This window comes from Acinonyx jubatus, chromosome B2, assembly GCF_027475565.1.
Source record: "Acinonyx jubatus isolate Ajub_Pintada_27869175 chromosome B2, VMU_Ajub_asm_v1.0, whole genome shotgun sequence".
Lineage (NCBI taxonomy): Eukaryota > Metazoa > Chordata > Mammalia > Carnivora > Felidae > Acinonyx > Acinonyx jubatus.
In genome coordinates this window covers 104,791,410-104,852,542 of record NC_069385.1, presented here as the reverse complement: position 1 = coordinate 104,852,542, position 61,133 = coordinate 104,791,410, and the positions used below count along the sequence as shown (strand labels likewise).

Below are 61,133 nucleotides of genomic sequence, written 5' to 3'. Positions count from 1 at the left end.
TGAGCCGAAGGCAGCCGCTTAACCTACTGAGCCACCCAGGCGCCCCTATCTATTGCATTTGTAATTTCAGTTATTATATTTTCAGTTCTAGAACTTCCCATTTTATACCTCTTCTTATTGATTCCAGTTCTCTTGTTCTTTATCTTGTTATTAAATTTTGAACATGTAATCACAGTTGTTGTTTTTTAAAATGACTCTGTCCATTAATTCCAATATCCTGTATCCCTGTATTTTTATCATCTATCCTATGGCTTTTCTTTTCTCTGCATATGTATGCCTGGTGATTTTTTATTGTGTATGAAATATTGTAGAGGTTCTGGATGATTATTTTCTTCCAGAGGTTCTGGATGCTTATTTTCTACTTCCAAAAAGCAGATCATCTTAATTTACCCAGGGCTTAAATTGATTCTAAGTTTTATTTCAGTTTTTTAAAAGACCTTAATTTCTAGGATGCAGTCCTTCTGAAGCCTCGGATTGTTTATCTCTTCAAGGAAGCACAGATGTAAACTCCAGTTTTTATCTGCTCAGCACAATGAGATTGCCAACAGTTGTGCTGAGATTATCAGCCTCTTAGCAAGTACTCTTTGTTGACCATAGATGTCAAGTTCACTTTTCTGAGATTTTCCTCTCTATAGGATTTTGGTTGCTCAAGTTCTGATTGAATTGGTAGCGCTGAGCTCGAAATATGTCTTTCCAACCACTGGAAAGTCTACTCAGATTTTCTTCTATTATCCAAGTTTTGCTCAGCTTCTGTCTCTTTGCCTGTATTACTTATGAACCAGCAAATACCTTGAAGGAAAAAACATTGAAGAAGGTTTGATCTCTGCCTATAAAATCCTGGCTGTCTGGGTAGCATTTTGATACTTGCATTCAGAGTTTTCTTCTTTCTTTCTTTCTTTCTTTCTTCTTCTTCTTCTTCTTCTTCTTCTTCTTCTTCTTCTTCTTCTTAGTATTTGATAAACTTCCCTAGTTATTCTCAGTAGGAGATTTGGTTTTCTCTACGTTAAACCTTTATAGCTGGAAGCAAAAGCCTTTCTAAGCCACAGAAAGTAGCACTTGCTATAGATTTTTTCCCTCTTGATTATATAAAGGATACATTATTTGTTGTAGCCACTGTAGAAGACTCAGAAAATATTAAAATAAGTCATTCATCTTCCAGATAATTACGTTTAACAGTCATGTATTCCAAGGACTAAATGTTTGTGTCCACCCAAAATATATATGTGATGCCTTAATCCCCAACGTGATGGCATTTGGACAGAGGCCCTTGAGAGGTAATTAAGTGATAAGGGCAGGACCTTGGTCTGAAGGGATCTCCTTCTAAGGGAGATGCCAGAGAGCTTTCTGTCTCTCTTCCTTTCATGTGATGACACAGTGAGAAGGCAGCTGCCTGTAAGCCACGAAGAGAATTCTCACCAGAACCTGACCATGCTGGCACAACCTGATCTCAGATTTCCAGCCTCACAAAACTGTGGAAAATCAATTTCTGTTGTTTAAGCTACCCACTCAGTCTATAATATTTTGTTATGACAGTCTGAGCTGACTATCTATCTATCTATCTATGCAGTCATTATCTCTGCTATATACATATCTTGGTTTTGACTAAAAAGGAATCCCATATATACTTTTTATAATCTGACTCATTTAAATTTAGCAATATATCAAATATTTTTTTGTTTCATTAAATAATATGCTACTACATATCTTACTAATTGCAGAGTATGAATGTGTCCAATTAGATTTTTTCTACTTTTTTATTATTTGAAGTAATGCTATGATGAACATACATACGCATAAATTTTTTTCCATTTCTCATATTTCATCATGATGGATTCTTTGACGTCCAATTTTCTTAAACAAGTAGTTATGTGTGTATATGTGTATGCGAATATATATACATATATAAACTTTTTTATTCTAGAAAATTTTAAATATATGAAAAAAGTAGAGACAATAGTACAATGAACCTCTAAGTACCTGCAATCCAGTGTCATCATTTCTGTAAGCTTTTAAAAATATGATTTAGTCCTTAATTTCAATAGCAAATAAATAATTGATTTCTACATGTTAGGAAACTTCAGGAAGGGTTAGGATTTTGTTTTTCCACTCCAAATATTTGCCTTTTTAATTTCTTATATTGTCGATGTACAGCAGCCTCACACTTCTAGAAGCCCAATTGCTGTCTATATTCCAGATGGCCTTGAACATTTGTGGGGCTAAATTTACATTGCTGCTTCAAGAACCCTAGAATGTAACAGCAGGACCTCAGGTATTTTGTTTCTCCTTGGGGACCCCAAAGGGCTTGGGAGAAGAAGAGAGAAACATAGAAAGGGCACGTTGGGCTCAGGTCATGTTCTTGGAAACTAGAAGAATTAAGATGCATACATGCAGGAGAGGGGAAGGGTTCTTGTGGAAGAACTGGGTCTGATTCCTGGAAGTGTGAGTGAAGGGATATATATTTTATTTGGGAGACTGGTCCAGGTTCTGAGAAGAAGTCAGTTAGGAAATGTCATTTTGAATGTTTCCAGATTCAGGTTTTATGGGACCTGAGAACTGCGCCTCAAGGGAACAGATGCAAAGTTCAAAGCTAAGGGTTACCTTTTGAGAGCACAAAACCACTGAGAGCCTGATGACTTAAAACTGGCTGAAAGAGTTGCATCACCTGAGGAAACTTTTTGCTGCAGACTGTCAGGGGCTAAGAAATGAGGCAGTCATCAATGCTGGAGACAGAACGAAGGGGAGGAGTTGGAAATGGTCAACAGAAACAGAGCAGATCCTGATGGAACAGACACTGGAAAGAGTCCTCAGATAAAGGTAAAGAGCAGCGTTGGTGAGAAGAAGCAAGAGTAGCAGATCAGGGTGACACGCTCCTGAAATTTCCAGACTGAGAATCTGAGGGAGGTAGGGTAAGAAGGAGGGCTCCGGCGAGCTTCACAGCCTGGGCTCTGGATTTTCCCCCATGAACAACGGAGCCTGAGACAATCATATGGGTTTTGCTGTTACTGATTTCATTCCGAGTAACTTCAGCCTGTTTTCCTCCACCTGGAATAAGCACATCACTCCTCAACAAAGTAGGACCATCATACACATTAAGAAAGAAGTCAGCTTGCTGGGTCACTCTTCTAGCAGCCTTTCTCCCAGAACAAACTCACTGCCCACGATCAGTGCATAGATGTGCGAGGGTCGACGTGGGAGAAATGGGGGAAGGGCATAGGAAAAATGCGCAAGCAAAAAGTGAGGCATAGAGGCGGCAATGCACAGGAAGTTATAAAGACTGGGGAAAGACATCTCCAGCCGGGCAAGCTGAAGGGGTTTCATGAAGGAGGTAGCTCTTGAATGTCATGTAGGATTATAAGGGTAATGGTAGAAAGAATTCTAGACCAAACTACATGTGCGAAAGCTTAGAGGCACAAAAGCGGGTCAGTAATTACCAAGCAGTGAGATACCTGGTGACTGCACTATAGGTTTTCAATAGGAGGTGAGAATCAACTGGAAAACACATTTGAGGCCATATAGCAGAAGACAGCAATGCAGCAAGAACTGGGGAATTATCGAATTCATTTTGGGAGAAATTACTTTCTTCTGATTTCTCAGAATAATAATCTGAAATCTCCATCCTCATTTTAAAAAACATTTTCTTTAAAACATTTTTTTCAGTTTATTTATTTATTTTTTGAGAGAGAGAGAGAGAGAGAGAGAGAGGGAGAGCATGGGAGAGGCAGAGAGAGAGAGGGAGAGAAAGAATCCCAAGCAGGCTCCGCTCCCCAGTGCGGGGCTCAATCTCACGAGCTGTGAGGTCATGACCTGAGCTGAAACCAAGAGTCGGAAGCTTAACCGACTGAGCCACCCGGCACCAAGTATTTTCTTTGATTTAAAAATCAATAGGAGAGTATAAGATATTTGGGAAAATAGAACACGAATAGAAAAAAAAAAAACCACCCATAATTTTACCACCTAGAATCAACCTTTTACATTTGCTTCCACAAACTTTCATTTACGTATTTGTGACATATGAGCATTTATTAAGCTTGAAAAGCTTAATTTGTATGTATAATATTACATCCTAAGCATTTCTTCATGTAAGTATCCTGTTTTCATAAATACCAATTAATAACCCCCAGTATTCCATGATATTGGTGTACCATAGTTTAATCATTTATCTCCTGTTGGATTTATGGGTTACCCTTTTTTTGGAAGGGTGGTGAGCTTGCAAAAGAGGGATAAAAATGATCGCTACAGTTCAGAGTAATAACTAGAAAAAAAGAAATTTAATAGGAAGGTATAGTTCCTTTAATAAATTAATTTATATTTTAGTTCCAAAAGAATACCACATAAACTGGTATGAAAAGGACCCAGAGCTTCATTTAACTGGATTCTCATTGAAATGGTAATTGTGACCTCTGATTGTGATTTAAAATAAGAAATACATACTTGGTCTTCATTCTTATTTGTGGCTCAGAGTTCCTAAAAACCTTGGAATTTCCTAAGTAATGAGAGCAAGTAAAGATATCTTTTGTAATGTTAACTAAGTGGCTTTTGGACTTGACTTAGGGTTTGGGGCTGGTTGCCAGTGGAGTGACCAGTCTTAACCCCCTCCCCGCCTCAGGAGAGGAGAGTGGCCCCGAATGACCAGTGTTTAATTTTTTTTTTTTTTTACATTTATTTATTTTTGAGAGACAGAGAGAGGGAGCACAAGTGGGGAGGAAGAGAGAAAGGAGACAGAATCAGAAGCAGGCTCCGAGCTGTCAGCACAGAGCCCGACGCGGGGCTCGAACTCACCAACCGTGAGACCATGACCTGAGCCGGAGTCATATGCTCGCCCGACTGAACCACCCAGGTGCCCCGCGAATGACCAGTGTTTAATCAACCATGCCCATGTCATGAAGCTTCCACAAAACTCCAAAAGGACAGGATTTGGAGAGTTTCCTGGTTGGTGAACACGTGCACATTTGGGGAGCGTGACGAGCTGTGGGAGAGCATGGAAGCTCTGTGCCCTCGCCCCATACCTTGCACAGGCGCATCTCTTCCATCTGGCTGTTATTTCCTTTTATGATAAAACGGTGACCTAGTAAGTAAAATGTCTCTCATAGTTTTATGAGCGGCTCTAGCAAATTAACCCAACCTGAGGAGGACTACCCCTTGTTGGGATTTCCAGTTTGCTGTGGGTTGGTCCAACATGCAGATAACAACCTGGCTTTCAACTGGCCTCTGAGGTTGAGGGGGGCAATGGGGGAGCAGCAGTCTTGTAGGAGCGACCCGTTACCTGTGGAATCTGATACTGTTTCTGGATAGATACTAACAGAATTGGTTTGAATTGTAAGGCACCTTGTCGGTGTCTGGTGGATTGCTTGGTGATGTGGTGGGGGAAGTCACCCTCCTACCCACATATTGGAATTTGTCTCAGAACCAACAGAGACCAAACAGCTAATGGGATCTTAGGTTTTTAATGTAAAAAATAGTGCCACAATAAAAGTAAGTAAATGTCCCTCTGGACTCTGATTAGTTTATTTAGGAGAAAAGAATTACTTGAGAATGAATGAGAACAGGGCAAAGTCAATACATCCCAAGGTGATTGTCTTGGGAAGTATATCTATAATGATGAGCTTGAGATTTCAACCTTTAAAGGTAAATTGGTGATGAGAATGAGTAACATCACTTTCCAGGAATGCTTCCCCCATGACATCATGCTAATAATTGTCTCGGGGTCTACGGTTGTAAATTAAGGAAGTTGTCGCACACCAAATGCTAACTTCCATTTTGCACATTAGATGAATCAGCAGAAGGCAATTACAGTAAAATTCTTCACATAAAACCTAACCACTCAGGTCCTTGAGCTCCGACCATGAGTTTATAATGTACGTACAATATGTAGATGTCAGCAATGAAGGTTTAGAGATCGGGTTGAATGGAAATGAGGACCCTGGTGTATTACATAGTATGAAATGTTAAATTATTATTATTGTTAACTCAATATGCTTTTTTTGGGGGAATGCTTCCTAGGAGGCAGGCAAGGTGAAAGTGTGAAGCATACAAACGTGATGAACATAACATTCTCTGTTTAAGAATTACACAGTAACATGGGGTCAGCAAGGGCACAGGGGATTAGCTGAGATACAATGGGATGCGTGCTTTAATCGTGGTTGGTACAGGAACCATGAGAACTGAAATGAATGAGGAATTAGTGACTCTCTATTGGAGTATGAGGATAAGAATGGAGTGATACGTATAGGTGACACTGATCTGGTTTTGGGGGACAGAGGATGAATATTCCAGAAAGCAGTTGCAGCATATGAGAAGGCAGAGAGCGATCATGTCTTTGACAAAAGTCATATTCTAGCTAGACAACAAGATAAGAGGTTTCTGGGTCTATTCAGTCTCAAAAGGAGATAAATATATTTCAGAGGTCTTTTAAATAAAGTGGTTGTAATCAAAGACATTTTCTTCCTTTAGGTAGCCAGAAATTTTTACATAATTTTGTTGAAAAGTGTGTGTTACAGGCCAAATATCGTTTATTCTTCGCAATTACTCTGTGACATAGGCATGATATTGTTATTTCCATTTTGCCTCTGGGGCAATGAGGTTTAGAGGGTTCTAGTATCTTTTTTAAGATCACTCAGCCAGACCTGTTATTTGAACCCATCATGCACTTGTCTCTGAGAGCATTCTCTCAACTGCTATTTGTTTTGTGACCATTCTGTTTGAGAGGTTTTCTCTATAGTGTTAGACTTATTTTCAGTGTACAAACCTGTGCGGGCAGATACACATACATGGTTGTTGTTTATTATTGCCTGACCACATGGATTGTATTTATTATTCATTTTGTATATATCCTCTGGAATCACTAACCCTCATTATTTTCCTATTTAAATTTTGACAGCAAACATTTCCTTGTGCTGTTCTAAACCTTTTGCCTACATTAACTCATTTAATCTTAAGAAACTTGCCCACAGGCACATACGAGGAAGTTGTCCAGCTGGAGTTCGAAGCCAGCAACTGGGACTCTAGAAGCTCTGCCTACAACCACTGCAGTATATTCCTATTTAAATCTTAGTTACCCTTCAGATTCCCACATGTGCGTTCATCTTGCCTATTAAACTGTCTCAGACCGTGTGAGGCTGAGATCCCAAGTGTCTAACTTATGTCACTGGAACTATGCTGATGGAACTTTTCTACGTTGAATAGTTATTGTACTGCGTATCGTGATTTTTTACCTTCCCCAGACTAAAAGCCCATCGAGGTAAGCATCTGTGACTGACATCATCATAAGCCACATCTTCCCTCCTTTCAATATTTGTCACCTGGAAAATGCTTGATAAATATTTGTGTAGTTACTAAGATCATAATCATGCATATTAACATTTCCTTATTGCATTGTGCTAGAAAACACCGATGATCCCAAGTGCTGTCACCATATGCAGAAATGCTTATCTTGACCCTAAGAATCCCTGCATCTTAATATTCTAAAAAATTCTTTATTTTTTATATTTTTTATTTTATATATTTTTTATATTTTTATATATAATATATAATATATTTTTATATATAATATATAATATATATAATATATATTATATATTCATTATATATAATATTATATATTAATATATATAATATAATATATAAATAATATATAATAACTATATATAATATATAATATATTATATTATATAAATATAACATATATATTATATATTATATATATATAATATATATAATATATAATATATATATTTGTCTTTCCCTTGCTGGCTGGTGGCCTGCAATCATGTCTTCTTTTAATTGACAAATTCCATTTTTTTTCAGAGCTGTTTTAGGTTCACAGCAAAATTGAGCAGAGAGTACAGAGTACTCATATATCCTCAGACTCCACATAGACACAACCTCCATTACTATCGACATCCCCAATGAGAGGAGTACATTTGTTACAGTTGAACTTACATCGACACTTCATTATCATCTATAATCCATTGTTTCACTCTTGCTGTTGTACATTCCATGGGTTTTGACAAACGTACAACAACATGTATCTACCATTTTAGGATCGTGCAGACTAGTTATATTGCTCTGACGATCCATAGTGCTCTATTCTTCCTTTCCTCCCCATATCTCCTGACCACTACTGATCTTTTTACTGTCTCTATCGCCCTGTTTTTTCCAGAATACCGTATAGTTGGAATCATACTGTGTGTGATTTTTTATTGACTTATCTCACTTTGTAATATGCATTTACATTTTCTTCATGTCTTTTCATGGCTTGATAGCTCATTTCCTCTTAACGCTGTATAATATTCTGTTGTTTGGAGGTACCACAGTTGTTGTCGTTGTTTTTTACCCATTTACCTAATGAGGGATAACTGGGATGCTTCCAAGTTTTGGCAGTTATGAATAAGCTGCTGTAAACACCCTGTGTGCAGGTTTTTATGTGGACAATAGTTGTTAACTCACTTGAGTAAATAAGGAGTGTGATTGCTGGTTCATCTAATAAGAGCTTGTTCAGTTTTGTAGAAACCACGAACTTGTCTTCCAAAGTAGCTGTTGCAACCACTTCTGTTTCTGGGGTCTCTAGTCTTCCTCTGTACTCTTTTTTATTGTGGTAAAAACACATAACATAAGATTACCCTCTTAACATTTTAAGCGTACAGGATAGTATTATACACTAAATGCACATTATTGTACAGCAAATCTCTAGAACTTTTTCATCTTGCATGACTTAAAGACTATCTCCATTGAACAGCAACTCCTCATTTTCACCTCCCAGCAGCCCCCCTGGCCACCACGATTGTACTTTCTGCTTTTATGAGTTGACTACTTCAGAGCCTCGTATAAGTGATTGGGCAGTAGTTGTCCTTATCTACCGTACGACCCAGAAATCCCATGTCTGAGTATTTATCCAAAACAATTGAAAATAGGATCTCAAAAAGATGTTCGCACTCCATTGTTTATTGCAGCACTATTCACAATAGTCAAGAGTTGGGAGCAATGTAAATGTCCATCAACAGATGAGTGAATAAAGAGAATGTGGTATCTGCATACAATGGGGTATTATTCAGCCTCAAAAAAGAAGGAAATTCTGTCATATGCTGTAACATGGATGGACTTTGAGGACATTATGCTATCTCTGTACTTTTAATGTCTTGCAATCAAGGAAGCCAGACAACTAAGCTTGTTAGAATTGTCTAAAGTAAGAGTGAAAAGATACACAGATCTGATCGAAGAGGTTTTGTGATGCACACGCCCACATCAATAGGTATGAATGTAGAGACTTTCCTGATTATTCTTATTTTATATTTTATTCTTCATGTTATACATTGTTACAAAATTATAGTCAATGTAGAGAATATAACTAGAAAACAGGAATAAGCAAAAGATGTTTGCATTTCACTTGGTGTGGAAGATATATGATGAACAGCAGTAATAGTTTATGTAAAATTTGTAAATAAAATCTATTGTTTAGAAGTCATTATGTCGAGGTTCATGACACCCACTGTTATTAGCTGACTGGCTGTCATAGCTATGTCCCTGATTGACAAGAGAGAAGTTGGGAAGTTTGAGGTTTAAATAAATTTCGGGGTGCCTGGGTGGCTCAGCCAGTTGAGCGTCCGACTTCGGCTCAGGTCAGGATCTCGTAGTTTGTGAGTTTGAGCCCCACGTCGGGCTCTGTGCTGACAGCTCAGAGCCTGAAGCCTGTTTCAGATTCTGTGTCTCCCTCTCTCTGCCCCTTCCCCATTCATGCTCTGTTTCTCTCTGCCTCTCAAAAATGAATAAACGTTAAAAAATTATTTAAAAAAAAAAGAAGAAAAAAATAGATTTTGAGAGTTGATAGATTTAAAAAATTCTGTCATTATGTGATAACACTAAAAAAATATTTATTTACTTATTGAGAGAGAGAGAGAAGAGAGAGAGAGCAGGGGAGGGGCAGAGAGAGGGGGAGAGAGAGAATCCCAAGCAGGCTCTGTGCTGTCAGTGCGGAACCCAATGCGGGGTTCAGTCTCACAAGCTGTGAGGTCATGACCTGAGCCGAAAAGTCAAGGGTCGGTGCTTAACCGACTGAGCCACCCAGGCACCCCTGTGATAGCATTTTTTCACTGAGTAGAAGTATCACCTGAGTGATTCTCCAGTGATGCCTGAATGGAAACTTCGGTTGCTACTAAAATAACCATGTCTTAAAAAAATATTTACTTCACTCCCTTTTCTTCCTCTTTGAAAGTTTCTGTGAAGGGAAGTATTTCTATACTTTGCTCCTTACAAATCTCTAGAGAGCCAATTCCACGAGAACTTCTACAAATTCCCTTCAAAACACACACCCATACAGCTCTTTTTCAAGTTAAAAAAAAAAATTGTTTTATCTGACAGGCTTCATGTTTCGTCTATTCACCACACTCGGCATATTCACACATGTGCTGGGAACTTGCACTGGAAGTCATGCGTGTGCCCAGTAACATGTCAGCCCATTTGGACTCCATGTTCCTGGCTGCTTCACTTGGGCAGGAAGCTGTACAGTATCAAGACTGGTGGCTGGGGTGCCGGCCACCCTTGCTTCATCTTCTCTGAGTGCTTTTAGAAGCTCGTCTTTGGATTGTTGGATGGAACAGCCCTACCCCACCTCCCTGTTGGGACTTAAACTGATAACTCAGGATAGTTCATGGAATTTTATGTGGTTCAAGCAAGCAATAATAATGTTTAACAACATAAAATATGGTTTTGATGGGCATAATTGGCTTGTTGATCTAGGGTGGAAAATGCTTGTGAACTTAGCTTTTGGGACTGTTTCCTTCCTCATACTCACAAGGCAAACGCCACTATTAGGCAAATAATAGTCCTTCTCTCTCCTCCTACATACATGTGCATACACTCACACAGGTATAGGTTGGGCATAGGGCAGCCACTCGATAAACAGTAGGGCTTATTGGGGTGCCTGGCTGGCTCAGATGACAGAGTGTGTGACTCTTGATCTCAGGGTTGAAAGTTTAAGCCGCACGTTGGGTGTAGAGATTACTTAAAAATAAAATCTTAAGAAAACCAGTAAGAATTATTACCATCATCACCATTATTCTTTAACTATCATCTTAGTCATACTCATCGGATGAAAGAAATTTTCTTTGGGTTGTTGTGATAAATTTCTCCGTGAGGTACTGTTGGATCTTTATTTCTTTTGATAAGAAATTTGTTTTGTTCTCATTATTTTAGAACATGCAGGCCCTTACTGATATTTCATAATGTATGTAGATGATTTCCTGGTTAGTTGTGTTTCATATTCTATCACATCATGTTTTAAGCAATTACCTGGAGGGCACTGGGTTCTCCTCTTGGGAGTCATGAACAGCATCTTATGCTATGACTTGGGGCATGTTGTGATGTGAAGGGTCTAACGCTCTTTCCATTTCCTACTCTTTTGATGTTTTGTTACTGCTTACACATAGTCATTTCTGGGGAATTGTTTGCTTTAGGAGAACTCTATCTCATTACCTCATGAGATGTGTGTTCGTAAGAGTCACAAGGGGTGCTTTAAGTATGCATAATGAGACCTGAATTAGAGTCCCCAGTGGGACACAGGTACAAGCATTTTAACAAGCTTGACAACGGATTCTAATGTTCAGTTAAAGTTTTAAATCACTGAGCTAAGCCTTCATAATTATAAATTTCTTCCTCCCACTGTTCAATCATTCAGTGAGGCAAATGCCATTGGATACACAATTCCACGGACTGTTCTTTCTTTCAGGGAACATTTTAATGGCCATTGCTGGTTTTATTGTTTTTTCTCTATGGTTTTTCTCTCTAGTTTCTATTTCACTGATTCTCATGTTTATTATTACTTCCTTTCTTCTGTTTATATTTGCTTGTTTCATCCTAGTTTCTTAAGATAGAAACGTAAGTCACTGATTTGAGAAACTTCTTTATCAATTATGTGTTTATGTACTTTTGATGAATTCAGCCCTTTATCACTATGAAATGACCTTCATTCCTTGCAAGTTTCTTTGCTCTGAAATTTACTTTTTCTGATATTAATATAAGCACAATAGCTTTCTTTTGATTGGTTGGCATGATATATCTTTTTGACCTTTAATTTTTTAACCTATCTATGTCTTTATATTTAAAGTACATTTCATGTAGGCAAAAAATAGTTAGCTTTTGCTTTATTATCCAATCAGACAATATTTGACTTTCAATTTAGGTGTTTAGACCATTTATACTGCATGTGGTTATTGACATGATTAAGTTTATATCTCTCATCTTATTATTTGTTTTCTACCTGTCCCATCTGTGATGGCTAATGTCAACTTGACTAACAGAGTACCACATATCTGGGTAAACATTATTCTGGGTGTGTCTACGAGGGTATTTCTGGATGAGATCAACCTTTGAATCTGTATATTGAGTAAAGCAGATTGCCCTCCCTAATGCAGATAGGCTCCATCCAATTAATTGAAGACTTGACTAGATCACAAAGGTCCTCCTGCAGTAGAGGAAGATGGCCTGTCTTCAGGCTGGGACTTCAATCTTCTCCTGCCTTTGGACTCGGACTGAAACTTGCATCATCAGCTCCCCTGGCTCTCAGGTCTTTAGGCTCGCACTGGAACTATTCCATTCACTCTTCTGGTTCCCCAGCCTGCCTACTGGAGTTCTTGGGACTGCTTAGCCTCCAGAATCATGTGAGTGAATTTCTAAAAATAAATCTCTCTTTCTTTCTCACACACACACACACACACACACACAGACCCTATTGGTTCGGTTTATCTGGAGAACATTTACTAAGACACCATCTAATCTTTGTCCCTCCTTTCCTCTTCTACTTTTATGATATCTTCTTATTTCCTTTGTTGGTTTATTAGCTGCAACTCTTTGTTTTGTTATTTTGGTGGTTGCTTTAAGAATTATTATATACACCTTTAACTGGTCATAGTCTACCTTCAAGTGATAGACACTTCACATATGGTGTAAGAACCCTACAATATTATACTTATATTTCTTCATTCCTGTTCTTTGTGACATTGTCATTCACTTTACTTTTACATATGCTATACATCCTATAGTACATTTTTATTATTTTTGCTTAAGCAATTAAATGTTTAGGGGATTTAAATAATAAGAAAAGTATCATACATTTATGCTATAATTATATTTCTGTTGTTCTTCATTCCTTTGTAGGCTCGTATTTCAATCTGGCATTTTCCTTCTACCTTAAAGATTTCCTCGAACATTTTTTGTAGTGTGGGTCTGCTGCTGCTGAATTCTTTCAGCTTTTGTTATGTTTCAAAATGTCTTTATTTGCCTTTGCTTTTGAAATGCATTTTCTCTGGTCATAGAATTCTGGGTAAATACTATCTGTCTCCCCTAACTACTTTGAACACTCTGTTCCACTGTTTTTGCTCTTGCATTTGTTTCTAGTGAGAAATTTCCTATTATCCTATCTTTGTTCTTCTGTGTACAATGTGCCCTATTTCTCTGTCTGCTTCTAAAATTTTCTCACAATCACTGGCTTTAAGAAAATCAATTGTGATTGCTTTGATGTAGTATTTCTTCGTGTGTCTTATACTTGGAGTTTGTTGAACTTCTTGGCTCTATGACTTTAGAGTTTCACTCAAATTAAAAAAAATCAGTTGCTATGTTTTGGAACATTTTCTTGCCGAAGCAACTCCAATTACACATCTATTAGGCCATTTGAAGTTGTCCTACAGCCTATTGACTTTGAATTTTTTCAAAATTCTTTTTTTTCTATATGCCTTATTTTGAGTTTCTATTGCTTTTTCTTCAAATTCACCTGTCTTTTCTGATCTAGTTTGTCTAATGCACTGTTACTCTGAACCAGAGTTTTTTGTTTGTTTTTTTAATCTCATTGTAGCTTTCATTTTTAGAAGTTTGGTTAGAGATATTTTTATATTTTATGTTTTCCATGCCTCTAGCTAACCTTCGAACATAGATATATATTTCATACATATGAACCCAGTCATACTAACTGTTTTAGTGTCCTGGTCAGCTAAATTCTAACATCTGTCTCAGATCTGGGTCAGTTTTGATTGGTTGATTTACCTCCTCATTGGAGATGGTGTTTTCCTGCTTTTTAACCTACCAATTCCATCTCTTCAACTCAGGGAGCCTGGATTCTTCCTCCCTGGGTCACACGTGGAAACTCTCAAGGCAGAAAGTAGTGCCAGGGAAGGACACATCATAAACGTGTCATTGGCTAGAGTGACATAGGAATCTTATAGTCTCATGGGAGGTGAGAGGGAAATCCTTGAAGATGTCTGTGACATGAACCTTCCAGCCACAGAAAGGAAGGCTATTATTTCTGAAGAGGAAATAATAAAAATTGAAGAATAGTTAACTATGGGGTGCCTGGGTGGCTTAGTCGTTTAAGCGTCCAATTCTTGATCTCCGCTCAGGTCATCATTTCATAGTTCTTGAGATTGAACCCTGCATCGGGCTCTGCATTGACAGTGCAGAAACTGCTTGGGATTCTCTCTCTCTCCCTCCCTCTCTGTCCCTCCCTCGTTCTCTCTCTCTCTAAATAAATGAATATTAAAAAATGAAAAATAGGTAACTATCATAAGACTTAAATGTTGTACTACTTTATTTATCAAGTAATTTGTTATGGGGCAGGGATATCTGAAATGATTATTACATCCCTTGAAATGATTTAGATAAATTCAAGTTTTTTCACAGCTAAGATGGAAGGAATCCTTCAAAACCATGGTTCCAGAAACTGAATCCAGGCTAACATTGTGAAAATAAAATTTTGTTAGATATGTTATTTATTGTAGTTCAAGCGACTAGTTGGATTACCTCAGTTTAGTTTTTGCATAGTTGTTTTTTTTTTTTATTTCTGTATGAAAGGAACATTTATTGAGTTGGATTTTTACAGTGATTGCTTTCCTTATCTAAATGGAGGAACAATTCTACATCTTTCTTGATGCCCAAGTTAATGTGTTTAATTCCAGGGATGCAGCATTAACTTGCAACCATCTGCTTGAGTGTTGGTGGTGAGTCAAAATGACAGTCAGAGGAGATTAAGGAAAAATGAACAAACAAGAATATCTTCCTTTATCAAACTCTGGAGCCCGAGGCTAAACACAGAGCTTATAAATAAAAAACTGTATTGAAGGATCAGGAAAATAGCACCATGACTAATCATCTGAAGAATTTAGAAGCAAGAGAGAAGAGATAAAAGTAAACTCAGATTCCTACTCTTTCGTTTTTTTCATGAGGGGACAAGTGAACACTGGAGAGGATCTTTCACTGCAGAGGATCTCGGCAATGTCATCCTGGTGCCTTACCTCTTGTTCTAATTCTAACTCAGAACTCTTCTCCTTCCCCCCTTTTCACCATCCAACAAATATTTACTGAATGCCTACAGAGTATGTTTCTGTTACTATGTGTGGCCTTGAGAACACTGTCAATGATCAAGAGACATAGTCTCTGTTCTCATGAATTTTCCTGTCAGGTACAAGAGACACACATGAAAAAAGTAGTTGCCAGGTTTACAAAGGAGAAGTTCGAGATTATTAGGGAATTTGTAACAGGGGATCACAGTTTAGCGGACCAGATGTTGGAAACTCTTATCTTGGTGGTGGCATTGGGATGCTTTTGACTGAGACTCTGAGATGGGTAGATGCGCACTGTACGTGTTCTTGTCTTGGGTGGATACTGGAGGTCCCAACAGGGGGTGCTTGATCTGATAAAGGGACCTTTGTGCTGGGTGTAATGCTTTTACCAACCTCAGTACCCTTAGGAAGCATACCCTCTCACTTCCCTTAGCCTATTTATTTCAGAAATAGAGATTTGCTGCCACAAGATTTTGGAGACATTTTAAATTCCTATTAATGGTTGTTGGGTAGGTACCTGTCCCATTGTAATTAAAAATTTTTGTGTAGTAGAATACGAAAATACTGATTCAAAGGGGTATGTGCATCCCCATGTTAATAGCAGTATTATCAACAATAGCCAAAGTATGGAAAGAGCCTAAATATCCATTGACTGATGAATGGATAAAGAAGATGTGGTGTGTATGTATATATACACAGTAGGCTATTATTCACCCATAAAAAAAGAATGAAATCTTACATTTTCAAAGACGTGGATGGAGCTAGAAAGTATAGTGCTAAGCGAAATAAGTCAATCAGAGACAGACAAATGGCTTATGATTTCACCCATTTGTGGAATTTAAGAAATAAAACAGAGGAACATGAGGAAAGAAACACCAAGAGAGGCAAAGCAGGAAACAAACTCTTAACTGTAGAGGAAAAAACTAAGGGTTACCAGAGGGGAGGTGGGTGGGGGATGGGTTAAGTAGGTGATAGGGATTAAGGAGGGCACTTGTGATGAGCACTGGGTGTTCTATGTAAGTGATGAATCACTAAATTCCACATGTAATATTACGTTGTATGTTAACTAACTGGAATTTAATTTTTATTACTATTTTTTAAAAAGTTTATTTCTTTATTTTTAGAGAAAGAGAGTGAGGGCGCTAGCAGGGGAGGGGCAGAGAGAGACAGAGAGAGAGAATCACAAGAAGGCTCCATGCTGTTAGCACACAGCCCAAAGTGGGGCTCGTACTCACAGACTGTGAGATCATGACCTAAGCTGAAATCGAGAGTCAGCACACTTAACCGACTGAGCCACAACCCCCCCCCCCCCACTAACTGCAACTTAAATAAAAACTCCGAGAAAAAAAATTGTGTAGTGACCTTGCATGTCCATTAAAATGGAAGCTCTGTGCAGGCAGGAATAAACTTTGTCTTTTTTTAGAGTTGGATCCTGAGCACCCAGCATATATCCTGGGCTCAAAGTGGAGAAACTGATATTATTTTCTGTTAAAGAGAGAATCTTACCCTTTTTGTCATATGGACACTATTATATTGCATAGATGACGTCTTCCAAACAATTGGTGTCTTCTTCCTTGGAATTCCGATATTTGGGCCTCTCCTTGGTCACTTAACTCTGACTTTCTGTAACCATTAGTTAACTTGTCATATAGACTATAACCCTGGAACTTGGATCTGCTGAATCTATGGTCAGAGATTTCATTTTGTGCTGAGCCTGAATTTATACGCAAGGCATAGTAGTTTAGCATTAGCAGAGCATCTGCAGACTAATCAGGGAAGTCAATGTTCTTTGTGCTGTTCTGTACCTACCCTTCCCGCCCCCCATCATTTAAACATCTTTTCATTATTCTCCTTCCAACATCATTCTTTGGAGAGACATAATGACTTTTTTGTGTGTTTTGTTTTAGAAATAGAGGCAGAGAAACAGGGAGACAATGAAAGAGAGGAATGCTTTAAAAATTTTTTTTTAACATTTATTTATTTTTGAGAGACAGAGAGAGACAGACCATGAGCAGGGGAGGGATGGAGAGAGAAGAAGACCCAGAGCCTGAAGCAGGCTCCAGGCTCTGAGCTGTCTGCACAGAGCCCCATGTGGGGCTTGAACTCAGGAACCATTGAGATCATGACCTGTACTGAAGTCAGACGCTTAACCAACTGAACCACACAGGCACCCTGAAAGGAATGATTTTAAATGTTTATTTATTTCTGGGGAGAGAAAGAGAGAGAGAGAGAGTGGGAGGGGAAGAGAGAGGGAGACAGAGGATCAGAAGAAGGTTCTGCGCTTTTAGTGCGGAGCCCCATGTAGGGCTCTAACTCACGTGACCTGAGCCCAAGTTGGACGCTTAACCAACTGAGCCACCCAGGCTCCCCAGAGACATAATGACTTTTAAATAAAAAAAAAAAAATCACATATTCCAAGAAAGACAAATTTGTCCTCTAAGACCAGGCTTTTGAAAGCTAGGTATCTTAGTTCCAGGTGAAGCATAAGTGGGTGAATGGGAGATGAATTGAAGCATGACTTACAAGAGTCTTTGAAAAAATGGGATCATATGGATAGCCAAGATATGGAAGCAGGTGAAGTGTCCATCAAGGGATGAACAGATCAAGATGTGACATCTATCTATCTATCTATCAATCAATCTATACACACACACGCACACACATGCACACACATATAAGTGTATATGTATGTGTATATATATGGTATACACATACCATGTGTGTGTGTATGTAATGGAATATTATTCAGCCTTGAGAAAGAAAGAAATGCTTTTGTGACAACATGGATGTATCTTGAGGGCATTATGCTAAATGAAATAAACCAGGCAAAGAGAAATACTGATGGTATCACTTATATGTGGAATCTAAGAAAAAAAGCAAAACAAAACTCATAGAAACAGAGATTAAAAAAGTGGTTGCCAGGGCTGGGTGTTGGGAGAAATAGGAAGAGGTTGGCAAAAGGTACAAATTTTCAGCTACGAGATGAATAATGCCTGAGGATCTAATGTAAAACATTAGTTGATACCAATGTAGTAGACAGTTGAAATTTGCTAAGAGAATAGAACCTCAATGGTCTCACACACAAAAAATATATATGTATATATGCATATGTATATATGTATATATATACATATATATGCATATACATATATTTTTTTTGTGAGACCATTGAGGTTCTATTCTCTTAGCAAATATATTTATTTGCTATTCTCTTAGCAAATATATATATATATATATATATATATATATATATATATATTTGTGTGTGTGTGTGTGTGAGGTGATGGAAATGTTAATTAACTCAGTGAAGGGGAATGTTTTCACTATGCATATGAAATCACCATGATGTCCACTTTAAATATCTTAGAATTTTGTATATCAGCTATACCTCAATAAAGTTAAAATAAAAAAAATGAGAACATATGATTGGAAAGGCACAATTATAGTGTTGATAGGATAGGATATTTAAAACAGATTATATTGAGGACAACTGGGTGGCTCAGTAGGTTAAGCACCTGAGTTTTGTTTTTGGCACAGGTCATGATCTCAAGTGTTGTGAGATCGAGCTCTGTGTCAGTTTCTGTGTTGGGCGTGGAGCCTGCTTAAGATTCTCTCTCTCTCTCTCTCTCTCTCTCTCTCTCGCTCTCTCTCTCTCGGTCTCTCTTGCCCTCCCTCTACCCCTCCCCTACTCACACACTTATATTCTTTCTCTCTCTCTAAAATAAATAAATAACTCCCCCCCCCCCAAAAAAAAAACAGATTATATTGGAAAATCTGGGAATATTTCTTTTTGGGACCTAGTCTGAAATCATCTTATCTTTTAGAAGTCTTGCCTAAAATGATTGTGTTTATTGACATGTTACATTTTTTTTCTTTAACAGAATTTCCCACTTTTCTCCGTGAAAACTTATTTGAAGCGATGGTATGTGTAGTTAAGGGCTTCATTGATTTAGTCAGCCAACCTTTAACAAGATTCTACTAGGAGCTGAACGATATGACTTTGCGGAGGTGCTGAATATCTCTGCACCTCAGTAGTCTCATTGACAGCAAAAGTGATACCAACAAAACCTTCCTCAGAGCACTGTTGCGGTGTCGAATGGAATAATGCATGGCAAACGCTAAACGCGGTGCCACTTATGGGAGTGAGCGAACTCGTTCAGCGCTAGACATAAGATCCCGTGGCTGCTTAATGTCAAAAAGCCAATGCCTCGTTTTCAATCCTGACATACCATTAGGGCTGTAACCCAGGTCAGGACACAGTGTGTCAGTACAAAATGATGTGTGAGTTTCTCTTTTCCTATTTTCGTGGTCTTTTTCAAGCAATTATATTAGGTAATCAAAGAGAGTATGTTTTGAATAAAACAAAAAAGGACCTAAGAAGACAAACAATTAACAAAAGCTTTAGGATTTAATTCTTGATTTTTAAAAGATGAATCTGAGATGTTTAAAACTGAAGAGCAGGAGCGAGTATATGATGTTTTAAAGCACGGTCAGCAAATAGTGCTATTCTAGTTTCTGATCAATATAAGGGCCAGGTAGCTGCGGCAGGTTTTTTAATCACCAAAAAGTGAAGCTTCCAAAAATTGCATCTCTCCTCATAATTCAATAAGATGAGATTATTTTTTCCAAAGATATGATTGGTCCTTTCAGCAGAGGGGTGGAGAGAGTAGGAAAGTCTAGAAAATGAATACCTTTCACTTGACAACGTTTAAAAGCAGCTGAAGTGCCCGGTAATAGAGGTTGCTTTGGAAAGAACCAGTAAGAAGACATCGCAAGATCTGAGCAAACCTAGCCGGAGAAGCCCAGGGAGAGAAACTTCTTTTTGGCAGTCCCTTCAATTGGTGAGTTTTAACCAGGAGATGAAACAGCTAAGAAACAACAGATTCTATCATTTCCTGTTTGGAAGAATAGGACCTTGAATCGAATGGTCGGTTGAAGGGAATTATGAGGATAGGTGAGGCATGATTCACGGAGAACAGACACAATGGAATCCCCCCTCCTCCCCTTTTCCTCTGTGTCTGTAAGGACGGGGAGCAAGTAACAGTCCTTCCATCTGAATCTTTCTTCTGAGTACCACTGTGTAATTGATGACGTTAATTGGACTTTTTTTCTCCTCTTGAGTTTAGGCCGAAATCTACCAAGTAATGCTTATCAGCTTTATGCTTGGAAGATATCTCAGAAACCCAATTTCAGATCAGGAATAAAACAAGGCAGGCACCGAGCAGCAGAATAGTGAGAAACTGTAAAACTGCAGGTTCTGATCTGTCCCAAATTACTCTGAATTTCTTGCCAAAAACTGCATCTTCTCGTCTACTTGTTCCTCCCAGTATTTTTTTTTTTTAAACCTCGTGTGGTATGGTTTATTTCTCTTTGAGAAGGAATGCATGGATGGGACTGCTTAAATTCTGCATATGCTTCACGTTGGTCGTCATAATTACTGAGGGCAACTTCATGACTACAGATCACAGCTAACATGGTGTGTACACATGTGTGAGCTCAGGGCTGGAGTGTTAGAATTTGAGAAGTGAGAAAGGAATTTCCGACCCTTTTGTAAACATTCCTTTGTTTCATCTAAGTGTCCTTTTTACACTAAAATTTGAGGTCTGAAGGGGGAAATACCATGTCCCCAGTGAGGGTGCAAAGTTTTCCCAGCCTGATCAGGATGTGCACGTCTGGTGTTCTGTAACGATGCTGACAGTAACCCTGAACTTCTAGTTTCATTTCTCGGGTTTACAATTTTGAGGCCAGGTGCTACCTTGATTATCTGCAGATGTTTGGGCTGTTGGGTTGCTTCCTTAGGAGGGGCTGGTGGGTGTATTGGGTCCCCTGGGAGAGGAAGAGAATGCACCCCAGGCCACAGCCTACAACATTATCTGGAACTTGAGCTGGAGGGGCCTCTTGTTCTGTGAATGAAAAGTGTCACGGGCTGGCAATTCAAAGAGTCATCATTATATGAAATTCGGGCCTTGTCCCTTTTACCTGGGGGAAGTGACTGGGTTGGAGAGAATGTGGGAGTAAATTAATGTGAAACTTATTACTCAGCAATTCAGAAGAGGAGATATGGTTGTAATAAGGAGTTCCATGACGGTTGATACTTAAAAGGAATTAATATGAACAATGTAAGATAATATTAAAGCAGGCTTTTCTATGGCTCACAATTTTCCCATTACCCGAGACTTGCCAATTTGCTTCAAGCTGAACTACTTAGGAATAAATTGACTCGGTGGCTATTATTCTGAGCAGACAACTCTGCCCATTTTTTACTTGACTTAGAAGATATTGAGTTGAATTGATTGTTCTCTGCTGGCTTGTTTCTGTAGAGGAACAATATTTTTTTCTCCTTCCTTTTTGCCTCCCTCCCTCCCTTCCCATGTTTCTTGCTGTATTTCTAGTTAAGTGGGTTGAAAAAATTTGAACTGTTTTATTTTCTTCTCTAGCATCATATTTAACTATGGTGGAAAAACCCAAATAGTGTATGTGCATTTCTGTTTGACAGCTAACTTCAGCTGATCAAAAGTTTTCTTTGTGGTTGTGAACAGTTCCCCTGTAGAGAGGGCAAGGATCTCATTAGCACCAACTAATGGATAAAGTTTCCCTCTCTGGAGACCTGAATTGGGGTTTTTGAACCCCCAAATTATTTATTTTGTTTCTTAATTGCTACTTTGCCTGGTGGAGTGTTGTAGCTTCCTTTTTAATGCAGAAGAGAAAAATACAATATCCTTATATAGACCCGGAATCCAAAGATTTGGATTATAGATTTGCTCTACAACGTATTTGTATGGGTATTATTATTGCTCAATGCACACTATGCACCTGTAGCTGCTGACACAGAAAAAAAAAATCATTATGAAGAGCACGGCTTGTGCTTATTGAATTTACAGAACATCCAGTGAGCAAGAAGAGACACAATTACTAGGGAGAAAAATCCCCAAAGTGTCACCTGGGGCTCTGGCCTTTGGCTGACACGCAGCCAAGGCAGCGCCGGCACAAGATCAAGAGCACGGATTTGAGCTGCTACCTGTGTGGTAGGATTTCAGAGCTCTGAGTAGAGTCCTTTGCAGAGAACTCTATCTCAGCTCCTGTTAGTTACACTGTAAATGGCAAAGCCCCAGGGGAAGTAACTCATGGTCTCAACAAGGGCCTGCCATATAATCTGTGGTCATTAAATATTTATACAAATGAATGCATGGATGAGTATAAAATATTCGCGGATGTTATAAATAATCTGACACAAATCCTTTATTTAAAATATGGGCAATAAATATGAAAGTAACGTAGCTATGTTACATAATTAGAAAATGGATGGATCATCAAGTACCCCCACCCCCATAAAAAATAAAGGGAAAATTGCTCCTAACCTCACTCTACAGGATAGCTCTCCTCACCATTCATAATAAAAATGGAATCTCTCGACATACATTTTTGCAAATATTTCTCTCTCTACTTTTCTTTATAAAAAGTTTTATAGCTCTTCAATAGTTTCTTTTCTTTTCTTTTCTTTTCTTTACCAAATATATTGTGAACCTCCTACTATGTCAACAAAATAGATCAACTTCAGTTTTTAAGAGAAGAATTTGACAGGAAAGGAAAGGGGCCATGGCACGAGACACCTGTGTCCAATCGAGAGGCAGAGCGTGAGGTAGAGAGGAGACTGTCTCAAGAGGAGACAGTAGAAGAAAGAGCCAAGGAAAACTCCACTTCCTTGTCCTTAGTAATCTCCTTCCTGTACCATGATGGCCTATCGCTGGGGGTGAGGGGCAGAGATGTTTGGTTCTGTGTTGTTGCTACCTCATCATGAAACACTAGCCTAACGAGTGGCACAAATTTCTGGAGTTGATGTCAAAATGAATCTAGCCACAGACGCTTTCTCCTGCAGGCATATTGTGGGTGATCCTTGAGTCAGTAGTAAAAACGGGCAAACCCCCACCTGACAAAGACCAATAGAAGCCATCCATAGGACTTTTAAATTTTTAAAAGAATTGTGTTGCCTTGCATACATTTTATTTAACGCTAAGAAAATTTACCCCTCGAATTTCAACTTTCACTGTTTCATCTTTCTTTGACATCCTTCTCCTAGCTCCTGGTTGCCTCTTTGTTAACTTTTTGGACATTTCACGATCTTCATGCTCTTTCAAAGGTACCCATAGATTGTTTTGTTTCCAGCTCCTTTCTCTGGGCTGTAATTGATGACAGCCGTATCACCCCTAATTTCAGCTCTATTGGCTGTTGCAATGTATCAAGTAACTAATTTCATAAACTCTCTCATGTTAGTCTTCACGGGTGCCGATAGATTAAACTCTTTTATTCTCAGATAACATGTATCTGGCAATAAATTTGAGGGTGATAATCCTGTAAGGTAAAAAAAATGGCAAAACTTTCAGAGGCCAGAGTAGGATAAAAGCAGATGGGCAAGCTCTTTTTGGGCAGAGAACTCTTAAAACACTTTGCATGAATAGCCATCCACATGCCCAAGCTTTTTGCCAACTCCTGCCCAACCCCAGAGAAAACTTAGCGGACAGAAGGGAAAATCTATTGCCTCACATTTTTTGAAGATAATCAATTGTAAGACTGAATAAGCTTCAACAGAACTGCACTGTCATCCTTGATACTAATTTATTTGTGTTTATCTCCTCATTGGAGGGGCCTCTTTGCTGTTGTCTTCTCCATAGCTGTTAAATAGCTGTTTTGTAGTCCATTCGGTTTGGACGTGAGGACTTGGGTCTGCCTATGCCTCAAGTTACCTTTCAGTTAAAATTTTTTTTTTAATGTTTATTTATTTTTAAGAGAAAAAGAGAGAGAGAGAGAGAGAGACAGAGGGTGAGAGGGGGAGGGGTTGAGAGCAAGGGAGACACAGAATCTGAAGCAGGCTCCAGGCTCTGAGCTGACAGCACAGAGCCTGACGTGGGGCTCAAACTCACAAGCCGTGAGATCATGACCTGAGCTGAAATCTGCCACTTAACCAACTGAGCCACCCAGGTGCCCCACCTTTTAGTTTTTATTGTGGAATCATAAAGGATTTTTTGTTTCAGGTGAATTTTAGTAACACAAAATATTTAACATTTTTATGAGTGATGAGGAGTGGGGATGTTTTCAGATTTTTCAGTAATAAGGCTGTTATGAGAACAGTCTTAACGAGTATAACTCATGGTCAAAAGGCCCATTAATTAGCAAATGTGAGAGCAGTAGAGTATATTTTATTGCTTAAAGGCTCATGCTGTTGTGAATAATGTGAATAATAACATATAATTTACTCCAAGAGGTTTACTTTATATCTTCGCAGAGAATCATAAATTCAGGGGGGGATCTTGAAAAGCCATTTATATTTTCTCCACCTTTGGACAGGAGATTTCTCTTGTAACCTTCTCACACCTTCCCTGAAATATTTAGTCCCTTCAAATAAGTACTTACAGTGTTATGTGGTTTTTCCACAGTAGGCAAAAACTTCTGTATTTCAATTTATTTTATTTTATTAAAAAAAATTTTTTTTTAATGTTTATTTATTTTTGAGACAGAGAGAGACAGAGCATAAACAGGGGAGGGTCAGAGAGAGAGGGAGACACAGAATCGGAAGCAGGCTCCAGGCTCTGAGCTGTCAGCACAGAGCCGCGGGGCTCGAACTCACGGACCGTGAGATCATGACCTGAGCCAAAGTCGGACGCTGAACCGACTGAGCCACGCAGGCACCCCTGTATTTCAATTTAAAGCTAAGTTTCTCCACATGCCATATACTTTGAGAATCTCGTCACAGATGTGTTATTTTAATTCTCGATTCTTTAATGTGGTTTACTCCAGCAGCATTTCTCTGCGTATGCTGTCTCTCGGAACGCCAATACCAGAAGACAGTATTGGGACAGAAAAGAAGTTTCCATGGTTACAAAATTTGGTAGGCCCTGCATACTATTGGACTCTCTTGGACATGATCTTATTGTAGCTATCACAGTCTCCGGAAGTTGTCCGTGGACCACAGTACTTAAGGAACAACTAGAACGCAGTCAGCAACCAACATATCAAAAAGCAAAAATAAGTGTACAGGTGATTCAGATGTGCAGCTGGGCGAGAACCTTCGGTTTTGATTGCAGGATCCTATCCCAGGGCACAGCAGATATGGGGATAAGGGTTCTGAGTACATGGGAAGATGGAATGGGAAGCTATGTGTCATGGGCGGTCTTCAAGCATAGGAGGTAAAATGGGAAAACAAGTACCCAGACAGCCTTATTGGATTTACACAGTGACGTAACTCAGTCCTATTCAGTACTGAAAAAGAAATTCCCTAAGACAGATCTTTGAACAAGTAGAATCATGCCTATATGTTGCAGTCATTATTTTAAGTGGTACAGTTAGTGTTGTTCTACAGACAAACTCATGATGGTCACATTGCTACATCCTGCTTTGATCCTACTCCAGTGATGAAACATCACCTCCACAGAGTAATGACAGTGATCCCATTGCCAGGGGTGCTCTTTTTCTATGCATTGGTTCCTCTACCTTTCTCCTTTAGGGCTAACAGTTATTCTGCACACGGGTAGGTAAACCAGAAGAATGAAGTAGATTAAGCATGATGAGGGACTGCTCAGAGAACTTTAAGGAGTGAAGAGAGGCTCTTTTTTCAAGTAGGTTAGCGAAGGAGGCAGATTCACCTTTCGAAGGATGTGGACTGTGGGCAGGGGTCTGAAGGTCAACTGGAATATAAGTAGACTAGGAAGAAAGGGAACAGATGCTACACATAGGGGGAACAGCATGTGCAAAGGGGAGAGTTGAGAATGAGCTTGTAGTGTATGAGGAAGAGTGAAGAGTCCCCAAACAACCAATGTATTTAGGGGTTTCTACTTCCTCTCTCACTCTGCCTCAGGAAACTACGTAAGTCATGTTTTTGAAAGGAACCGGAAACACCTACCCTCAAGTGTTTTATTGTCAAACTTGAGTAATACAAATTCTGATCAGTGGGTCCAGAAGGAAATAAGCTGACCTATGATGCATCAAAAGCCAGTCTTCTGCCAGGCATTTTAGGCCCTACAGAACAAGATCCCATTTACCAAGCCATGGTGGCTCTCACTTCTCACCATCACAGACTCTATTCCAACGAAGCAGACGTCTTCCAGTCCTTACACACTTTATGGTCATTTTTGCCTCCAAATCCTTGCTTATGCCCTCCGTGCACAGAAAACCCTCTGTGGTTTTCATTGCCCATTAACCTGCCCATCTAGTTTCTCAGATTATAAAATTATTTCCCTGCCTTACATTTTAAAATATTATTACCTAAAACCAAGTATGTCAGCATTCCAGGGGCACCAGGGTAGCTCAGTTGGTTAAGCATCCAACTTTGGCTCAGGTCATGATCTTACCATTTGTGAGTTCAAACCCCGCACTGGGTTCTCTGCTGTGAGCACAGAGCCTGCTTTGGATCCTCTGTCCCCCCATCTCTCTCTGCCCCTCCACAACTAATGTTTTCTCTCTCTCTCTCTCTTTCTGTCTCAAAAAAAAAATCAAAAACATAAGTCAGCATTCTACTGTTTTATATTCTTATATTATTATTTTCTGATCATTAATTGCATCTTGTTTTTTTTTCTGTCCAAAATGATATAGTCCTTCAGGCTAGCTAAATCTATAATACATATCTCTTATCCTGCCTTATCTTGGGTTAATAGATGTTCAATAATTACTTCAATTGTTACCAAAGCATACATTTATTTAGCATAAGACCCTGAGGAAATTTGTCATTCAATAGCTGCATTCTCATGGCTAGGCAAGTTTCAGAAAAGTTAAGTGTCCTAGCACCGCAATAACTAGATGGCACTCCCCATGTACAGCGTGCTTTCATATCCAGTGTCATACTGTTTCTACAAGAAGCATGAATGGTGGGTAAGCATGATATTGCCCATTTTATAGATGAAGTGACTGTGGTCCAGAGAGTTGAAATAATCTGCTCCAGATCAGAGGGTGGATGTCACAGCAGGACTCAAACCCTCATCTTATGGTTCTGAATCTAAAGTGGAGGACAGGACTGGGTAGGCAGTGGGAATGGGGAAATCTGTGGTGAGGAGAGAATTTACTGGAAGGAGGGACAATCAAAAGGGTATTAGGAGTTCTAAAGATGAATTTGGACGTGGGGCAAGACTTGAGATGGTGGGGGGTGGGGGGGCGGGAGGTTGGCAGCCAGAGATTTCTCCTTCCAGAAGCTCCAGTTCTTATAGCTCCCAACAAGAAGGATTTTGAATGAACACTAACCGCGTGACTGTCCTCAAACTGTGCATGATAGGAGACAGTAGCTCCAGACTCCGGTTCATCAGGAGGGTCACGGGTGGGTGGAGAAGTCCCATTTAGGCTTTAAGTTGGAAGTTAGGAAAAGGTTAGATCTGTGTCTTTTGGAGAGGTTGAATGGCATCCTTAGATCTCTGCTCATCAGTCTTTCACCAACTGTGGGGCACAGGACTTTAAGTTCAACTTGCAGGCTGATGGGTCCTGTCCCAAATGGCTTCTTAGGTGGCTGAACAATGACATCTATTGGCTCAATTTGACATAGGTTCAAAAGTGGTAGAAACATCCACGTTTAGCATTCCCCCCCCACCACCCCCCCCACCAAACAAATAATAACCATACCAGAGGAAGTTAAGATATCAACAGGATGCTCTATCTCAGGAGCATCGCACCAATCAACTTCCAGCATTGGGGATATTGTGTAATGTATACATATATTTTTTTACAGGGCCCATCAAAGACTTTCTGTAAGGCTTTTAAAATCAAAATTCAGTAGAAACACTAGGGCCTGTGTGTTTCGGGAGTTTCTCATCGCTCAAGAGCTCATCCTGGAGCAAGAATAAGATAATTTAGGAAATGGATTTGAAGGGGTGATGGAATAATGAAATTGCTTTCTGCTTTAGGAAACTTGAACCCCAAATCTTGCTGTGCATGAGACTTGTGAGTTACAACCAGGATTGCACTCCTCTCTAAGAATGTCAATATATCCTTTAAAATCTCCTAGTTGTTAACTTCACTTAGTAAAGAGTCTACGTTCTTTTGTATTCAATGCTCTAATAACTAACGATTCTATTTCTTCTTTTAGAAAAGTGCCAAAGTCCGCTGAACATATAACTGATACAGATGCTCTTTTGGGCAATTTGGATAATTAAAAATATATCATACTCTGTCAAATTAAAAAAACACATTTTATATATTTATAAAAGATATATTTAAAAAATTTAAAAAAATGTTTATTTATTTATTTTGAGAGAAAGAGAGAGCACATGCACATGGGAGGGGCAGAGAGAAAGGCAGAGAGAGAAAATCCCAAACAGGCTCCACAATGTGAGCACAAAGCCCGATTTCTCACAAACTGTGAGATCATGACCTGAGCCAAAATCAAGAGTCACCCAGTTAACCGATTGAGCAATCCAGGCACCCCTATGATATGTTTTAAATATTGATGGAATGTTTTCCCTCTCTTCCCATATATATATATATAATGTATACTTCCTATAATATCTTCTCTTAGCTGAGACCTTTATAAAAATTGCTAAGAAACAGTAAAATGGATGGAGCTTGGTCTTCAATGTCTTATTCACCCAAGGGAGGGGTGAAGTGAAGTGACAAGAGAGTAGCAATGATAAAGAAGTAAGATAATGCAGGCTTGAATAATCTATCTGCACACTGAATAGTTGAATACTGACATATCTGGGTCATTGAAGAAAAGTACTAAAGTACTCACTGGTTATTAGTTGGGGAATCAAGTCTGACCCCGGGAACTTGCTTTGCATTGTAAAACAGGTTATGGGATGGTTCAAGTGGCTTATTCGGGTCTGTTGCCATTTCTACTGATTTGCTTTTCAGGCTCCTGGTCGCTTGAAGAGAGCATGGCGCTAAACCACACTGCCCCACCCCAAGATGAGCGCCTGCCACACTACCTTCGAGAAGGAGACCCCTTTGCTTCCAAACTTTCCTGGGAAGCGGATCTAGTGGCTGGCTTTTACTTAACAATAATTGGTAAGCTTCCTTAATTTTTCTGTGCAAAGGCTGTGTGTAGGAAATTCATGGGCTAACATGTTGACTTTGCACAAGGATTCAGATATTTATGTAGATATTTTGAGTGGAACTGGAGAGTGGGAAGAAGGTAGAGGATGGGGTGGCATTGTGAAATTCAGTGAATGTTTCATAGAAATGACTCTATTATCTTTATTATTAGTGATGGATATTCCCTTGATCATCATGGAAGTTTTATAGCAAAATCACTTATCCTGAGACTATTTTGGTTGCTTTGGGAGTAGGTTTGTCTTCTGAATAGTAAAATTAACGATAATGATATCTTATTTAAATACAGTGGTTCTTTTACTTTTTACAAAATGCTTTTGATATAATCATAAGATGATAGGCTCAGAAAGGACCCTAGAAATCACTTCCTCTTCTCATAATTGAGGAATTGTCCCCGGACTGTGGCGACAACAAACATGCTAAGTTTATTTGCACCCAAAGTAGAGTGGCCCCATGATGGCATCACTAAGTGATTTTGGTGAGAGGTGGAAAAATGTATTGATAATAAAATGGGAGTAAGCCCAGGGTCAAAAAGTTTTATGCATAATCCAGAACATGGTGCACCTGCTTCCAGACTGTGCTTTCCAATGTGGTGGCCATGTGTGGCTGCTGGGTACTTGAATAGTGACTTTTCCAAAAGATGTGCTGTAGTGTAAATATACGCGAGATACTGAACACTTAGCACTAGAGAAAATAATGTAAAGACAGCTCATTAAGGATGTAAAGAAATTGACTACATGTCAAACTCATAACATTTCAGGTATACTCGGTTAAATATATTACCAAAATCAACTTAGTAATTGTTTTACTTTGTTTACTGCGGCTAACAGAAAAGTTTGAAATACATATGGCTCACGTTTCTGGTTTACACTGTATTTCTATCGGACAGCAGTAGCCTAGCCGATTAGAATTCAACCACAAAACTTCTTAAATTTAAAACTGGTGTTCTACATTTGGGTAACCAGTGCACAGGTGGGTTATGTCTTTGGGGGTGTCTGCCTTTAATCTTTTCAGATTTGGGTCAAGCTTTGTTTCTCTCTCCTTCTCTCCCTCTCTCTTCGTCTCCTTCTCTCTCTCCCATCTATTTATTACGGGCTAAGAATTTCATTTAACCTCCCGAAATTAGAAAACTCATTAGAAAAGTCTGGAGACACCTCTATGGTCAGTGCTTGAGGCAAAAGGAATTGATGAGATTGAATCAGAAATTCCATGCAGAGGGATTCCCTGGGTCCTTGGCTTGATTGTTAGCTATTATCAGATGATTTAAATTCTGCTTCTTGTAAATGGACCCTCATGTCCTTTCAAACACAAGTATATATTGAGTGCTCATTCTTTGCCACTGTTTAAATTTCTGGGAATACAGCAGTGAACAAAATGGGCAAATTCTCTTTCTGGACAGGGACCATCTGATAGTAAAATCCACACTGCATTTTCATTAAACACAAGTACTTTCAATTATCAGAAAAGGCACAACAATTGACATCTTATAAATTGAATTTGTCTCAGTCAATTGCAAGAATTGGTTTAAAAAAAAAAAAAAGTAGCATCTCTAACCTGACAAATTTCTCCAGATAACGCAAAAGAGGGAGGGATCACAGTCCATTCCCTGCGCTGGCAGGGAGGATCTCAGGAAGAGAGGTAACCAGGCTGGGTGGGTTGGGCAATCAGGAAAATTTCTCACTTGTTTTATTTGGGGATGGAAGGAAAATCCACAGTCAGTTTGAAATGGGCATGCTGGGGTGAAGCTAGAAAAATAGGTCCAAAAAGAGTCCCCAAACAAAGGGAATATCAGATGACTCAGGGAGCTGGGAGTGGAGCCGAAGATGTTCCAGAACAGCCATTCAGGGTGAGGTCAGGGTCATTTGGAGGGATTTAGACTCATCCTAGACCCAGTCTTGGATTTGGTGCTATGTCTGGTTTTCACCCCTCCTAAGATGGGTATGGGAATGTGCCCAGATTCCTTTCAAGGAACCAGAGTTCAATGACATTCTTGGTGAGTTTGGTTAAATACTGGAAGTCTTAGGGAAAATTGGAAGATGAAAAGACAGATGTGACCTTGGATAGAGGAGAAATCAATTAGAGACCCATTTCCACCCTCAACCCTTTTACTATAGATACTTGGTTTATTATTAACAGTCTGTATACGAGATTTCATTGTTCTGTATTCATAGTGAGAGTCAGGATTTTGATCATCAAAAAACATCCCCCCCCCCCACCTTTAGCTTCTTAATCTTGTTTTCCTTTATCATCAAAAATAGGTTTGCATTCTCTTGATAATCCCCTCCAGAGAAGATTGCCTATGGGAATAATCTACATGCAGCTGATAGTTGACTTTTTTTTTGTGATAATGCTTTGGGCACTGGGTGAAGCCTTATGAAACATTAGTAAAGATAATTGAAGAAAGAAAAAGTAAGAAAATCAATATTCTCAAAAGAGAAGTAGAAAGACAAAGGGTGTTTAAAGGAGCTTTGTGTATCAAATACATATGTATACTTACTGTTTTTAATCTTCTTGGATACAAAGTAGAAGGCATTTGTTTGAACTTCTTCAAGCCACGTCTTCACGTTTTAATATCCCAGTGTGCCTTGCTAACTGGTTTCCTTTAATGAGATGTAGGCTTCATTTTAGGTGCTTTGCTCTAGAACTCCCTAATCTCTTCTATTTTTTTCCTCTTCTGTCTTAAGAAAGCTAAAGAGGTTTTACCAGACCATTAGGCAGCGCTGACTCCAGGAATTCATAATTTCCTAAGAGCACAATGCAGTTCGTTCCTGGTGGTTTCATACCATCAGCTGAAACACACATTTCTTTCCTTGCCCCTAAAATGAATTGTGGTGGAGAAGTAGAAATTAACATAGAAAAATCTGGGTTTCTCCTGTTAATACTCTCCTTATTCCTTACTACTAAAGGCAGCTGTACCAGATTCTCATTTATACACAGCTACACTATGAAGCAAGAATTCCTGAAGAAATCTACTCTACATGTTAAGCTATGGAAGTAGGTGTATTCTTTTCTTAAATAAAGTCAGTAGGGATTGGGTCTTTTTTGGATTTAAACTGGGTTTGTAAGAACTTTTGAACAGTATCATTGTAATGCCAAAGCCAATTAGTCATTAATAAAAGGATATAAAAAAGTGGGAACACATTTATACCATTATTGGTAGGTTGGAGGGTTGAGGGTCACTTTCCCTCCCTTTGGTGGGAGGGGGAGAGCCCATACGATCAACTGTCACCCACTTCCCCTTAAGACCTAGTCCAGTAGAAGCAGCAGACACCCAGCGTCCATGTGTCCTCAGGAGGCAAGAAGTCCCGGGATGTGTCTCCAGGAGATGACCCTTTCCTTGCAGGGGTTTACGCCAGCCCTATCTGGCCTCTGCCTCTCCTGACTGCTGGTGCTCCCTCAGGAGTCCACGGCGATAGTGAAAGCACCCTGTTTGGTTGGGGTCACTTCAGCATCAGAATTTATCAAGAGCCAAGGGCTTAACCCTACTTCTTAGAGGGAGGGAGTTCTATAAAGCCAATACTTGGTAAAAGTGGCTGAGGAAGTACTCCATCTTGGGGGCCAGTACAAGAACTGACCATGGGGATTCCCACACCCTCCTGAGCTTCACTGGGAAATTAGCAGTTCCTTTTTCTGGGTAAGTGCAGTCTTATGATCCCTGACTCCTATCCCTTTGGAGGCAACCCATCCCTCGCCTGTCACTCGCAACTCATGCTTTTTACTTCATCTTCTTAATTGAGATTTTTATTTAGAGTCCTCTCACTACCCTCTAAACCTATGGTGTCCATTTTTGAAATTGAGAAGTGTTTCATAACCGAGGGAACCCCAAATCCTAGTGTTAACGGCGGGAATTTATATTTTTCCTTGTAGGGATTCTGTCCACATTTGGAAATGGGTATGTCCTTTATATGTCTTCTAGACGAAAGAAGAAGCTGAGACCTGCGGAAATAATGACTATCAATTTAGCAATCTGTGATCTGGGGATTTCAGGTAACACAACCGTTTCTTCTTTGGGGGTTTGAGCTGTGCCCCATTCTCAAGTCCTCACTGGCCCAGAGATCACCCCTCCCCCATCTCCTTTTGCTCCTCCCTTCACACATCATCTTTACAGAGCTTGTGGTAAGTCAACAGAGTGTGATCAGGCTAAACAGATCATCCGTTTAACATTTATTGAGTCCTTTCTGTGTGCTGAGCACGTTAGGTGCAAGGAATACAATTTGGAATAATGCATGATACCTTCTAAGGCTACACCTCAGAGTGTACCAGCTAAATGATTTAGAAGACAGAAACTTACAGATCATGGTTTTGAGCTCTTTTATACCCCTGCTGTCCTTCTGGAAATCTGTTAAACACCAAGGGAGTAGGTCTTAAAGCTTCAGTATGAACGGGTGCCTGGGTGGCTCAGTCGATTGGGCGTCCGGCTTCAGCTCAGGTCATAATCTTGCAGTCCATGGGTTCGGGCCGCATGTTGGGCTCTGTGCTGACAGCTGAGAGCCTGAAGCCTGCTTCGGATTCTGTGTCTCCCTCTTTCTCTACCCCTCCCCCACTCGCACTCTCTCTCAAAAAATAAATAAACATAAGAAAAAAAAAGCTTCAGTGATGGGTGAAGAAGTCTGAGAAGCGTGCCTGGGTGGCTCAGTCGATTAGGCGGCCAACTCTTGATTTCGGCTCAGATCATGACCTCATGGTTCATGGGTTCAAGCCCCCATCAGGCTCTGTGCTCACTGCACGGAGCCTGCTTCAGATCCTCTGTCTCCTTCTTTCCAGCTGTCTTCCACTTGCCCTCACTCTTTCTCTCTCTCGCTCTCTCAAAAATAAATAAATGTTAAAAATTAAAAAAAAAAAACCGTCTTGAGATGGTCTGAGAGGTGAGTACAGGAAGAGGGGAGGGCTGTCTTGCTGATATATTGAATGTGGCTTCAGGACTGATTGATAGTGTAGGAAGCTTCCAGTTCAGTTGTTCTGGAAATTGGAAATTGGCCGCACAAAAAAGTCACTTGGGGAACTTAAACAAACAAAAAACAAAAGCAAAACCCAAAAACAACAAGAAAAAAACAAACAGCAACAACAAAACACACACAAAAAAATCCCCCTTAAAACCTCACCACTGGGTTTCATACCCAGAATGTTTATTTACTTGATTGAGAATGTTACCTGGGCATCAGGATATTTAAAATTGGTATTACCAGGTAAGTTAATGTGTGGCCCAAATTGGAAACCACTGGTTTATTTGTTGCTTCTTTGGATCCTCTGATAACCCAGCCAAGGAGGAACTGGAATAAAATTTCTCTTTAACTGTAATTCACTTTTAAAATATAAATGATTTTGGATAAGTAGCCTCCCTTTGCTTTCATCTATAAAGTTCCAGGGTTGCCTAGATACACTCAAATGTGCCTTTGGATCCCAAATTCTGCTGATTGGAGTATGGTCTTAAGTTACTAGAATTGGGGAAACTGAGTTCAAACAACACACATCAATTCCTCTTTCCACTGGAAACTTTTCAGCAATTTCCCACCTCAAACGTCCCTATTAAAATGTTTTCTGATACTTGGTTCTTCCTTCATCAGTGGATTTTTCTGCGGCTGCCAATCTCCAAAAACAAGGCTCAATAATAAGCCTCTACTGTTGAGTCACTGTTTATCACCAGATGTGCTACCCCTGAGAATTTGCATGGCCTTCCTTACTTGGGAAGACTTTACTCAGTATGGACAGGCTTAAATATCAGGAGCTCTTATTGGAAATGCACGCGCACATTAAGAGAAACATATTACATCATACCCCATGGGTGAAAATCGCCAAGACGAACCCTGGCAATTTGCAAAGCTGAAAAATGGCTGCCATTTTAGCAATGGCCACACGATGGCGGTGTCACAACATAAATGATAGCTTTCCCGGTCAACTCCTCCCTGCTCACCCCCAACCGGTTTCTCCCTGGTGTTGAACATAAAATGTTCAAATGAAACCCGCCATTTCATCCACATCCCTCACCAGAGAATGCTACCAGGTTCATGTTTAAGGCCGAATTAGACTAAACTTGAATAAAAAGGTCCTTAATTGGTCTGGTACATTGAAAATGCTTCCCACCAAGCAAACCTGCTCTACAATTGCACAAACCACCTCATTATTCTGCATATGTCTTCAGAGTAATTCACCAAGAAAACATTTTCTTCCATGTGCTTTTGCTGACGAACCCAGATCATTTTTCAACTTCTGAGTATCTCTAACACATTTCCCATTCCAGTAAACCTTAACAATATTTGCCTGTTTTATTTATTTTTTCCTGGCCCACTGTATTCCCTTATCAGCACCTTGAAGTGCATACTAGAGACCAGGTGTATTTCATCTATGTAACTAATATGGCTCACAATTGTGCATGTGAAGTAGAATCACCTGGGAAGCTAAAAGAACAAAAACTATATTGAAGTATATTGATGCCTGAGCTTGTTCCACATAAATTAAATCAGACTTTCTGGGGGTTGGAATCCTGGACATTGATTATTTAAAGTAAAACAGGGGCACCTGGGTGGCTCAGTTGTTTAAGCGTTGGACCCGGGCTCATGACCTTGCTGTTTGTGAGTTCCAGCCCAGCATCGGGCTCTGTGCTGACAGCTCAGAGCCTGGAGCCTGTTTCAGATTCTGTGTCTCCTTCTCTCTCTTCCCCTCCCCTGCTCATTCTTTGTCTGTCTCTCTGTCTCTCTCTGTCGAAAAGAAACATAAAAAAAAATAAAAAATAAGTAAAGTAAAACAAAAGGAAGCAAAGCAAGGCAAAACAACTCCCCCAGTGATTTTAGTGTGCAGCCAGAATGCAACCATTTTATTAAGTGGAGAAGGGAGAGGCATTCTAGATGACATCCCGAAGGTTTACCAAAGACTCTACTCCAGACGGAAGCTTAAAATAGTCCCAGGCACAACAGATACTAATTTCACTCCATCCAAGTCACCTTCACTTGTCTCTTGCAGCCTTTAGCACCCACCCAGCTGACACTTAACCTTAAGCGTTGAGTTCGTGTCTCCTCTGCCTGGAACATTTCCCCTCTAGATACTTGCTTGAGTTCTCTAGCAGTGATTTAGACATCTTCCTAAATGTCATGTTCTCAGAGAGGTCTTCCCTGATCCCCTTATGTAAAACAATTTCTATCTATCTCCTCCTGTTTCATTTTTCCTCACAGCACTAATGACTCACGATCATTCCATCGTGTCGTATCTTACATTACAAATTACGTATTTCTCTTCTCTGCCCTCCCTATTATAAAACGCATTTGTCTGTCTTGACCTCCACTTTGTCCTCTAGCACCTTGCTCTGAGATTGTTACATAAGAGACACTGAATCATTATTTGCTGAATAAGAACCAGTTCTTTTACACTCAGTATCCTCACTGACAAGAGGGCAAGACCACTGGGATTGGAAGCTCTGAAATGGGGGTGTAAGTCTAGCACAATGGAGCTGTCACGACCACTAGAGGAGATGTGTGTCTCACTCACAGAGGCACTCGAGAAACACGTGTTAACTGGCTCCACTCTCAAGAACTCGGTGTACCTCTGTCTACTGAAGAAGGGCCACACCTGGGAGGGGGTAGGACGGGGCTGGCACCCGTGACTAGGGGTTCCTCGGTTTTCCTGGTGCAGAAAGGTTAGAGAACCTCATGATAGAATAGATCAGATGGAGGTTTTAGAGAGCTTCCTCAGCACTATTCCCTCTGGGAGCGTGAAGATTGAATGTGATAGCTGAATACGAAGGGTGCAAAAAATTGAAGAATGTTTTCGAGAATGTAAAAAACACAAAAACACTAATGGAGGCTGAAGGAATAAATAGTTTAAATCCTGGTAGTCTGGGTCTGGTTGTAGACCAAGGGAACCTACCATCGACTAAAATAGCTGTATCTCTTGTCTGAATAGACTAACTCAACAGGGAGTTGAGGCAGGTGGGTAATTTTAACTGAAGGGAACATCCCTTGACAAATTGCTTGGCCCTCTAGTTGTAGGCAAACCGTTCACCATCATCTCTTGCTTCTGTCACCGCTGGGTGTTTGGCTGGATTGGCTGCCGCTGGTATGGATGGGCTGGATTTTTCTTTGGCTGTGGAAGTCTTATCACCATGACTGCTGTCAGCCTGGATCGATACCTGAAAATCTGCTATTTATCTTATGGTAAGTACGAAGGTTTCTTGTTCCCTGATAGACAAAACTAGTGGACTGTCAGACTGTACCTATTGTACCGATAGGTCATGAACAGAGATTGCTAATAACCTAAGAGACCAAGGGTATTTCTATTTATAGCTCATTTTGTTCTAACATATGTTTAAAGACTTGAACCTGTGTCCATGTAGGTTTCTCTTAATTCTACTTTTATAGGAAATTCTGGTGTGTGGCTACAATGCTTTTGGAAAGTATCATTTCCTTGTATAAAGTGTGTAAGCTTTGCTGTGCAAACAAAGAAATAAAATGCATTGAAAGGATGTTAGTTCCGAGATGGTTTAGTTGGTTTCCCACATGGTAAGTGTAATTATTAGCAAGATGTTTCTGATCCTCATTGAGGACTCAGGCTCCCCATGATTTCAGAGATAAGGAATTCCAAAGAGTCCGGGTCCAAGTTAGAGAGCTGCGCTGCCGTGGGGGCAAGAAAGGGCACGTGCAGAAATATCACTCAACGTTCTTTTTGTAGTCTTGTAGGTAGAAAGATGAAGGAAGAGCCCGCCATAAAAAATTTTTCAGGGACTAAAGTTTTCTTTTGTTTTGTTTTTGTTTTTGTTTTTGTTTTTAATAATTAGAGCATTCAACATGCTACAAATACATTTTTATTGCTTTTGCTTCCTGGGTTTCTGCGAACTTATTGAACCCAAAAGAGAAGCATTTGGGCCCTCACGTTTAATATTGAGAACGAGGCACAACCAGGGAATAATACTGGCTTCCTCTGGATAAAACTGCTCTGTGTGTTAATCTGTCAACCGTCTCATTGACGTTGTGACCATGGAGTCGGAGGATGGCCTGGAGTCTGAGGGGGGAAAGATCAAGTCAACTTGATGCTTTCAGTATGGTAGAATTTTCCTTTATATTTTAAGAGTTTATAGTCCCAAACTCCAAGGAAACCGTTCAGAGGGAGGGTAAGGTCATGGACCACCATCTTCACGACCTAGCACTTTTTTGTTGTTGTTTTAAATTTACATCTCTTTTTCTAAACAGATTAAAACTTCCACTAGAAACAACTTAAATCAGAATTTCCAATGATATAAAAAAATATTCGATTGTATATATACTGGATGACTTCAGAGTCAAATTCTTTCTATAAACTTATTTTTGGTTATTTCAAATAAATTTTAAATATACTTATAGATTTTATAGATGAGAAGGCAGAATTTCCACTTCTTGGGGGATATTTAAGAAATTCTACACCTTGATGTCTCTGCTTTTTAAATATTTTCTTGAATGTAGGCGTGGTGTCAATGAAAGAGATGATCCTGCCCACCCCCAGAATAATTGCAGGGCATCTCTCCATATGGGAACTGTATATATTTTTCCAGCTTCTTTTAAGATTGAACCTCAATAGCATGGTTTCACCATTTGCTTTGACTCATGCTTAAGCCCTCTACACAGTGTCTTAAAATGTTGGAATTAGAAGACCGCTTGGGAACATGTAGACCTTTCTCCCATTAATGTGATAAACTGTTTTAAGGCATCCCTGACAGACAGCCACTTGGCCTCTTCTTGAATAATTCCAGTGACCAGTGACGGGGAGCTTACTACTGCACAAGGCAGCCCATTCTCTGATTGGTCTGCTCTCATTGTTACAATGTTATTCCTTATATTGAGACAAAACTGCCTCCCAGTAACCTCCACCCATTGGTCCTAGTTCTGACTTCTGGAGCAACACAGAACCAATCTACTAATCTACTCCCTCCTGTACTTGACAGCCTTTCACCATACTCGAATGTAAGTATCCAACACCTCGCCAAGTAACCCTAACCATAAATGCTTATACGTATGCCTATGCACATCCCCCTAAATATATGTGGTTATCCGTGCCAGTGTTTTACCCATTATAATGGACAAGCAAGAGCTGACATAAATGTGGCTACCTGATCCTTACCTCTATCTGGTTGGGCTTGAGAAATTTGCATTTTGTGATAAAAAAATTCCATGTGTTTGAGAAAAATAGAGGCAATAGAATACAGATACAATCTGTTACATTTCTTGCGAGAGCTGAGGCAAACACAAGACTGAAAAATCATGCTACTGTAGTCCTTCGTAGTTTGCAAATCAGGCCTGGCGTTGTTTCATCGAACTCTTATCAAAACCTGTCAGCAATGTACGTCTTATTTACTCTGTTTTACTGCTAAGAACATGGGTGTCTAGAAAGGTTACATGAAAAGGGTCAAGTCCTAGAAACGAGAATTAGGCCGTACTGACTTCCCAAACCACGTGGCACTGAGCAGAGGCAGGCTGGAGTCTGTGATGAAGAGATTATTTGGCTTTTGTTGAATGTGTTCCAATATTTCTTCTCTGCTACTCCAAACCAAGGCAGTGAGGATTCCCTTCTCCAGCCCTTTCTCTTTGAGGTGATAAATGGGGTGTGAAGGTAATTTTCCCAGTAGGCTGCAGCACTTAGATCGGGCTACCCTGTCTTTGGTGGGTGTGTTGAACTTTGGAAAATGATCACTAGTGTTCTACAGCGTTTTTTTTTTTTTTTTAGATGACTACACTGTTTCTTCTTCTTGGAATTCTCTTTTGGTTGATGGAAACTATTCCTGAAAAACCTAGAGGTTAATTTTGTTTTCCTGAAAATATTTCCACAGAACTACTCTTTCTTTTTAAAAATTTTTTAATGTATATTTATTTTGAGTGCACGCGCGTGCGAGAGAGAGAGAGAGAGAGAGAGAGAGACAAAGAGACAGAGCACAAGTGGAAGAGGGGCAGAGAGAGAGGGAGACACAGAATCTGAAGCAGGCTCCAGGCTCTGAGCTTGTCAGCACAGAGCCCTACGTGAGGCTCAAACCCATGAACCATGAGATCATGACCTGAGCTGAAGTCAGAGGCTTAACCAACTGAGTCACCTTTAATGTTTATTTGTTTGAGAGAGAGAGAGCCAGTTGGGGAAGGGCAGAGAGAAAAGGAGAGAGAGAATCCCAAGGAGGCCCTGTGCTGCCAGCACAGAGCCTGATACAGGGCTCAATCTCATGACCATGAGATCACAATCTGAGCCGAATGCTTAACTGACTGAGCCACGCAGGCACCACTCCACCCCAATTACTTTTGCAGAACATGATACCTCTAACTAAATCCTCTACCTTTCTTGCCATGGCTGTGTGAGCATGACTGCTGTGTTAGTAATGTTCGAAGGTTCAAAATCTGCTCCCGTGAAGCAGGGTCAGTCACTTTACGGTCACAGGCAGTAATGGTGGTGGCCCACCGACCCCCACCAACAAGTGCTTATGAGGACAAATGAGATGAGAGACATGGAAGATTTTAGGGAGAAGGGTATTTAAAAGCACAAACAATGTGTTACCATTTCCACCTTTCCCAAAGGACTCTATCTTGGATGAACCATTGATACATGCTTTTTGGCGCTTGGTCCTTCTGGTCTACCAATGGGCCTTATATTGTATAGGATCTCAAAGGTCATTCTAGATGCTTTCTTAAGATCCTTCCTTCATTGTCTTCGGCACCCTGTCATCTTTCTACTGCCCCTCCTTCCTCAGCTTTTGTCCCTTCCCCTCCCAAGGCTCCCGCGTGCCTATGGAAACCTTCCCTGTGAAAGCACTTCTAGTTTTATTTGCGTGGAAAAAGGCCCATGCTCTGGAACTTTTCTCCCTTCACTCCACTCTCCCTCAGAGCTCAGTTATCTGACCACTTCTCCCAGAATCCAATGGAATAACTCTTTGGATGTGGAATTTGACATATCGAGGGGAGGTATTTGGGTACAGGGCAGATTACATCCCGGTAACGCTTTTCTTCTACCTCCAGGGGTTTGGCTGAAAAGAAAGCACGCCTACATCTGCCTGGCAGTCATCTGGGCCTATGCTTCCTTCTGGACCACCATGCCCTTGGTAGGTCTAGGGGACTACGCGCCTGAGCCCTTCGGAACCTCATGCACCCTGGACTGGTGGCTGGCCCAGGCCTCCGTGGGTGGCCAGATTTTCATCCTGAACATCCTCTTCTTCTGCCTGTTGCTCCCAACGGCTGTGATTGTCTTCTCCTATGTGAAGATCATTGCCAAGGTTAAGTCCTCCTCCAAAGAAGTAGCTCATTTCGACAGTCGGATACATAGCAGCCATGTGCTGGAAATGAAACTGACCAAGGTAACTACAGTAACAGTTTACAGAGGTGTTTTGTAATCAAATAAAACATCGTGGGGCAAAGAAGATAGGGGATGCTAGGGACTGGGAGAACTTAGAGTCCCTATTCTTTACATACTGCTCAACTTTGCTATTATTTATCTAAACCTTTGTAGTGTTTCTTTTTCTTGTTTCTGTCTCTCATTTACACACACACACACACACACACACTTCTAATATTTACTTAGTTTGTATGGTGGATCTACTGGAAGCTTATTCTCTCTATTGAATAAGATACTCTTGGTTCTCAAAAATTATTTAAGTCATAATAAGAATAAGTTTTAAGCATCATGAGATGCCTCAGTATTTATAGTTTTGTATGGACGTTGGTGGGTGTGAAGGACATTCTGTCATCTCGCATTATTTACCATGTCTGCTGTCCTATGGGAAGCTTATCTTAATGCAACATAATTCCTGCAGGGTTGAGTTTCTTGGTAAATACTAACGTCAAGAGTTGACAGCTGTTTAGACATTGTAGTGTAAGGAAAGGAACACACAGTTTGAAAACAGACTGGGGTTTTCATTCCATGACCAACACCTGTGAAGTTTGTGACCCAGAGCTAGACACTGAAATTCTTTGAATCTCTGTTTCCTCACTTGGGCAACAAGAATAATACCAATGATCTCATTGGATTGTGGTGGAGATTCAACTAGATAATGCATGCTATTCTGTCATTTGGTGCATAGAAGGTGTTGAAGAAGCCGCAGTTCCTTTATTCTCTTGTAATTTTAAGGAATTCTGGGAAAGTATGAGGCAGTGGTCTTTCCACTTTCATCCTGTCTTACCCTTACATTGAAAAATATCTTTTCTGCACACACGTCAATATAAATGACGTGCAGCTAACACCGTCAAACTGTATATTTGACACTAGCACATGCTAATTTCCATTTTACTTTTAAAGATGAAGACATAAATGCAGATTAAGGTTCTAACCATTCCTTTTGGTCCCAACCAATCATATTACTGATATCCCACTTTCACGTGTCCTCACAACCTACTTGGGGACCACTTGTCTTGGGACCTATAGTAACAGTTCCCTCTGGACCCGGGGTCGCTTCTAATAAGTCAGGGCCTTGGTTCTAGTAATATTCCTCTCTTCACACTGCAGATGTTTCGAGATGGTGCAAGGGTGTCTTGGTTGCAAAGTGTGAGCTAGAGATTCTTCATGGTTCCGGTTGACTTTTCCTTCCCAAGCTCCACCTGCTGAATAAAAACAAGCTCTGAAGGAAGTTTTCATCACTGCAAATCTATGCTCATAATCTAATCATAGAGTAATTCTATTGGGATGAAAATGCAGAATCAGGAATCATAATCTACTTCTCTCTTATAATTGGTTGTAAATGGAAAGAAATGTTTCCATAAAATCCAGGATCAGGAATCCAGTTCTTCATTTCTAGCTCTCCTTTGTGCTCTTATCTGTGATTAAAAAACACACACACACACAAAAATTAATCCAAATAAATTAATCCAAGTTAATTTCGGATTACATTTAATCCAAACCCTACTCAGGACCAAGTACTGTTTTCGGGACACAGTAAATACAACAATAATAAAAATTTCTCTTCTCAGTACTTTATGAAAATATGCCCAGAGAAACATCATAACATCTGTCACACTCGTAGGTGGATTTGAGTTCACCTTGCAGCCCCGTTATTTGGCATAGCAGAAAGCTGCTCAGATGTCATCTGACTTCCTCTCACTTCTTGCCACCCTCCAATGGTATCAGCTTCAAGGCATTTTGATGGTCTTGATCAGTGAGTCCAGATCTTGATTCCCATGGGGTTCTTCTCCAGTTTCTCGGAGTCTGTTGTTATTCATCATCTGGTCTCTGGTTAATGGAATTGCCTAACTCCGCCCACAGCCAACTTTTAGAAATACCCTGGCACCTTGTTCTTTGTGTATTCTGGCGGGTGGGCAATTTGGTGAATGATTCTGGAAATCATTATGCATAGGAGGTGAAACTCGGCACACACCATTTAATTCAGGTTGTGGTCATCATTCTCCTTGACCTGGACTGGACTGTATAGATCAAGTATGCAGGCTTACTCAGCCCAGATCAACCAGAGAGATATTATATGAAAAGTGTAGGCATATATATGTATGATTTTATTTTATACGCATCTTCTTCTAACATACACTAAGTGGCATTATCTTACATATAATGTCTATATTGTATATGTTATATATTATCTAATATGTCTGCATCTCATTTGTATATATAAAACTTATATTAAAATAGCCTGAATATAACATGCTTCTAATTACTTACACTTAAACACAAAAAATGTAAATCAAAATTCACCCCACATTGATAAACATAGCTTTCTATTTTGGCATCTTCTGTGCTAAATTTGAAATGTTTTCAATTACTAGTTAATTTTGATCTTGATTTTTTTTCTACTGAGTAAAAATAAGTAAAAACAACCTCATACTGGGCCTTTTCATCGTCTGAGAAAGCTTTTCCTCCATTCAACTACCTCTTAGGACTGAGCGGTTTGCTCATTCAGTTGGTGCTTCTGATCTTTTAGAACAGCCTGGTCTGAAAGCTTACTACTTAAAGCCTACTTCCTTGGATTCTGGGGTCAAAATCATTTACTTTTCTGGGGGCTCTAATTATTTCCAGCTGGGTTATTATCTGGGCCTGCATTTTGCCAGGCTGGTCTTATCAACCTAGAAATTGACATTCCATTTACAAATATCTCTGTAGTTTGTAGGTTTCCTCTAATTAATTTTTTAAAAATGATGCTTTTGCCAGCCTTTTCTGGTAGGCTGAGATTTCACAAGAGTGCAAACAGAGGTGTGCAAAAAAAGCCCAAGAAATAAAACAAACAAACAAACAAAAGCTCTTTATATTTCTATGACTCAGTATAATCTCATTTTCGTGCCTACATTTGACTTTGTAACACAAACTTAATATTAGACAATCAGCATAAGTTCAGTTGCTTTGGGGTTTTCCTCCTTCTCCCAGGGCTATGTATAAATTCCAGGGAGATTTTCAGAATTCCGTAGTGTCAATGGGTGGGGGCTCTTGGTCTGGTTGTTCATTTATTGACCCTGGTATTGCTGAGATATTTAGGTTTCTTTCTGGTCTCAGTCATCAGCCGTCATGGGTCACTTTGCATCCTGCTTGTTCCGGTTAGAAGGTCTCTTTAGGCTCGTCAGCAATTCTAGTTACTTCCCTGTCCTTTGACTGCAACTCATCATGTGTATTTTGGGAGCTTGGCTGGGACCCTGGGAAGTTTCCTGCCCTGGGACCCTGGGACCCTGGGAAGGACCCTGGGAAGATATCCCTAAATGCATTAAGGGTCTTTTGCTCCCCCAACACCAACGCTGGCCCCTTGTGTGTAGTTCAGTGGAGTCCCTCAGGACAATTTCTCAAGGTCAGTTACCAGCTCCTCGGCGGTCCCTTCACCTTCGAGCTGTAGGCCTTTCACCCACTCTTGGGTGGGAAACCTGTAACCACGTGCATGCCTCTAAAATTGTTCCCATTCAGTAAGATTGATGCTTCCAGTCCTGCAAGTTTCTGGCTGTGGATGCTCGATGTCATTTTTCGCACATCCAAATCCCCTTTCTCTCAAGTATTTTCTCTCCTGTAAGTTTCAAATTTCTATTTTAAAACTCACAAGCTGAGAAATGAATGTTTTACTTCTTTGGATATTTCTGCTTGAAAAAATCTTCACACAATGCACTGAACACTCTTGCTTCTGCTTTAATGAGGGGGGTGGTGGAGTAACAGGAAGAAAATACCAGAAGCACAGACTAATTTTTCCAAATATTATTATGTGGTATGGATTAGTACTTCATATTTTTTCATTTAACACATGTAGATCATCTATAAGTTTCAGGTCTGTAATTAGTATCTAGATCCTTTGGGATCTGGATTTCTGCTCATTTCCCTTATTTCCACCAAAACGCCTTCCTGATTGCCCCTGGCTAGTTGAAGTCCCTCTGTAATGAGCCATAGGAGCACTTGGAACACTTGCTTTATTGAATCACACACTGGTCCCTCTTCTTTGCTAGTAGGTAGGTGATCGCAAGTGCTACGCGTCCTGTGTGCTTCTGAGCCTCACTGCCTAGGGCCTCCTAGATGCTTAATCATGATCACGATAATGAATACATAATTGAATAAACTAAGTTCATCTAATTACCTTGATGAGCGGTAAGTGGTCCCTTGACCCCTGGCTGGAGATCCTCCGTCCCTTTCATAACTGAGAGGCATTTTGTTTTGCTTTGTTCTTTCCCCCTGAAGTCTTTTTAAAAATCACAAATGTAAATCTCTGCTTTCCTCAAATGATTATCTCTTATTGCGCATCGAGTGTTATTTATCATGGAGGGGTCATATTCAGAGACCCCCCCCCGAGGAGGCTTCTAGGGTCAGTTTGTGGGAAAGTTGAACGGCATTGCTTTTTATTTTTTAAACCGATTAATTCATTTCCTCTGGTTCTTCATAAGTGCTCTTAGTTTAAATGTCACTTCTCAGAAGAGCATTGCCCGAATTGAATTCAAATCTTCCTATTACAACGTGTCACTGCTGTCTTTACATTTTCTTCTTAGAGCTGGTTCTGACTTATAATTAATTTATGATTGCATATTTATTTTTGTGATTATTTGCTCAATGTCTGGTTTTAACATTAGTCATTAGTTGTTACTGTGGAGTAACAACTATATCATTTTGTTCGCTTTGTGTCCCCAGGACATAGCACAATGCCTCAAATATATATATATATATATATATATATATATATACACACACACACACACACAATTATATATATATTATATAATAATGTCATATGGTATAACATATAATTGATTATAGTATATTAGTGTAAGTTAAATATAAATAAATATGAATAAAGATGTATACATAAATATATGTTAAAAATATATATTTGTTAAAGGAAAGAATTTCAATTAGGAATCAATCCCAGTTTTGCCTGTGGCCCACTTTAGGGTCTCAGTGAGCTGATATTTGTTATTTATTTTGGCTGCCAGTGGCTGAACCCCTTTCCATGTTTGGAATTTCTGTGTTAAGGAACCTCCAACAATTTGAGTCTTGGTGGGGGGTGGAGGGGAGGAACAATATGTCTGAGCAAAGGATGACTCCTAATTTAAAAGATATAGAAGGACCAGTCATGAATTTTCCCAGATTCCCTTGCAGCTGGAGTATAGCCACAACCCTAGGCTCCAGCCAGTCTGTCTCAGGAGCCAGTGACACCAGCGAAGGGGCAGGGAGATGTCCCCTGGGGGCATGGCTGCAGCAGCAGTGGTTTCTGCATCAGGGCCAGCTCAGGCCATCCGTTTTGGGTGTCATTTCTGTGTGGTTGGCCTCAGTCCTATGTCCAGCATTCCCAGTGACACTCTGTCCTAATCAGCCCATTCCTTTTCTGTCTCCCTTGACCAAAGTCAAGTTCTGTTACTTGCAACTCAGAATCTTAACTGATTCACCTCGGAAAAACCACTTCACCTGGCTGGGCTTTGGTTTTCTCATCTGCGAGAGAAGGTGGGAGAGGGGAGTTAAATGCTATCTAAGTTACCTTCTAAAACTCTCAGGTTGTATCAAAATGGCTAGATTGGTGGATTAAGCACCCATGGCGATCACTCTTATTGCTAAAACCACTTTACCTCTCCACCTCAGTACGTTTTCCCTCTGAGTAGCAGTTTCCTCACCTTAAGGGCTTGGTTTATCTGTAATGACCAGTGAAGTCTCCCTTGTTTTGCAGAACCAGATAGTGAGAGTTCTTCAAGCCAGCCACTGCCTCATTGGGGAATGTTGTGTTCAGTTTTAGACCAAAACCCCAAAACACAGATGTACAGAGCGATATGACCTAATTTACATCCTTTCCTTTCAATCTCAGCTTTTGCTTGTTTATAGAATAGTGGTATTTTAAGATTTGAGAAAGTTGCAGCTGGGAAGTGCAGAACACTCCTCCTTCTTGTATGCCTTTTTTTTTTTTTTAAGTATAAATCAATATTTTCTACTTGGATCACAACCAGGGCTCACATGATGGTGGACACATCAAAGCTGTCAGAATTCTTTTCTTTCTAAGTGTATGAAGAAGGGCCTTGGATGGTTGGCCTTAGCTGTCATTCTATCGATTAAAGAGAAGGGAGGAAGAAACTCAAATGAGACATGCTTAGGGTTGTTGAATTCCTCTATTTCTTCAAAGGTGGCGTGCAAGCTATCACCACCCTTATTTTTGTACCTGTCAGGAGCTGAGGTTCCAGTGAAGGTAGGTCATGGTTAAGTTTATCACCTTCCTTCCTCCTTGCCATCGGTGGTGTCACTCAATGGCAGGCTGCTTGCGTGTGGGGGGTGGTAGCCTCGTACCTGGCATTGACTCTTGCATTATCACATCTTTTATTTATTTATTTTTTAAACTTTATTTATTTTGAGAAAGGCAGTGAGTGAGCAGGGGAGGGGCAGAGAGAGAGAGACAGGGAGAGAGAGAATCCTAAGCAGGCTCCACGCTAGGCATGGAGCCCGACATGGGGCTTGAACTCACGAACGGTGAGATCAGGACCTGAGCCAAAACCAAGAGTCAGACGCTTAACCAATTGGGCCACCCGGGTGCCCCAACCATCCATTTCATTGTTCAAGGTAGTACACAGATTCAAAATGAGAAGGCTTACTCATATCTGGGCAAAGGAGCCTGGTGGAAGGAACTGAAAGGGCATTCTCAGAGAACCCGGGGTTCTGTCTCACTCACACTATGGAGCCGAAGACAGTTGGAATCCAAACCTGAGTACCTCTCCATCTGTGATATTTGCACTTTTGCACGCTGCCTCAGCACAGAGAGGGCAGGACATCCCTTTTTGGAAACCATATCTGCTGGACTGGTGAAGATGAATTGGACCCACAGATAGAGCCTTACGTAACTTGGAGAATTTACTTTCAATTCCACCGTTCTATTATTGCTTTAATTGATCGATTCGCTAGAATCGATCAATTATGGACAGTACTGCTTCTGGGACACTTCAATTAATGCCCTTGAATTTAGCTGGAACATACAGATATCCCTTTGTCCTCTGCAGCGAGGTATGTTTAAAGTGAACTGGGTTGCAGATGTGTGATTTTTTTTTTTTTTGTAGAAGCAGAACACATATTCTGTGAATTTCCTCCCACAAAAATTGCCTAATTTAAGAACTGAAGTTTTACTGTTTTCCAGTAAACCACAAGGCAGTAATAAAAGTGAAGCGATTAAAAAATAAACAACTCAGAAAAAGCTGACAGGTACAGGTGTCTGTGTTAGATCTGGTTTAAGGACACCTGGAAAAGAAAATTTGGAAAATGGAAATGAGGATACGCTCAGAAATGAGGAAAGCAAGGAACAGGCTGATGAAAAATTAAACACGTTCCATGTTGAGTCGAAAGCACTGGGAAAATGAGTGTAACATGCGAGAATTCTGTAGGGTGTATCTTAAAATGCCTTTAATATTTAATGTTTTAATGTTTAATATTTTGTGGAGTAGATTTTAACATGAGAAGATGGTAAAAAATGAATGTGGCTTCTGTTAACTTCGTATTCACTTCAAACATACAAGTAACATTCTGCAGCGCTTTTCCATCTAGGCTTTTATCCCTCTTTCTGCTTTAAACCTGATTTCTAGTCATTCAGTTTAAAGCACTTAGCTTAATTCTAATCAGAAAAGCCACGATGATGCATTTGCTCTGTGTTTAAAAACCACAGTACAGTTAACTCGCCTATGTTCTTTTAAAAAGGATAACGTAATGCTCATGTTTGAAGTCCCTCGTCTTTCCATTGCACACTCTCTTAAAAGTAGAAGATACATAAAATGCAGAAAACATTATGGACTGAGTGCCAATCTATTTTTTGTCCATGACTTTGACGGCAACCCAGAATGCAGCCTTTGCAATACTGTGAAATCATCATGTGAGTCACCAAAGCATAAAGGCAAGAGCTATGTTAAGTTCCCAGACATCTGCTAAAGCCAAGTGTTATTTATACAGTTATTGTTTATTTGGGGATTTAGAAAAAGGCCCTTACTTTGAGCCCTGTGGCATCCTTTCTATTTACAAATGAAGTCACACAGGCCAGACCAAACCAAACACAGTTTCTCCCGGGGAACCCTCTGCAGAGAGGTGGGAAAGCAAGCAGCGGGATTGCATGTGTGATCTGGGGCTGGTGGATAATTGTTAAGCACGGGCAAGTATTTTGGATCAGGACCCTAAAGGAAGGCTGCGGGACCCCAACACAGGGCTCAGGACTTGAAGGAGGTCCGCGCTCACTTCATTCATCGTTCTGAGATTTAGACTCTATTTGTAAAATGGAACGAAATGAATGTAACTGATGCGTGTCTCAGCGGCAGTTCATTTTTAGAGATGAGCCTTGAACTTCTTGGGTGGAATTTTATAACGTGAGACTCCCAGTAGGTGTTTCAGACTTCTTTCTTGACACGGCCCACAAATATGGGGGTCTCAGGGCAAACACCCTGCTGCTGGCTGTTCGGAGGTCAAGTAGGGGTAGGACCATTCCCTGCATATAATAGCTCTGCTCTCATGCGTATTGAAATGCACATGTGCTCAAATGACTTTGTTATAAAACAAAACAAAACAAAACAAAACTTATCCAGTTGAATTTCTAAAACAAAAAAGCATGCATGACTGTTGTGGCTTTAACTATTACTAATAAAGCATTTTGTGTCCCATTCTTCATCCTTGATCCACTACGCTAGCTTGTCATGACCTTCATACCGGAAGCTGTTATTTTCCTTCTTGAGTAAGAGGATGGGGGTGAGGGGCGCCGGGGTGGCTCAGTCCGTTAAGCGTCCGACTTGTCTCAGGTCATGATCTCACCGTTGGTGAGTTTGAGCCCCGTGATGGGCTCTGTGCTGACAGCTCCGAGCCTGGAGCCTGCTTTGGATTCTGTGTTTCCCTCTCTCTGTTCCTCCCCAGCTCACACTCCCTCTCTCTCAAAAATGAATAAACATTAAAAAAAAAATTAAAAAAAAAAAGAGGGTGGGGAAAGAGGTGGTGATGCCTGCCTTGGATAGTTCCATCTTTTCATCTTCTCTGGGTTTTGGGGAACTCAAGGATAAAGGAACCTCCACTTTTCCTACAAATCCCTTATAAAATCACAAAGATGGGTCTGATCATGCTCTTTCTGGCCATGTACTCATCCCTGTTCTTGCTGTGGTGGCCAGGGGCCTGCAGGCTTCTGCTCAAACTTGGGTCATGTGAAGCCAGCTCCATGCAACAGGGGTAGAAGGGATACAGGCAATGCTGAAGTAGAAGGTATACGAGGCAGAGGAAAATAAACAAAACCAGACGTCCACTGCACAGCCCTAACGTGAATATTGTTTCATGATTTCTCCTACAGAAAAAAATACTCTGGTAGATAATAGTGTAAAGAGACTTCGAAGTTCGTGCGCTCTGTCTCAATTAGGACGTGAAATGGCTCGTGTTTAAAATGGACACCAAAGCTCGGACCTCATTTGCCAGTGTTAGTACTCGAAGCGAGAGCCCTTCTATTTCTTATTTACGCTGCAGCCTAAACAAATTGTTACAAGTGGAAATTCTGTGTGGCCGGGGATGGTGTCTGCTTTGCTCATTGCTTTATCCCCAGCACAGAACATGCGGGAATACTCACCCTTGTTGATTCAACGAATGAGCAATGATTTTTCAACCTCCTATTTCTTCCTGCCCCAGTTCATTTAGCAGAGGTTAATCTTCCATTCATTAAGTCTCCCGCTCAAAAACCTACTAGTGCCTCAAAGCACATGGAATGAAGTGCACGCTTGGTAATATGCTCCACACACCCCTGAATATACGCATGTTGTCTCTCTCTCCAGGCTCATTTCATGTGCCACAGTGAATTGCTTGCTAGTTTCTGTACAAACCTCACACATACCTGTGCCTTTGCTCACACTGATCGTACTGCTATTCCTTTATTTTAACTTACCAACATGCAGGTTATATGCCACGTCTCCTGCGAAACTGTTCTGAACTTGCCCCCTGCCGTGCAGTTTGGTCCTCCTCCGGGCTGGCACTTAAATCCTACTCTGCCGTGTACTGCAGTGGTTTGTATTCCAGAGGGATACAGCCAGGCACTAAGGTGTACTAGTGTCCCCGTTAGCGCTTGGCATTGTGTCTGACACAAGGCACTTGCTAAAAAGGGGTTGTTGAATTCAAGTGAGATAATCCATAGGGTCAGGCAGATAGTTACAGGGCACTAATTAGGGCTACGTCAGTAGGGGGGCTGGGTTGCAGATGGTGAGAAACTAGTGAGAGCGTTTTAAAACCCTGTCTCTAATTATTCTTTGATCTGAAACTTTAGAGGCTCCCCAGGTAATTATAATTTTGTGAGAGAGAAAAGTCCTTTCTGGAAAAGTCTTGCTTAATGTAACTGTGTCACTTTTGGTTAAAGCTTGGCGATTCTGTTTTACTTTATATCTAGTGAATTTCCACTCTCTGAGCCTCACACTTGAGAAAATGAGCCAAAAGAAGGAACACTTAATAGAAATCTCTGAAGAAGATTCATCTTGAAATTTCCAACAAGAGCAGAGTTTCTGTTTCCTGAGGCAAATGAGTGATTTCAAATTTCTTCAAGGTGAACATATTGTCCGTGTACCTCTGTGAAAATACGATGGAACATATTTTCCATCAACGCGGGTTGAGAAGTCTTGGAAATTTCAGGAGCACTGATGTCTTCTTAGCATGAGTTCATGCCCAATGTAAAATCGGACAGCATTTATAGGGTTAAACTTTGGGTCTCTTGGTACATTCCAATTCTGGAGTAGAGATTGGATAGGATGTGGTAAATGGGATACGGCATTGTAATAACTTCTTCTGGCAGAACATCTCTGAAGTCCATCTGAAATGTCTCTCCTATGGGCGAGATAAGTGAAAAAGGTAATAGACTTTCTTGGGTGTAATTGGGCTGCCGCTCCTCCTCCCACCCTTCATTTCCACCCAGTGTTTTGACTCTGTTCTGTTACTTGCCCTCGCCAGGTGGCGATGCTGATTTGCGCTGGCTTCCTGATCGCCTGGATTCCTTACGCGGTGGTCTCTGTGTGGTCAGCTTTCGGAAGGCCAGACTCCATCCCCATCCAACTGTCTGTGGTGCCAACCCTACTTGCAAAATCAGCAGCAATGTACAACCCCATCATTTACCAGGTCATCGATTACAAATTTGCCTGTTGCCAAACTGGTGGTTTGAAAGCAACCAAGAAGAAATCCTTGGAAGACTTCAGGTAAAATTTCGGAAGCTGGGAATGAATGATACTGTTTCACAATCCTATGGGATTCAAGCCACTCCGATATGCTATCTTCTTAGGCTTAGAGCTCATCACTTAGGAGTAGTGTAATGAGGACTGTATTTTCTGTTCATCAAAATTCCTGAAATCAAGCCATCAGATATGTAGGGTTGAATGTCATGGGTAGATGATACCAAACGGATGCTCTATTTGAGCAACCACCATTCATCCCTCTTCCTTATCTAGGACCAAATCCATTTTACCCCAAGAGTACAGTTCCACATGGCAATGATCCAAAATTAAGTTCTCACAATAGAACAGATTCTCCTGTTTGAGATGTTTCTGCCATTAGCTAAGAGTTCTAGGATTTGGGCGGGCAAAGGAAGGAGAGAAGGGAGGTGACATATTCTGCTCTCTGTTCAGGTTCTTTGTGTTATTCCCACAAGAGCCCGATGTTGTCCCTTCTCTTTGTCAGACAAGGAGATGGAGGTAAGGTAAAACAAGTAAGGTTAAGGTTAAGCGAGCTGCCTGTGTTTACGCAGCCAGCAAGTAGCAGAGCAGAGGTTTCAATTCGGGTCCCCTGGGTTTCAAAACAGTCTACACTGTTTCCGCTACGAAATGAACAGGTGAGTTTGGGGATCCAGCACCATAGTTCCCAAAGGCTCCATGTGAGTAAAGAGTTGAGAGTGATGTGTGGACTTTGCGTCCAGTTAGGGCCAGTCTTAGTAGAGTGTAGATCAGGCACCTGAATGCATGGTCTGAGGTGAGGGGTGTTGAGAAGGAATGGGTTCTCTGATTTCCATTAATTCTTACTCACTGGATGTCTGGTTGTTTCCCAATACTATTTTCCTGTATCAAATAGGAAACAGAAGGGGTAAGAAAGGTAGAACTAGCTTTGAGAAGATACGGGTCTTTATCTTGTTCTCTCAGTGTGCTGGAGCAAAGTGGTTACGTTTTGACCTTTAACGTCCTCACCATGCAGGGTACAGATCAAATGAAAAAAAAAAGGCACAAAGAAACAGTATTGTCATTGTTGCTGGTACAAGAGAAGAAATACACAATTTGGAAGTAGAAGATCAGTGTTTGGTTGATTTTTCTGTATCCCGGCAAATGAACTACTTATAACTTAAAATTGGGACGAGCTGCTTGTAACAGCCATCATTTGAAACTGTAGGAATTACACCAAATGCATGTTTGGAAAGGGCTAGGTGACAACTGTTCGTGGTTTCTGTTTTGTTTTGTTTTTCTTTCACGTTGTTGGTGGTTCATGCCTTATCTGTGGAATTGGATAAACTCAAATGCTAAAATGCATCTATTTCGGCAGTAACAACACTTTTCCCTTATCAACTATTAATACTTTATTATGAATGCAGGTTAGAGAGAGTGTTCTTCATAGAGCAGTTGCGGGAGAAAATAACGGGCATTTCTTCCTCTGAAAGAGATGGGACTTTGACAGGAATGGCTGAAGGCAGATTGCACCTACCTCATAATCTTGCCTTGGACTGAGTCTGTGTTCTGCGCCTTAGCTCTTCAGCGTAGGCAGCACATAAATACTCAATTGCGCAATAATGGAAAGAGAGAAATTTATGAGGAAGGCAGTGACTCGGGGCTTCAGACCTTCAGAAAAGCCAGCCAGCCAAGAGTCAGTTCAGTTCACCTGCTCCTGTTAGCCGTTGCTATGAAATACGACAGTTGGTTGGCTGAAGGACAAGTGCTGATTTCTTCCTCCGGCGTCTCAGCTTTCAGCGGAAAAAGCAGGCAGTAGCACTAAAAACCCTTGGGTTTTAAAGTTTGGAACATCTTTAGAAAAGGAACGCAGAAGCGGTGTGAGGAGTCGCCGATTTTTAGAAGGCTCTCTTCAGGATAGAACCTTCCAAAGAAGCGAAAAAGCAAGCATTTTGTCATCGTTGCTCTTGTTATTAAAAAACTAAGAAAGTGGGTAGCATAGATGCTTACAGAATGAGACGAAGTGGTAAGAAGCCAGTCCAGAGTGGTTAATGCTCTGCCAGAACAGTTTAAATTGGATTCAAACTAGATTAATTGATATCCCTGTTTTTTTTTTTCCTTTTCTGAGCTCTGGAATGAATTTGCTTATAATGGGACACCCTCTTGGGAAATATTTTGCATTCGAATAAGAAAGCTAATGTGTTGAATGTGAGCTTGTGGAAATAAATTTTGAGTGGTTTTTACAGTTCGTTTAAAGTTAACTAATTCCCCCCCCGCTGAATTGAGTCCTCTTGAGATTTTGGTAGAAGCTGATGAACTAAAGCATGGCCAGGAGCCCTTTTTGACAGGCTGTCTGTTATTCATCTCATCTGGGTATCCAGATGAGGTCTCCTGTATTTCGCAAACAGTGCTTTTCCGCCCTGTTTGCGTATTGGAGACACCTGGGGAACGTGGAAAAAAACTAATGCTCCCTGGAAAGAGATTTGGCTTCCACTGGTCTGGATTGGACCTTCATTAGTTTGATTAGTTAGCTCTCCCAGATGGTTCTCGTACCCAGCCATCGTTGAAAGCCGGTGACCCAGAGCCTGGAAAAGGAAAACATTAATAGTTCCGAAGCCTCTCACCCCACTTACACAGAGACCAATGAGGTCATGTACATCAGTGACAGGGAAACCAGACTTCAGGAGCTAGGCCAATCTTAGATGCAATAAAAACGTTCAAATGACACGGGGAATACATAGCGAAGGACGGAGGCATTTTATATTCCTAATAGTTTAGTAAAGATAAAGTATTAAAAAAGTACTAAATTCTGGCATTGCCATTGTAATAAACCTTCCCTCACCACCTTAATTTGAATGCTGTCCTTCACTCTTTGTAGGTAAGATACAGGGCCCAGCTGACTGGTTGGTAGATAGGTAGGCAATGTAGTTTGTTCTAGGGACAGAAAACTCACTAGGCCACGCGGAATGTGCCATGAATAAGTGGTCTGGTTTTGGAAAGCTCCACCCAAGGGATTTCTTGACTTTGAATATTTAAAACAATTTTCTAATGTTTATTTATTTTTGAGAGAGAGTGAGAGAGAGAGAGAGAGAATGATGGAGTGTAAGCAGGGGAGGGGCAGAGAGAGAGGGAGACACAGAAACAGAAGCAGGCTCCAGGCTCTGAGCTGCCAGCACAGAGCCCACGTGGGGCTCAAACCCACAAACAGTGAGACCATGACCTGAGCCGAAGTCGGACGCTCACCCGACTGAGCCACCCAGGTGCCCTTTGGTTTTGAATATTTTAAAGTGATTTATTATTTGCCTTCTCTTTCTAGTTCAAGTCTTGTGTGTATAATCTTCATGATAGACAAGACCGATGTGTATACATAGTATGTGTATGTGTGTGTGTATATATATTAAGTTGTGTTTTTCTTCTCCTGTATCTAGGCTGCACACTGTAACCACAGTCAGGAAGTCTTCTGCTGTGCTGGAAGTCCATCAAGAGGTATGAAGATGGGCACGGCATCACTCATGGACATAATTATTCACTTATTTGCCTCTTCACTGCTGTTGGTGTTTGATTGTGACTACACTTTTCTCTTTATATTATATTTTTATATTTTGTACACTTTCCCTCTTTTTCCTTCAGCCAGGATTTGCTGGGGAATGCCAGTGGCCAAGTGGAAATTAGATTGTAGGATACTATGTAAGGAATATTATTACCAGGATGAGCCTCCCTGGAATTTCTTTTTATTGTAATTTAAAACCTAATTGTCATGCCCCAAAGTATGAAGTCCGAGATACTGAGAAAAATGTTTAATTACTTTATTTATTAGGATGTTATTTAATTTCATTATGCCATCATTATTATTTCTTAATGTAGGGCCAGGGTGGCAGTTTTGGGGTTCATTCAGGTGGGTGATTGTTGGGACTGTGGTTCTTTGACTGGTATCCGCTTCTGGTTCTTTTTTTTTTTTTTTTTTTTTTTAAAGAGAGAGAGAGACAGAGCATGAGCAGGGGAGAAGCAGAGAGAGAGGGAGACACAGAATTTGAAGCAGGCTCCAGGCTCTGAGCTGTCTGCACAGAGCCGGATGAGAGCCTCGAACTCACGAACTGTGAGATCATGCCCTGAGCCGAAGTCGGACGCTCAACCGACTGAGCCACCCAGGCGCCCCTCTGCTTCTGATTGATTCTTGTAACCATTCTCTTCTGATGTTGGCAAAGAGTCATACTAACGGTAGTGATTCCACGGAGCAGTCCTCTAGGGAGATCAATTTTGCCTTAAACCCCTAAATGGAAAACTCTCTCGTGTCTCCGAATTTGAGGGCAAAAGCAATTCTTACCGGTAATAATTTTACCCACATGGATTTTCCTCATGAAGCTGTACATACTAACAGTGGATGTGACAGGGTATTTATTACGAGCTGCAATTATTCAAGAAACAAATTTAGTGAAAATAGCTCTATGGAAGTATTTTTTGTTTGTTTTCCGTTACCTTTTTGTTTCTTTTGTTCATTGTTTTCAACAGATACCGTGTGAGGTTTACAGGTGAAAGAAATGCAGATAAGAATAAATTGGAATGATTTCAGTTGCAGATGCCTGCCCCTTAAGAACTAATGCAAGGGGGCAGGCACGTAAATACTAGGTCCAAACTGGCCTTTAAGACCGGTCTATCCGGTCTTCTTTCCTAATCCAAGGAGGATTGGGTTAGGGCCATCTTCCTTGCAGTTCTTTTCATTGAAGCCCTAGGCAGGGGTCCCCCATGCTCCCTGCTCCATTCACCTTCCTCTTCTGCTATGACCCTAAACCCTGCTCAACAATTCTGATCCCACCTTTCTGATAACGGCTGGTGAGAGAAGAGGGAGAAAGAAGGGAGAGGCCCTTCCAGAACCTTTGATAATCTTTCCACTCCTTCCATCTGAGGATTTATAGAGATCAGACCCTCCTCCAAGTCCTCAGTCCTCAGTACATGGTACCTTGGGTTTCTTTGTCTGTTAGTTTTCTCCAGAGTTGGGGTGGAGAAGGGGTTGATGAGTGTGAAGGGCTTATGATAAGTGCTCAATAGATGTGTATGTAAAACACTCTCCGATTAAAGCAAAGGGAGTAACACGCCTGCGTGGGGCTTGGGACTGCTTACCTGAGTGCGGACAAAAGTGGCAGGATTATCATTAGAATAAGGAGCAAGGGACTTTGAGGCAGATGAGTAAAATACAGAGGTGTGGAAGAGCATGGCACGGTGGAGGGGGACACAAGTTCAGAGCACAGTCAGACTGCCTGTGTCTACAGCTCACTGCCCTTCAGCAAGCCTATAAGGTGGGTATAGCGACAACAGCTTGATCACAGGATCTTTTGAGGCTTAGATGAGAAAATATCCACATAAATCACTTAGCACCAAGACAGTAATGGAGGGAGCAGCCCCTACATATTAGCAATTGTGGTCATTACTATTAACGTGGTTGGTGGTGGTCACAAGCGGGGCAAGAAATTGTAGTCAGGCAAGAGCCAGATCAGACCCCAAGGGCCTTGTCAGTGATGTTATGTGATTCTTACCTCTAAAGGGATGGGGACCCTCTGGGAAGGGTGTGATGAGGTTTATGACTTTTAGGAAGACCAGTCTGAGGGCAGTGTGGAGAGTAGATTGTTCTGCGTGGCGATAGGGTTCAAGAGTAGAGGTTGGGAGACCAGTTGGGTAGCTGTATAAAGACATGACAGTTTATGAGGGCCTGAATTAAGGATTGGGATCAGACATGGAGATGAAAATATCAGACATGGAGATGAAAATATAGGTTTAAAATATTTTAAGTGGGAGATCTTGACAATTGATTGTGTGGGAGGTGAAGGAACCAAGGATGACAGGGGTGCATCTGCTCAGGAAACGGTGAGGTTAGTGGTGACTGCATCGTGCAAGAGGGCAGAGGGATGGGGGCAGACAACAAATCAAATTTGGGATATGGTGACCCTAGTGTCCAGAGCACAGGTGAAGATATTTTAAAAAATAGGCAGTTAAAAATAACCTAAAAGTATACCTGATATATGGGGATTGGAATTTTCAAGTGAAGCAGGTAGGAAAAGAATGAACGTTAAGGGAGAAATTGCCTGTTTCAAAAGACCTGATGAAAATGAAGTGAAGAATTTTTTGTTTCGTTTTGATTTTGAAGGCACGATTATGGAAGTGAATGATGGAGGGGAGTAGAAAACAACATTCCAATTAACATCTAGAAGGTAGAATTTAACACTGACATTGTACAGAAGCTCCTGAAGATAGACCCATCCTGTCATTTTTTTAACTGTTTAACTAGGGTGTAGTGTTTCCTGTGGCTTAGAAAAGCATCTATTAAGAAACAATTAGCATAGCTATTGGTGGGGAGTGGGGGGAGGGCAGGGGCAGGTGGAAGAGTGTAAATACTAGAAATTTTGGGAGAAAAATATGACTTAAGAAGTGATTCTACATGCTCTGGTTCCACATTTTTTTTTTGGTGATACTTTGGGAGCTGGGAGGCACCAGAATTGTTACCAGTACTGATAGGGAAAGAGAAAACTTAGGGTAGAATAAAGGAGGAAAAGAATGAGCCCTTGAGGGTTGGGCTGTTGTTGGATGATTGACCATTCCCTGGGGCTTCCAATGATTTGAGAAAGCTCTGTGTAGTCCCCAAACACTTCAGCAAATTCAGTTAAGCTTACTTTAGCTTAGAAGATAGACATATCATATTTTGTGCTGATAAGGCTGCGTGAGATAATCTGAAACCTTGAGCAGACACTATGCTTAGTCTCCTTTAGACTCTGGTAGCTGTTTCCATGGTTCTATGCCAGGCACAGGAAAGGCACTCAGACATTGAATGGTTGAAATCAAAAGAGTGGCTTTCAGGTTTGAATTGGGAAAGATCTGGAAGCATGGAATAAAGTACTGAATTAAGGGTGTAAAATGCTAGATCCCTAGTTTATGCTTTGTTTTAAATCCACTTGTTTCTATGTAGCTGTTTTAATATGACTGTCTCACAAATGAGTGAATGAATGAATGAATAAGTGCATGAATTTGTGAAATGGGGATTAAGAATAGAAATGCCCTAATAACTTGAAATGTTGGGTGTCAAGAATCATAATAAAATCCAAAAATATTTTGATTTTTTTTCCCAAGTATGGGAATAGGGGAAAAGAATTCCCTATTGTTAGGGGAAAAGAATTTCCCAAGAATGAGGGAATAGGAATATATTACACAGTAAAACCCAGCTATTTAACTCTTAGAAATTTAATTGTTTGGAGAATCAAGCCTTATATTTATTTCGAACTGAATGGTAACTCAGTTCTTTTTCCAGGGAAAAACGCATTGCCATCTTTAATGATTCTTAAAAATATGAACCCCAAATTTGCCAGTGGGAGTGCTTTTCCATTAAGTTAGTGCACATGAGGGAGCAACAAGGAAGGGGAAGTAGAGAGGAAGAGGTGGAGAGTGAGTGGGATATTGTATTGCCTACAGAATAAAATGTCTTAAATTCTGCCAAACTGTCAGAGGATGATTTATATGGAGTGAGGGTAAATGCCATTGTAGAAAAAAAGGTTAGTGAAAGTAGAAAGAGCCTTCGATTCAATAACTAATTTTGTAGAAAACAAGGCAGACCTATTGCCCGGAAGGCCAAAGAGTTGACTTTTATGTACTCTTCTTGTGAAAAGGAGTAAATGGCAAGAAATATAAGAGCTATAAGGGATATGGTAAGAAACTGGAGGGATGTCCAATGTCAAGCCAGTAGCCCCACCGCCAAACTGCTGGTCGCCACCATAACCTTGAATGGTTTTTCAAAGATGGTACAACTTTCAACATATATATATATTCATTAGGTTGTGGAACTCTGAAGAATATATACACTCTAAGCTGGGTTCCATCCTCAGAGCAGAGGGATAGTGTGGCACCAGGTGTTTTGGAGGGAGAAATCTAAGAAAACAGCCCCTTGTGGAATGCTGGCACCAAGGCTCCCAGTCTCCTCCCTGAGAAACCAGAGGAAGGGAACAAGAGGCTGTTGGGTGAGTCAGCATATTCCTCACATACAGCTGTATTAGTAGGTGTCAGAGCTATCTTGTTCAGAGAGGAGGACTTTTTTCCCTTAATACCAAGAGTTACACTTTTGTAAGTATTTTCTATTTTGGAGGAGTCATCCACTTGTAACACCCACCCTTCCCACATACACGCACACCCAAATGAACAAAATCTAATTTTGTTAGGGGAAAAGAAAAGCATCTGATCCACTTGAAAAATGAACCACATTTGGCAGCAAGCATGTGGGATTTATCCAAACTGCTTAGAATTAGATCTGAATCTACGGATTTTG

The 61,133-nt window shown here is 40.5% G+C and overlaps 1 protein-coding gene across 1 annotated transcript; it reads left to right on the top strand.

Moving 5' to 3' along the window:
- The first annotated feature begins 29,167 nt into the window (after positions 1–29,167).
- On the top strand, positions 29,168–56,323 carry OPN5 (opsin 5). The gene is made up of 6 exons (XM_015071147.3): positions 29,168–29,297; positions 33,210–33,329; positions 37,316–37,486; positions 41,297–41,631; positions 52,641–52,882; positions 56,260–56,323. The coding sequence occupies exons 1-6, from the start codon at positions 29,168–29,170 to the stop codon at positions 56,321–56,323; spliced, it is 1,062 nt and encodes a 353-aa protein (XP_014926633.1).
- The last annotated feature ends 4,810 nt before the right edge of the window (positions 56,324–61,133 follow it).

Coding starts and splice junctions, on each gene's coding strand:
- OPN5 (XM_015071147.3), top strand. CDS start 29,168: ATGGCGCTAAACCACACTGCCCCACCCCAAGATGAGCGCCTGCCACAC. Junction 29,298..33,209: donor CTTTTACTTAACAATAATTG/GTAAGCTTCCTT, acceptor TTTTCCTTGTAG/GGATTCTGTCCACATTTGGA. Junction 33,330..37,315: donor CTGTGATCTGGGGATTTCAG/GTAACACAACCG, acceptor TTGGCCCTCTAG/TTGTAGGCAAACCGTTCACC.